A 72089-nucleotide genomic window follows, 5' to 3' on the forward strand; every position below is an offset into this window, starting at 1 on the left:
AAGGACAAACCTTATCTTATTATGTGGGACTTGTTACATGAAATGCACAATATCATTACACTCTATTATTTATCAAGTTTTTAAAAATATTATTAATTACGAGATCTTGATTAACAATTTTTATAAATATTTTCTTTAATTTTTATTTATCCTTTTTAACAGAAATTAAAATTATTTATTCTACACTTCTCATCGGTGCAATGATTCAATGACATAGTCATAAAAAATAGTAATACATACAGACACATTATGATTTTATTTCTATACTTTTTAATTTGAATGAATAATATAAAATGTAATTCAATATGAACTCATTTGAACGTATTCGCTTTGCGGCTGACGTGATCGGACTAAGAAAGTAGGATTGATTACAGCTTGAATGAGAAGGTGGCAGTACTAATTTTGGCACCCATCAATTGGAAGAATAATAATAAAAAGCTCATTATTTTCATGCCAAAATGTCACGTCAGCATATACCTGCGGTGTAATAAAATTTTAAAAATAATTAAAAAATAAATTCTTTTTTTTTTGTTGGTGAAAAGAAAAACTCCTTTTGTTGATTTATTTTCAAAGATTAAAATGTACCAGTGGGCAAGTAGTGTGATCATTGAAGTCTCTTCCTTAATTTGCATTGGTTTTTTCCCCAATCATGATAATTTGTTGGCATCTATGAAAGCATACACTTGTACTAAGATTGATGGTCACATTCAAATGTATAAATGTTGACTAATCTGACTAACATTGAACTTGCTAAAATAATGAAAATGTTCAATGACTGGAAAATATGATTATTCAAGAATACTCTTTGAATGCTAAAATTCGTTAAGCTAATAAAGCTATGGATTAGGTCGTAACCAGTATCATAAAAGGGTTTGAGGGTTCAGTAATTTTGGTAAAATCCAATTGTCTTTTCCATTCCTTGGTTGAAGACGTTAAGACTACCTTCAATGTTAAAAAGTAGCATTCAATGGTGTGTTAGCAGGGCTTTTCAAATATTTTGCTGCTTGAAAATTGTCACAAGTCTCATAAATAAAGTGCTGCTTATAAGTGCGAAGGACTTTTTCACCCAACAGAGACTAATTTTTTAGGATGAGTTTTTGTTTTGAACTTATGTTCATAACACAAATTTTCTCTCTTTAATTGAAGTTGTTTAAAGAGATAACATCAATAAAGGACCTTGGAAGCAATTTAATTTCATAAAAGGACTACTAATAAGTAAACATTAACAATTGAAGTTCTTGTTTTAATAAATATCCAATACTTCTAGGTCCTTATCATATATTAAATTCTTTTAAAAGTCTTTCATTGATATTCTACCTTGTTTAAATTAAATATGTTTGTTGCGATCAATAATTGATCATTGTGGATTTTGTCATTAATTTTGATTAATCACTAAGCCAATGTCGCTTCAAGTCAATCCCATGAAATCCTTGCTAGGCTGCAGTTAATGGGATGAGTTCTTTGAATTGGGTTACTAAACCCCATCCCTTCTAGGTTATCTAATATTTTGTTGACTTCTTTGCCGGTCTTGTTTTATTGCTTTGTTGTTGCCTTGTTTTTTTTAGTAGACAATAGGAGAGGTGTGTCCCATGATTCACAAAAACTAAGTGCATATTTTCATGATTAAAGAGAAATTATAGAAGTGTTTATAGATCATCTATTAATATGATTCTTACACCGACAGCAAGATTTGATCGCGACTGTATTTGAACTATGCTCTTTAATGATCATCCACTAATTTAGTGCATATTCAATTTCACATTGAAAGTTATTAAAACCATAATTTTAGTAGAAGTAAATACCATTGATATTTTTGTTATAAATTCTAGATATATGAAATGACAGTGTTTGTTTGTAAGGCTATAAAGTAAAGTGGTTGAGATGGTGCAGGCCAGAATAATAGGAAAAGTGGGAGAGGCCATAATGTAATGTGAGGGGCGATGATGAGCATGTGGGAAAGCTAATGCAAAAGGGAGTGAGGTGGCTATCCAAATCACTAATCACATTTCGCTTTCACGGTTTCTGCTTCCACATGCTTATCCTTCCAGTCATCCAATTCAAATATGTGCTACCTCCCCTCAACACCATACCTTCTATTGTGAGGGGAAAAAAATAATAAAATCTTCAAAGTCAATTTGTAATGCTAAGGAGCGGTTTGGTTGTAAATATATGTATATATATATATATTAATCAAAGTTGTTCTAGCCGGTAAAGATTTAGCTTGTAATTCACAAAGTTATAAGATCAAATCTTACTGTTAATATGAAGACTTTATTGATGAACGATTTATAAATATCTTTATAAGTGTTTTTTGAATCTAGAGGCATGCTCTAGTTTTGGTTAATTCTCAAAGTCCAATTTATCTAAACTTTTTGTAGAACAAAATGAGAACATAATATATCAAAGAAATAAAAACAAAAATAAAGTCTTTGTTTTAGCATAAGTTAATGCATATTTATATTTATATTGGTATTAATTTTTTGCTACGCGCATAAATTTGAAAGAAAAATATATTTTAAAAAACTAGCATATTAGGTGAGATAACTCCTTAAACTTATAAATCACGTTTCACTTGTGAGTTGTGAGGCTTCTTAATATAGAACTCATAATAATGCCAAGAGTCAAAATCCTTGATAGTTACTGCCACAACATTTCACTCAATCTCTTATTGGTTAAAACCCTTTGTGAATAACTTTTTTTCAATATATCAACTTCTTAATAAAAGTATCAATATTATGAGCTCATGTCTAAAAAGATGGCCTATTCTAATAGATGAGAGAGCCAATTGAACATATAAACATTACTTTAACTCTGAAAATCTAGTTTACTAGATTGAAGAGCTTATTGAACTTATCCTAACGTAGGACTTATAACACTTTTGCATGGAAAAATTCATCACCACAAATGTGAAAATCACTACATTGCAAATTTTATGAATTGTGACTCTTGACATTGTAAACTAAATTACTCCTCCCTCATGAACATTATTGACTTATTTCTCTTTCACTTTTTGATTATTTTATTTTTTATTTCTTTAATTCATTCTACTCCTATCTTTTTTAGCAACCAAACATAACCTCATTTTTCTTCAAAATCTACAATAAAATTGTGTGTCTACTGATGGTGATCCCCTTTTGCGCTCCATTCCATTCCATTTATGGAGTAAGGGATCTTACTGCGTGATTGTAAGTCCAAATTAGAGAGAAAACTAACAATACAAATTTTGTGGGCGGTAACTGGGTCTCCAACTGTTGCTGCTACTTTGGGCCTCATATCCAACTATGGGCTGAAGAGAAGCAAATCTTCAATTCTTTTGGGCCTAAAGACAGTTTGGTGTATATAGGCCCATTCGAGAAGGATTTTTTGGGCTAGACTTTTGCAAGAGGAATAAGAAAAAGAAAACGCGCCTGGTGGGACTCGAACCCATAATCCTCTGATTTTTTTGGGTATAGATCCATATTTATTTATTTTGGGCCAAAGATTATGGATCCATTCTCAAAAAAGAACCATGTATGCTAATTTTTCATATGGTTCAAGCATGAATCATATATCTATCCAAAATATTATGTAAGGTTTACAAACATTAAAAATAAATGAATAAAAAGTTTTTTTGCCCCTTTTGTTATGTGATAGAATTCAAAAATTGTACTTGGGAGAATATCAACTACGGCCTCTCAAGGGGAGCAATTGCATGGAAGGTCCAAATAAATTTGAAATATATTTGCAGGCCCAAAATCCTCAACTAAAGTTAAATCTCAAGGTTCAATTATTAAAATTCTCTTCATTCATAAAAAAATCTCACCATTATCAACATGTAGACCATCGTCACTAACCGGAGCTCCAGCGTCTTTGACGATGGTCAACAGTGGTCAGCTAAGTAATCCCATCACTCTTTGGTTTCCCAAAACATGGGAAATCGTGGAACCAACAAATCCCTTTAAATATATAATATAAAATAATATATATTATAAATTTTGTATTGAAGCATGTTAATGAAAAATTCTAATTGGAGACGAGTTATTAATTTTTTATAATAAAGTTGTTAAATTTTTAACAATTACTTGTTAATATTTATATAACTTGTCAAACAATAAAATGTAAAAATTCAAATTATAACTTGTAAATATTTAAAATCAGGTGGTCTGCAACATTAATGGTGAGTTTTTTTTTTTAAATGATTCAAGGGTTTTTTAATAAATGAGTTAGGAGATGAATTCCAGTTGAGGACTACGAGTCTATAGAGAAGTCTGAGATTCATTCGGGCTTTGCATGCAATCATTTCTCTTGGGAGGCATGGTTGAGATTCTACCATTATATTTATAGGTATAAAAATACTAAACAACCTCTCTTTTGTAGACTCGCAATTACTCATCCCTAAAAAGTAAAAATATGATAAATGCGTCTTATCGATCAATATAATCATCAAACAATCTATACATACGCACACAAATCTATTAGTTTCAATCTGATTGGTAAAAATAATAATAATAATAATAATAATAATAATAATAATAACTTTTATTAATTAATAAATTTTAAACTAATATTAATGTAAAAAATTTTCTTAATTCATTAATAAGGTTTCATTTATTTTTTTATTTTTCACGTATTTTCAGTCTACTTTCATAAAAATATTTAATGAAAGTTAATTTATTTTTTTATTTTTTATATATTTTCAGCTTACTTTTACGAGAACACTAATTTAAAAATAGTCTCATTTTTTTAAAAAAAATTGACTCTCATTGGTAAATCAATTTTAAGCTAATGTCAATATAAAAATTTTTCTTAGTTTATTAATGAGATTTTATTTATTTTTTTATTTTTTGTATATTTTAAATCTACTTTCACAAGCTAGAAAAGGAGGCAAGCCAAGGGGAGAGAGCAATTCGTGTTCGTGCTGTATGAGACAAGTGAGAATGAGAGTGACTCGGTTTTTTTTCAACGAAAAGCAAATGGTGCGTTTTGGGGAAAATGCAAAGAGAGAGGGAGAGAGAGAGAGAATTGGACTTAAGAGTCGTCTAGATCTGAACCCCTTTTCTTCAGGCTTATAAGAGTTGGACTTCGAAATCTGTTTTTCTTAAAAATACCTAATTTTTTAAATATAAACCTTAATAAAAATGAATTTAATTAGGTGATTTGTTAAGTCTGACTCTAAATATAAAATGTGGGTTGAGTGTGGAAAAATAAATAAATAGATGAACAACAAAGAAGTGAGAAGTGGGAAATATGAAAAAGCAAAAGTAATCACATTGTCCTCGTTTCTTTGTTTGGACACAATTATCTTGTTGCAAAAAAATACCGACGCGTTTATTTTGTTTGGTTTCTTTATTCTTGTTCACAAACATTTCTTTTATGCGCAAGATTGTCATACTCAGTAGGTATGTTCACGGGATGGGATGGGATCGGGACACCCCCGTCCCATGTCCCATCCTGAAAAAAAAATTAGGATTGAATTTTGGTCCCGTGTCCCGTCCCGTCCCGTTAAAAGTCAGAACGGGACCGGGACAAGATCTGGACATCCTGCCATCCCGATAAATGAAATAATATCAGAAAAAGATCTGGATAATAATGTTCATTAAAATTTTAAATTATATAATTTATTAAGTTTAAAATCAAAATAACACAAGTACATAAATAAAAATAATTTAAAATCAATTATTAAATTATATTAATCACAACTACATATTATAATAAAAAATACAAGTGACATTTATGCTATAAGATTAGCAATAACAGGCAAGTCAAACACAACATCAAATAATTGTTCTTCTATTTTAGTGAAGATGTACTAAGCTAATTACTTTTCTAAAAATAAGCAAGAAATATGTTATAAATAAAAGTTATTAAATAGATAGATATAAGAATAAATTATATTAATATAATTAATATATTATAAAAAAGATATCGCCATATTTACTTCATGCCATTAAAATTATCAATATAAAAACCCTTTAGTTTTAAATAAGAATTGTAAGTATTAAAATTATAATTGATATAATTAATATAAATATAAATTATATTAATATAATTAATATATTTAAAATAAAAAATAATATATATTATATTCAGGACGAGACGGGACATCCCGATGGTAATCCCGTGTCTCGTCCCGTCCCGAACCCCTTTCCTGTCCCGTTCCGTAAAGTTCTATCCTGATTATTTTCAGGTCAGAACAAGACCCGTCTTAATATGATCGGGATGATACCGGGCCAATCGGGACGGGTCTAGATTAAACACCCCCTAATACTCAATTTAAGGAAACTTATGATAAGGTTTACTTTTATTAATAAATAGTCATTAAAAATATATGATTAATGATTAAACAATTAAAATATAAGATATGGTCATAATTTGATTTAAATATATTTTAAATAAAACTCATTAAAATTAAGTATACCTGATAGATTATCATGCTCAACATAAAAAATTTAAAATACAGCAATTTATTTTTTTGTTTTTTATTAATATTAATTTTTGCCTTTTGAATTTTAATTTTTTTTGAATGTGTTCTACCATTTCTATGAAACGATTCTATATAGTATATACCTAATAATAATTTTGGAGAGTTAACTTTCGAGTTTAACTAAATTATATATAGTTTGATTTTATGAGTGAGTTAACATAATTTTACAACTATAAACATAAAAATGATAAATTTAAAGATTTAATTCAAAAGTTTGACAATCATAGTTATACATACACTCTCTCTATCTGTCTCTAACTATTTACTATTAATATTCAATAAAAACATTAATTATATAAGCAAAAGTGCATCTTAACCAAAACTCATTTATTTTGAATACCCATAAATTTGTTATAAAAAAATTTAATAAAAGATGATTTCAGGTGTTTATATACTTTAAATGTTATTAATTATATAGAATATAATATTTTAGTTTCATTCTTTAATTTTATAAAATATATTTTCATTTTTCTAACATTAATACCTTTGGTGTCAAATGAGGATTTTTTTTTTTTATCAATCTTTAAAAATTAAACTTAATATATTAGCATTGGAAAATATGTCGTCAACATTTAACATTTTAATATTATTATTTTTTGTTAATGGAGAAATGCTGTTAGGATTAGAGAATTAAAAAGATATTTTATAAAAAAAATTGAGAGATCAAAATAAAATCTTGTACAAAATTAAAGGATTAAAGGTGGGCTTTTGTGTTTTGTCAATTATATATTATACTCAATTTTATTTTGAAAATATTTGAAAAAGACTGCAATATGTTTACTTTTAAAATATTAATTAATAGATCGAGAATCTAACAAACTTAATTTGTTTTTTTTTGGCAAAGATTAAAATAATTAATGAATAAAAACATTAAGTGGCTCCACATCTTTATTCACGGCAGCAAGAGTGGCTAAACAAAAGGTCATCTGTATAGATTAAACAAAATTATATTTATTTTATTTTTGTGATATATATTATATTGTTATAATTGTTATGTAATAAATTTTTTATGGTTTTAAAAATATAAATAGGATAATTATATTATTTTTATTCATTATTTTTATTTTGTGGACGAAACTATTTCCCCCAAATGACATATTAAGTAAAAAATTTAAAACATCCAAATCACAAGTCTCATATTAACACATTAGAAAACGCCCAAGGAGTGGTGTGTTATGAGACAGGAATGTTCAAAAAAAGTCTTGAAAAAAAAATATTGAATTCTTCATAATAATTTGAAATTTGTCCACAATGGATTGGGACAAAATTTCACTCAATTTTGTGACCGCGGGGCCATTTTAGTATTTTACATTATGCATGCATGGGGGGCGTGTGTCTCCAGAAAATGGTAACCATTATTTGTTGACTATTTCTTCCACTGGTTGTGTGGAAGATTTGACCTTTCAACTGGATTTTCCAATGGTCTGTTATATATGATATAAAAACAATTACAAACAGAGAAAAAAAAATCACAAAATAAAAGGCAAAAAGAAATATAAAAAGGAAAGGAAAGGAAAGAGAAGTGGCCTTGTTCTTAAGAAGATAGGAATAACACTTCAATTTGAAAAAAAGAAAATTTATTAGAAATAAAAATGCCTAAATACTATAAATAAGATAAATTTAACTAATTTCATTATTTTTAAAGAACGATGGTTGAAAATCTTTAAACTTGTAAAAAATATTTGTCCTTTTAATTTAGTGACAACAAAAAAGTGGGTTTGGTAATTATAACTTAGTGCAATTAAGGATGAAATTATTCCCCCAAATGACACATTAATTAATTTTTTTATAATCAATTATATTCAATTAAAATTGAAACGAACCCTTACATGATGTACATGACTGGGTGTGTGTATCTCCAGAATATAGTGACTATTATTTGATGACTATATCTTCCAATGGTTGTGTGGAAGACTTGACCCTTCAACTAGATTTTCCAATGGATAAGAAAAGAAAAGAAAAAGAGCCTATTCTTTAGAGGATAGGAATAAAATTTTGGTTTAAAAAAAAAAGAAAAATTATTAAAAAAACCTAAATACTATATATATATATTATAGAGGATAAAATTAACTAATTTCACGATTTTTAAAGAAATGATGGTTGAAAATCTTTAAACTTGTAAAAAAAATATTTGTCTTTTTAATTTAATGACAACAGCAAAGTGTGTTTGGTAACTATAACTTAGTGCAATTAAGGAAGGATAACATTAAAGAAAAATAATTACTATACCTTCTGTTCAGTATTATGAATATATCTTAATAAGTTAATTTACTATCTTTAAAATTATACACTTCTTTTCATGTTTCATCTTATTTAATATGGTGTCTCAATTAGAAAATTTTATTAATTACATCTTCTAATTAATGACATTTGTGAATTTATTAATTATTAATTATACTTTAAAGATTCAAAATATCTTATACTTTTTTATATGATATTTCAGAAAAAAAATCTTATAATACTAAATGAAGGGAGTATATCTTTGCCCTATGTCTAAGACCAAACAGGACTTTAAAACCATGTCTTAGAATTAGGACTAGGTATTTCACTATCCATGAGCCATTTTTTTTTTAAATACTTCATATAGTCTTAGGTGCAAGGAAAATTTTTTTTATCTAATTTATAAATCACATGATTAATTTTTTATTACAAGTTTTTCATTTATCATCCATTAAATGTTAGTAAGAAAAGTATGTTATTAAAGTATGCATATTTACAGTGGCAATGTTGAAAATTTATTCAACTCCTAGACAAAATTAATGAGTTTAAGGTTTTCTTAATTCTATTGAAATATATTGTAAGTGATTATTTTAATATACATTTTTATGTATTTTTCTAAGGAAATCAACTTTTAATAGAGAAAATGAAATAATATAGCAAAATAACGTCAGCTCCCAACTACAGGATTAAGAGAAGCTTTTGGTTTTGATATTATGTATCCAAATTGACCATACAGGCACACCAGAGTTGTGAAGAGGTTGAATGTTGAGGGGAGGAAGCAGACAAATTTGACCAAGAACACAAAGTTTCTCAGATAATGAACTGAATTTCAAAATTCTTGAATGTACGAGGATCGATTAGCAACAACCCCTTTATAAAAAGGCTAATTTCCTTTTCGTCCAGATCTTCATTACTTTTTTATGTAGCTGGTCCTACCTAACTCGGGGGAACGAAATTGCGAAGGAGGGAGAGTTCACAGGGGAGCTCCACGAGGCAATGACGTAATTTTCAAGAAAATCTAGGGGTACAATTGGTAATCTGCAATCGAGCTACCCAACGCATTTGGACTTGTTAGTATTAATCAAACACTTTCTCCGCTCGGCGGTCATCACGCGGCGAATATCCCATGGCTTGTTCAAACTAGTAATAAATAATTAGTACAAATAGCCCAAACCTCTCTCTCTCTCTCTCTCTCTCTCTCTCACAAAATCAACGCTTCATTTTCAACCTTGCAGGACAGTCCTTACGCTTTGTTTATTTTCCCAAAGGGCCCATTTTGGATTGCCAAGACATTTGCTTCCGTCGCCCAGCGCTCATGCTACTAATAAATCTTAATATATATGTATATATATAACTATTTACTTCTCTTGTCCTATATACAGAGTAGAGAGAAAGAAAATTTCGGCCTCTTTATAGAGCAATCATCAATTTTTAATAGTTTCTTTTATAGTTTTGCCCTTATTAAGTATTTTAAATAAAAATATCAGTTATTCTTTTTCGGCTTTTGAGTGCTGCTTCGTACAATACGCCTCCCTCCATATCCATTACTCCTTTTGCTCTTATTTATAAAAAAAAAATTAATTTTATTTATAAATTACATCATTAAATTTTATTAAAATTTTTTTTATCATTCATTAAATGTTAAAAAAATATATTATTAATATATATATATATATATATTTAATAAGAGTAAAATTGATAATATATTAAATTTTAAAATAAAATTAAAAATTTTAAAATTTTTTTATATCAATGAAACATATTAAAGTGATTTATAAATAAAAATATGAGAGTATTTCATGCATTTACTCCTCAATGTTGTCACCTTCCCATGTGGAATTCATCTTCTTGTTCGTCTCTTCCACTCCCCTTCTCTCTCTACTCATTTACCTAATGGATTAGTGTCTCATGAAAATAGCACTTCGAGATCTTCAATGGACAATAGCAGCAACAAGTTCTTTCATGGAGATGGAAAATCTGATTGGATTGTGGAGGATTCACTGGAAGGTGAAGAGGTACTCATGTCATCGAATCTCCATCACTGGAAGGTGACGTTGGAAAACAGTTCTTCATCTTGCGCCATGTCTGTCTTTTTCGGTTTTAGCCTGGCTTTCTATATGAGCGTTCAATATCCCGACATTTTTTTCAAAGATGAATGGGTACACGTGGAGTACAATGAGTTTTTTTTTTTTTTTTTCGGGTCCATGGCTATTTATTGCCTTGGTTGAACCAGCCATCGATGAAAGCAATATTTAAAATTTTTATTATTTTATTTTAAAATAAAAATATTTATTAAAGATAAAGATGAAAAGTTCTTAAATTTTAAGATAAAGTTAATAAAATTTAAAATTTTTTTAATTTCGATTAAACATGATGAAAGTGATTTACAAATAAGTTCAGAAAAAATATCCCTTATAATTTTAAGGTGTTTTAGTGTAGAATTTTATAATTTTTTTTATTACTTCAAGTTCCTCTAATTTATCCTGCATGTAAGATTAGTCCCTTTATTTTTTAATATATCAAAAGAACAATGAGATGGCACTAAAAGTATTAAATATGTTGACTTATGACTAACAGTATTAATATGGGCCGAGTGGAATTATGATTTAATAGACAAATGATATTACTTTATTAATGTGAAGTTCACGGTATCTTTATGACATTAATAATTTTAAGTTAGATGATTAGACTGCCCCTTTATTTAATCAAATAATGGGTTTGGCTTTTTTTTTAATCATAACTTTTGTTTTGTAAATTATAAAAATTAATAAGAAATCATAACTTTTTATTTCCTCCATTCAAAATATAAAGCATTTTTAATCGAATCACACCCTCAATAAAGTTATTACTTACTTTCAAACTAACCTATCTTTTTATATTTACCTTTATTAAACATTCTATAATAAATATAAAATCATTATCAATAAAAAAAGGTAATAATTATACCTCAAAAGATTAAAAGTGCCTTACTTTTTTGAATGGATGGAGTATATAAAATTTTTTTATAATCGATAAAAAGTTTTAAAAATAATTAATCCAAATCACAACTTTTATTTTAAGAATCACAACTTTAATTATTTAAATAGAAAAAATTAAATAAAAACTCATAACTTTTCTCATGAAATTTCTTTTATAATTGAAGTTCAAATTTTAAAAATAAACTAATAATAACTTTTATTTAAGAAATAATAATTTTTAGTTTATAAATTGTAAGAATTAAATAAGAAATAACAATTTCTCACTTGAAACTTCTTTTACCATAAAAGTTCAAATTCTGAAAATAACCAATTACAACTTTTATTTAAATAATCACAATCTTTATTTTGTAAATAATAATGATTAAATAAAAAATTACAACTTTCTATACAAACCTTTTGTTATTTTAAAAAATAAATAATTTAGTCATTAACTTAAAATCTTTAATGTCAGAGAGGTATTTAAAGACTTTAGAAGAATTATAATATTTCAAAGGACTTGATTATTATTTATATATTTAAGTGAAATCTTGTTATCATTTTTTCAAATACTTTTATCATTTTAATATTTTTAAATGACAACAAGCGATTTTATATATGAGTCCTAAACTCTGGGTCATGTCTTGATAGCTCTCCTCGGATTTAAAATTTTACAGTGAATCCCTTTTTATTTTTACATTAAAGCAAGTAATTTCGTCGTTACAAATTTGTTTATTCACTAAAATGTTATTATATATATATATATATATATATAATGTAATGTAATGCGAGAAAAAAGTGTGCATACGCGGTTATACAGAAAATTTGAAGTTTAAAATGTTATTTACATATAACTGAAAATTTGAAGAGGTTTTTTAAAGGAAAAAAAAAAATTAAGAAGGTAATCCTCCAGTTCGTAGCATTGGATAATTTTTAGAAACTTTATTTGATTCAAATATAGAATATTTGATATTTTTTATAATTTTTTAACCATACCATTATTTTATTTATTATTCTTCTTTTTTTTCCAAAAGTGGCCCACTAGAATTTTCTAATTATTATCAATGAGAATATAATTAACAAGATATATAAAATTTAAAATATTATGATTTTAATTAATTTTTTAAGACTGTAAAATAGTTATTGATTTCACATATTGCAAACCGAACATGTCATGTAATCAAACAATGAAATAATTAATGAGAGGGTGTTATTTACACAAGTTTAAATTTTTTAGACAGTTTCTTATTAAGTTGTTAAAGTTAAAGGGACTATTTGAATGTGGTTTAAAATTTAGGATAGTATTATCCAAATTAACCTGGAAAACAAATGTAAAATGAAGCAATAATTTAACATCACTTTTAAAACTAATATGTAAAAAAAAATTATATTTCAATGGAATCAACAGACGTTGGAATGTAGAATCAAGTTAATATTAAACTAACTTGAATACATATTTATTATTTATTAATTTTTTAAAAAAATGATAATAAAATTCTATTAAATATATAAATGACAATCAATTCACAAAAATTGAACAAGAAATTATAATTTTCTACATGAAATTTCATTTATGACCAATAAAATAATCAGTCTTAATCATAACTTTGATTATGTGAATTGAAAAAATTAAACAAAAATTAAATCACAACTTCCTACATAAATTTTTTTTATTATTGAAGTTTAAATTCTGAAAATAAATAATAAATTTTGTTTAAGCAATCACAATTTTTATTATCTAAATCATGATAATCGAATAAAAAATCATAATTTCTTATATAAAATTTCTTTTATTATTAAATTTAAGTTTTAAAAATAATTAGTTATAAATTTTATTTTAGCAATTACAATTTTTATTATGTAAATCAAAAAAAATTAAATAAAAAATCACAACTTCTTATGCAAACACATCATTTTTATTTTAAATAAGGGACAATTTAATTATTAACTTAAAATTATTATATAAAAAAAGTATCTATAAAATTTAAAAAATTATGATATTTTGAAGGATTTAATTATTATTTATATATTTTGGTAAAATTTTATTATCATTTCCCTTAATTTACTTGTATAATTAATGATAGTCATACGGCACTAAAAAATTCATTCAGATGGAGCACGCTCCTTTATCTTTTTTTCCCAACCCCTTTAATTTAATGCTGCCTTCATTTTTATATATAAAATATTTTTAATTAAATTATATAAACTAATAAAAATTAATTAACTAATTAAAAGTACAACAACATTTTCATTTTGCCCTAACTATGATAAATAAAAAATAATTTTTTTAAAGTAAATTAATGAGATTATTTTTTTGTCTCTTTTTAGTTTAATAAGTGTATAATAATTTATTTATTAAAAAATGTTAACAAATTTTTATATTTAAGAATAAAAAAAATAATATACATGGACGGAGGGAGTGTATGGGTGGTGTGAAAAGAACATAAAAACCAATCATATAAAAGGAGGAAAAAAACTCGAGAACGATAATAAAAGGGTGTATGTAATTACAAAAGAGAGAGGGGGCAAAAGTGGAAAGCGATTCCAAGAAAGAAGGGGAAAATGGGAAAATAGGGGGAGAGTTTTTGGGAGAACCATTGTGCGGTACAAGGAATCCCGCTACTTTGGAGAAAAATTAGGGGCATTTTGATCAAAAAATGAAAAAGCTAGGGGTATAATTGGTACTTCAGCTACCTAACCCAACAGACTTCCCTTGCTTGCTTCCACTGGCGGTCATCACGCGGCGGCGATTATCCCATGCCTTATTCAACGCCTAATGCTCTATTTTGCAGGACGGTCCCTATACTTCGTATATTTCGAAAAGGGCCCCCTAGATTTTCATAATTTTCTTCCCTAACCCTGCGCCTATGCCTGTAAAATTTTACCAAAAGACCTAATCTCACAATTAAACTAAATTATTTTGGAAGAAGTAAGCCTTCTTTTAGTAGGAGATTGAATCTCCTTGTAAACATTTAAATTTTATAATAATAAAAATCATACGTAAAGAGACTCCTTAAAATGCAAGAGTTAAAGAATTCTTGAGTGACTTAAAATGAATTTATATTTAATAAATAGTTGTCAAGGCTCTTAACAATAATGTATATGATGTTATAGATCTCAAGTCTTTAGCCAAAGTCTAACATGATAAATAGGAGAGCTACCCTAATTGCCATTTTGATTTACAATGATTATTTTATAATAAAGGAAACAAATTTTAAAAGTAAACTTCCTTTTATTTATTTCACCATAAAGTTCCAACCTTGAATCTTTATCCCTAAATTGCACTAATCCCTACCTACTAACCTAGGGTCCAAGGCAAGCATTAGATGGCTTGAAAATAATATTTTTTTTTGCCAGGCTTGAAAATAAATTTAAAACAACAATAACAACATATTTTGATGGCTAACATATAAGTTTGTTTGGTTCAAATTAAATTTTTTGTTTTTTGGTAAACACGCAAGAAATAATTTTTGTCAATTGATATATAAAAATTTTAGATTTAACTTCTATTATCTGAATTATAAATAATTTTAATAATTTTACATAAAACAAACATAAACTAAAAATAATATTTAACAAGATTTTTTTAAAAATAATTACTAAACATTAAAATAAAACTGAAATCTAAACAAATCAAATATAGAATTAGTTACTTCTAAACTAGCTTGTACACACGACAATTTATTTATTTATTTAGCTTTAAAAAATAAAAGGAAAAATGAGTTAACATAATATATAGAAGATGTTAAAAGTAAAAGAAAAGAAAGGAAAAGAAAAACAAACGGAAGCTAATATAATTAAGGTAAAAATGAAGGGCGAAAGTGCAAAACGCGGTTCCAAGAAAGAAGGGGAAATGAAGGGGAAAAACAGAAAGAAATTGCTCTTATGCTATTTATATCACAGCCTCCTTCAGCTCATAGCTCATACAACTCAGCATTTTTCGTCGTTGAATGGCTTTCTTCTTCTTCATTTGGGATATTTTCTAGCATAAAGCCCTTCTCCTTCTCAAATTCTCTCTTCGATTTTCCTTTTCCTTTTCATTCTCTCTCCGAGAAAATCGCAATCTCAGATTTTCTCGGAGATTGATTCGATTCAATTCGATTCATTCTTTTTTTGTTTTCTTCCTTCGTTCATCGTTCGATTCAACCGATCAAGATGAGTATGGGAAAGTTCGTCGAAATGCTCGATCAAGGCGTCCGAATAGTCGCCAGATTTCATTCCAATTGTCCTCAAACAGGTCGCAAGTACTACCATCCTCCCGGCGTCTCCGCCGACGCCGACGCCGACCACCAACAACACCACCACGACCACGCCGGCTTCCACCTTGCCTCGTCGGTGCAGATGTTCTATTGTGGCCCCAAGGCGGCTGTGGCGGCTGGTTCTGAGACCGTTGACGTGATTCTGTATTCTGTTTGATTGGAAAGAAAACGATTGAAAGAAGATGAATTAGTTTTTTTTTTTAATATTTTTAGATCTTGTAATTGTTAAGACAGGTTTTCATTTCCCAATCCGACTCTTCTCTCCCTCAATTCATGTTACAAATAGAGATATCAGATACGTTGGCCCAAAAAAAAAAAAAATTAGAGAGAGAGAGAGAGAGAGAGAGATATCAGATACACAAAACACTCAATATTTTCCTCAAGAAAATCTTTTTGACCTTATGCAATGGAGGACTAAATTTTTGTTCTGCGTGACTATTAATTTAATTTTACCTTTTACTATTGTATTTGTGATGCAGGGGGAAATAACAAAACATGGCAGGTGAATCTAGATTTTGACTAAATAAATCTAAATCCTAAATCACAAACATGAGCCTGACCTAAAATTTACGTAAATATTTTTTTTCACTAAATATAAGTATTTTAAATAGGGAGAATTAAAAAAAATAATTATTATAAGGTTCATTAATAATTAAATTAAGGTAATTATTAATGATTCAGTGGCATTAGTTTGATTATTAATAAATTTTATAATAATTAAATTTTTTTATGTGTGACTTCAATGTAATTCTTCCTTTTAAATATGCTTACATAATAAATTTTAAAAATCTCAAATAAGTTTTAGAACTATTAAATCATACACATGCACAAATTGATTTACCAAATACTTAATAAAGCAAGAAGACTTATTAGCTACAGTACAACACAATAACAGTAAAATTAATACGCAAATCCTGTAAAATTAATGACAAAACCAAGAAACTAGAAATAAAAAAAAATGGATTAAAAATCAAATGATGAAACTAATTTATAACCAATTCAGCACACAAAAAAGCTAATTAAAAAAAATACATATAAGGAAATTGTCAAGTGCTTCCGAGTCTCATATGGGAGGAAAAACAAGAAACGAGTCAAAGAAAGAAGGGTAAAGTCAATTATTTCCTAATTCATGAATTAAATATTATATTACACGGTATATATGTGTGTAATATGTTGTACATTATACGATATATATATATATATATATAGTGTGTGTATAAATAGGTTAAAATGTAAGACTTGTAAGCCAAGACTTGTGGAAATAAGCCTAACCTATTTATCTAAATAAGTATATTCAAATGGGATTTAGATCTCATGCTTACAGTAACTACAAGCATTGGGTTCTTATATCCATGTGGTAAAATCCACACTATTCATTAAATTAATGGTTTGGAGAATCTTGTTATAATTGAAATCAAGAAATCTGAATCCGAATTTATTCAAATTTTCTAAATAGCATCAAGTAATAAATATTTATCCCATTTTTGCCTAAAATTTAGAACTTTCTTAAATATTGCATGGCTATATTATTATTTTTATACGACCAATTTTATGATATTTTGCATCTATCTTTCCTATTATGATAGATGGGTTTATATTATATATTATTTATAAATGCATTTATATTAATATATTTTTGTTTTTCCTTCATATGTTGCCCAATGACATAGGAAATGTACGAAGATTTTATACCAACAATAGGCAAAGAATTTGACAATGTAGACGAAACATGAAAATTTTGAACTATTTTAATAAGTTTTAAATTTTAGGTTGAAAATGAGGTATACATTCATTACGCGATGCAATTTAGGAGATTTGCATATATTTGCATTCAATGTTTCTTGATTTTGGACTTTTTGTTGTAACAATATTCATCAAACTCTTGATTTGATGAACACCATAAATCTTGTCACTTGAATATAGACACCCCTATGTAGTTGCTACAAATCCAAATCCAATTACATGCCTAAATTTGATCAAGTTAGAAGTAGGTCAAGTTGTAGGATTGAAAGGTTATCTAGCCTATTTCTACCCTTATTTTCAAGAAACTGGCTTTTAATTTCAATTCTATTCACTTTGATAAAGAAATAAAATTCCAAGTGGGCATATATCATACGGTTTTTTTTTTTTATCGGCATTTTCATTTCCTTTACTTTGCTAATTCTTTAAGTAAGGCTTTCTATTCCTTAAGAGAAATTTGGTTGACCCTTCCTTAGACTGGAAAGAAGCACCTAAGGATTTAAGTAAATTATAGAAGAAAAATAAAAGAACAAGATATCTTTCTTTCCTAACAAAAAATTTTTACTCTAATTTTTTTCCTATCTCATAGAGAAAATTATAAGAACATAAGGGTAAAAATGTCAATTTTTTTACTAATTTTCCATTTATATTTTCTTCCGAATTCAAACAAAGCATGAAACTTTCCTTTTTTTTCCAAGCAAAGAAAGAAAGGAGGATTGGAATAAATGTTATCCAACCATAAAAGAAAGGTATTTAAAAAAAAAAGTGCACCTCAAGCTTTGATTTGAAAGGGGATTTGGATTCCAATGAACATTTGGTTGATTCCTAGTTGATAAGATGCAAGAAATGAATAAGTGGAACAAAGACATAGAGTGATGCTCGCCACATAAAAATAAGAATTTTGCATTTTTTATAATTATAATTAATATTTAATTTATTGTTTGTCATACAATTGGAAAAATATAAAATAATTAAAAAGAGTAAAAAAAAGGAAAATGGTTTTCTATTTTGCTTCTCTGTTTTTGAATTTTTGAATACATAATTTTAAGAGGAACAATTTAAAAAACACTGTAATTGAAGTTTGCAGTTTAGTTTAAAGAAATATATATAGAAATATCTTATATTTCAATTTTTCCTGAAAAGATGAAAAGTTTTTCTTGCCAAGAAAATATGCAAATATTAAAATATGAACTGAAATTTATAATCCAATAAGAGAGTTACTATTGTTTCTTGATATAGTTAGCTGGTAGCTAAATTATATATTTAATCCTTTTAACTTTATACAACAATTTATTTTAATTTTTTAATTTTATAAAATATCTTTTTGATCTTTTAATTTTAACATTGTTAATTTTATTTATGCCAACAAATTTTTAAATTAAACTTTTGAATATTAAAAAAATATTATTAAATATTGACATATTAAGTTTAATCTTTTTTAAAATAACAATGATTGACATAAAAATAATCATTTAAAACTAATAATGTTAGCATTAAATGATTAAAAAGATACTTTATTAAATGAAAGGATCAAATTAAAACTTTATATAAAGTTAAAACACTAAAAAATACTTTAGCCTTATCTCATTGAGTGAAATTCAAACATTATTGGGCCATGGAACTAGGTTTTACATGGAACATTAAAAATTAATAAAAGTTAAATATTGAGAAAATATTAATTTTATAATTTTATAAAAATAATAGTAATTTAAAAAGGTAAAATAGAATTATACAAATAATTACAAATAAATAATTATAACAATAATAATGTAAACAATTATATAATTTTAGTCCCCCCTAATAATGGTGAAAATAAACTGGGTCGAGTTAGGCTTTGGTTAAATAAGCCTAAGTCTATGTGATAAGTTTGACACTTGAGCTTAGTTTGAAGCTTGTATAAGGTTGTTGTCATAGTTGAACCTTGAGCTTATTTAAAGTCTTGCTTGATTTAAAAGTCTATTTAAAAGTAAGCCTTTTAAATAAATTTATATTTTATTTTTAAATGTCTCAAATATACTGTAGGACTATTACTATAAATTTATAATATGATTTATTAATTATAATATATAATAATTAAAAGGACTCACTAACTATAATATAATATAATAATAAAGTAATAACATTAAAATCAATATATAAGTCCAATCTAATTGAAAACATAACTAAAATTAAAAAATAGATCGATTAAAATCTAAATGGTGAAACTGATGTATGTGTAATATATTATATAATATATATATTTATGTAAATAGGCCGATTTATTAGACTCGTAGGTTAAGCTTTAAAAAATTAAGTCTAACCTATTTAACTAAATAGATCTAAGTAATGGTTTGAACTTGGCCTAAATCTATTCAATAAATAGGATAGATTGGGCTTGAAATAGGTTAGAATGTAAGCCTTTGGTAGAGGCCTAGCATATTCCCACCCCTACCCATGTGGTACATTCAGTTTTAGTGTTGCTAATTTTGAAATAATCAGCAAATTATTTATATAAAAATAAAATATTTTATCTTATTTTAGAGAATTCGTCACATCCAGTACAGACACCAAATAACTTTTTTATATACGAAGACACCAAATAATTTTATTCCATAAATTGTTATACCGTGAAAATTTTAAAAAATTTAAAATATATGTTTTGTTTTAATTTTTTTTCCTTCCATATTGTAAAGGCAACTTATTTTAATCCAAAATTTACTTTCTCATGTAAATTTAAAATATAAATAAAAAAATATCTACAATAACTTGTTTTATCCTCAGATAATTACCTCAGAATTTGTTATCCATGCATATATCATTTCCAGATGTCTTATCCACACATAAATTAAAATATACATAATTGCGTGTTCTATTTTATAATTTATTAATGTAAAATAAAATTTTATTTTATAAATTTTAATTTATTTTATGAATTATCCTTACATAAATTAAAACTTAAACCACAACATTTCCTGGTTTAGAATTTATTATTTCATGCATATAAAAAATATAAACACTCTTTTTATTTCTGAGTCTATTACCAAAGCTAAAATTTAAAAACTACACAATCTCAAATTATGTCAATATGCTTCTTTTTGGCCAAAACAAATTATTTTGATATGATATTATAAACATATAATGAAAAAATATTTTCCCCTCATTTTTCAATATAACAAGTCAACTAAATTTTAAAAATATAAATAAAAAATAATTTTTTAAATGTATCTTATGATTAGGACGTGCCTTACTGTGATTGACCCTTTACCTACAACAATGTTAAATCACTTATTTGACCAATTTTTTTTTTCAAACAAAGTTCAGTTAAAAGAAATGAAAATGTTACTATTTAAATAATTATTCATGTGGAGTAACCTTTTATTATGCTTCACTGTACACATTGATGATTGACATTGATTTTAATTTTATATTTATTCTTACATGTCATTAAGTGTAATTTTTCCAATTTTCAATATAAATATTTTTATTTGATCATTGAGGAATATTCTCTCAATTTGCCAAATTGTGTGGTAGAGAGAGACCACTGGAAAGACAAGTCAAAGATTATTTTGGCCATACGTGCATTAAAAAACATTAGTTCAGAGAATACATTGAACGCAGCACTTGGAAGAGACGATGAGACATTTGGTGGGTGATTTGGTTTTATTATTTTTTTCCCGACAGATCACGTTTTTTTAATAATTAATCATTATGTGATGTGATAATCATTCCTGTTTTTAACTTGGGGTCTGTAATGTGGCTTGAGAATAAGAACTTTACAACGGATAGTGAACTGGGATTTAACAAAAATTAATAAAACTAGAGAGTCTCTCAAGTTTCAAATTTTTAATAAAACAAATTATATCAGGAGAATTTTTTTTTCCCGGTTTTATAGACCCTGGTGCGGTTGGACTTCAAACAAATTACTTTAAGAGGAATTTTATAAATTCAAACATTCTGTTTTCAAATTATATTTTTTCCCCAAGAAAAACTAAATTTGGATGCATCAGCGATTCAGAGCCAATATTTGAAGAGAAAGTGGGGAAATCTATTAAGGTTTAAATTGATATTTTAATGACCAAATTAAAGAGTAATCTTTTAATAATTAAATTAAAATTCAAAGAGTGTGATTTTTACTAAAAACCTTGAACCATTAGTAATTTATTTTTTGAATTGTACCGTTAATTTGGATATTAATTAGTTAGAAATATTAACCATTCATTATCCTTAATATTTATAGGCAGAGGACGGAAAAATTATGGCCATTGTCAAATTCAAATTATGACAACTACTTCTATTTAGATAGTATTATATTTTACTAGATACTGGATAGCTAAGAAAACCCCTTTTTTATTTCGAATATATATATATATATATATTAAAAAAAAGAAACCTTTGTTTCAGTGTTTTGTAGGGAAACACAATAGGTCCTTGTGATTTAATTGCATTTTGTTTTTAGTCTTTATAATTTTATTTTATTATTTCCAGTCTTCATAGTTTGATCAATCTGCAATCTTATTCTTTATAATTTTAAAAATATACATAAACACCATGAGATAACACTGATGGAGGTAATTTTGCTGTAACTATACTAATTTCTTTGATGACACGCTAAAAATATGTTGATGACATAAAATAAATTGACCAAGCAAGATTAAAAATAAAAGGTAAATGAAAAAAAATCTTTTATATTTGGCTTAAACAAGATGCAGGAGATAAGTATACATTAGCAAAAAAACTGACGGAATTAAATACATGTAAGTGCAATTAATTCTGTTAGTGCCACCTCATGGTCCTTATATGTATTTTTAAAGCTACAAGAACTAATAGGACAGACGAATCAAACTAAAAGAACTAAGAATAATGAAATAAAAATAGAGACTAAAAACAAACGCAATTAAGTAAAACTAAGAACACTAGTACATGTTTGATTTCAACTTGGTTTTAATCAAAATTACATGTAAGAGTGACTTTGTCTTAAAATTGCAAAATCATTTTTGCAACGAGAAAACAAACTTGCACTAAATGCATCTCTCTCAAATAAAAGATAATTATTGGGTCCTTTGACCCCTTTTATATAAAAAAAATTATATCCAATTTTTCATATGATTTATATATATATATATATATATGCATGCATGTATGTACGTAGAAGTCTCAAGTATCCCGTACTACCAAGTACAAATTAATCCGTACTAGGTATCATTCTAAGAGTTTAGTTCACCCAGATTTCATGTCTTAGATCATATTATCCAGTATTTCAATCAAAACACAGCGACATGATACTTCAATGTAATAATATTCTGGAGTATATGATTATAATAGATAAGTAAATACTCTCTCCATATAAAAATGTAAAACATTCTTTTTATATTTATCTCTATTAAACACGTTATAATAAATGTAAAGTTATTATCAACAAGGACACTTAAAAAAAAAAAACAATGATTACATATCGAAAAATTAAAAATGCCTTACATTTTGTAACAAAAAGAGTACTTTTTTACAATAAAGTACACACGCGTCTTGCTTAAAAATAGAATATTTATCATATTTTAATTAAATAATTTAACAGCAAAGACACAAGAAAGTGAATGAGATTAACACAAACAGTAAAATAACGCAGGGTTTGAAGGTTGTATCCAAATCAGGAGGTTAACTAAATGCTCCAGCATAGAAAATACAGAAAGCGAGGCGGGTCAGTAACCCTAAACAATGTGAAGAAACTACATTGTGAACATTTGCTCTAGCAAAGACTATTATTATGATATACTTACAGATCTAACATGCTAGCGCCTGCAGGCCTCAATTACCTGAAAGAGGCTTCCGTGCCAGAAAGAAATACATTGGTGTGAAAATCTCTTTCCTGAAAATAGACACGTTCATGTCAAGTTTCGGACTTTCAGGTAAAGTCATGCGCTTAAATAATAATAAAATATTTAGTAGGTAGAAAAATATTGTTTAAAAATACATTTTTCATTTTCTTCTTAAAGAAATACTTTTTGGTCCGCCAAGTATTGTTTAAGATTCATTTTTTCTTTTCTTCTTCTTTTTTTTTTTTTATTTTTTGGGGTGGGGGTGGGTTTGGTTTCAGAATTGTCTCCTAGTCATGCGTGTAGGTTACTAATCACAATGAGAGAGAGCATTGTCTGAAGTTATAACATAGAACTGTTTAGATTTTGACTGTCCAACAGCCTAGTTGTTCTTTTCCCTATTGTTTTTTTAAAAACTGTTTTATCAATTTTAAAATTTTTTTTTTTGCGATGGTTTGAGAAAAATTGATTAAATTAACTATATTTTTCAATAACTAAATATAGTGTGCTTTGAAAACCAGAAAAATAAAATGAAAATAACTTTAAGATGTTTTCATTTTTTATTTTTAAAAACAAAGAGTGAACAATTTTGAAAACAATTAAATCCAAAGCACATATCCATGAGTTTTTTAAATTTTTTTGTTTTTAAAAATAGAAACCAAATGGATTCAAATTTTCTAATTTATACGTTTGTGGCTAACATCCAAAGTCTGCTTCTTTTATAATTAATCAAAATATTAAAATTTCTAAAAGAGGGATAAAAAACTATCGTCATCAAATTCTGAATGGGACGTTTGGTGCAAAATGAGAATGAAAAAGAGAATGAGAATTGGAAAGTTTTTTGCCATAAGTATAGGAAGCTCCCTTTCTAAGGAAATCATTTTCCGATCTATCAAACACAATAAAAAGGCTTTCTCTCATCTTTTCTGTCCATCAAATCCATTTTCTATGTATCAAACGCAGCCTAAATTTAATCAGCAGTTCAGATATGTAACCGATGGATTAAAAATAAATACTTACTTGCCACCTTCAACAAGTCCCTCCGCAGCCTTTTCTAGAAATTGTTGAACCCTGAGACTTCCCTTAGGTGCTAGTCCGAGATACTCCAGAGTCTTGACCTAGAAATAAATTCAGAGAGCCAATCAACCAATATACAACAACAATAACAAGCCTTATTCTACAGGTGGGATTGGTTATATGTACTGTGTGACGCCATTATGCTATGTCAACACTATCTCAAAGACATGAAGGAATGTTAGCTTTGATACCCCCCGTATTTTTTTAGTTTCTGCCTATATATCTCTCTACTGTGCTAATATTAAGAAATTTTCATATCGATTAATTGGCTGGCTGTGATGAAGATTTTAAATATTAGCACAGTAGAGAGAAGTATAGTTTGCGAATACTTACATAACAACCAGCCAATCAACCAATGCAAAAATTTTAAATATTAGCACACTAGAGAGGTACACAGGTAGCTCTGATCAATAAACTAAACCGATAGGGTAAGTATCAGATCTAACATACGTGTCTTCGTGAGAGTACATGTATCCTATAACTTTTAGCAACATGCAGACATTTTATAGAATACAACGGTGATCAGTAGTATTACCATGTTTCTGGTGAAAAGTCGGCCAACGTATGTCAGACGGAAACTACTCATCGAGAAGTGATTTGTATCTAATGGCAAGTACCAAGGGATAGCAGAATCGACCGCAATATCTTTTTCCCAGATGATCTTTGTAAAAGGAACGAACATACCACTCAGCCAACTACATTGTCCATCTTATAAATGTTCAAACAATAAGCTTATGGTAACAACAGGCGGGTGTTCACCTCAAATCCTGCTTGCTTTAGAGCTTCAAGACACTTTGAGGTCAACCTAATGTCGGGAAGCCCATCACCGAGCTCAATTTCTGCCTGTACATATGAATTTTAGTTTCCAAATTTAAAACCTTGAGAATGAATAAGTAATGTCAAATAAAATTCTTTCAATTCTTCTGCATCATACCTTTATTTTTTGGTGTTCTTGATTACTGGGGTCAAAGGCATCAGTCATGCACCACTCATACGCAGCAAAATATTGGCCTGGCTTCAACACTCTATAGATTTCTTTATAACATCCATACTAACCATATCAGGAAACAAAAAAATAGAAAAGAGAAGAGAGTTAAACTAAAAATAAAAACAAAAGAAAGGAGTAAAAACATCAAACTTTGTTGAACATGATTAACTGCCACATACAGCATCCGGAGCATGGCAAGTAGCTTCAATTGCATATATTGCATCAAAAGAATTGTCTGGGAACGGCATTTTCATGAAGTCGGCCTGCATTATCAAAATATATCATCATATTATTAAAGAGTCCACTTTAACACAATTCACTGAAATATAAAAATTGAAATTCGAAACATCAACCTTGACAAAATTGCAAGTCTTATCCACTCCAGTTCTGCGATTGAGCTCCTGTAGACAAACGTGTTAGTAGGTATATAAGATTAATTATCAAGAACTATCATCTATAGACCACAGAATATGCAAATCTGCACGATTCCTTTATGAACAAGGAATATCACATTGTCAAACAAGTACCACAAGATTGTCATGAACGTGTGCTTAATGCTTTATCAGAAAATATAATTTCAGAAACATGGGATACAGATACTAAACCAATGTTCATAATTTATAACAAGTCATCAACTAGATTCAAGGATAGTACAAAAAGATCAAGATGACACTGCATACCTTTCCTCTGGTTATTTGATACTCATTGTTGTTCAATCCTATAATTGATGTCATGCTGCACAAATAGAGTAAAGCTTGTAACTGCAATTTTACTCGCGAAAAGGGAAGCTAGACATATTAGGATTACAACGCATTTACACCTTCCTCACTAATGTAAACTATCTCTATGACGAGAGATTCCAATTGAAGGAATATGAATATGGATATTGTTTTGGCATAAAGTAATTCTTCATCACGTATATTCTTTTCCAATAAATATGAAGTCATTTTATAGAGTTTATTGAATATATTCTCGTTATACCCCAAAAAGCAAGCTGAATAGAGAGGCGAATCAGAGTATAACCCAATTATGAAAACTGAATAAGCAATAACTATCAAAGAAAAAAAAATACAGGAAGATTAGCAAACCTGAATCGAGCAATTTCCCTCATAGGTCCCCCAATTCCACATCCAACGTCCAAAACCTAAATTTAACCAAAAAAAAAAAGAATTCTAAATTATTTTCTATGAAAAATATTTAATAATTTCTTTTAAGTTCTGCCATCAAATTATTATTCAATAATAATATGACAAATGTGGAATTTTACAAACAAGTGAATTGCTTTTACAGCTTATTGTTGCGACGTTAGGCTTTTTTTTTAATTCGGAAGTCTTTTTTTTATTTGTTGACCTGCAAAGACATCAGAAACAATGCTCAAGTCTAATCCAAAACAGAAAACCATATACAAGTAATGAATACAAACACCTTCTGTCCAGGCTTCAAACCAAGTTGTAAAGCAAGAAAGTGCTCATGTCGCTTGATGCTTTCTTGCAGAGATTCCCCTTTCCATCTTGATAACCAAGAAAATAGCAGTGTGAATTAGTAATAAAAAAAATTAAAATAATTGTACAATTTGTCCAAGAATGAGGCAAACGGACACCTGGGTGCAAAGTGGAAAGACTCCCCCAGCCAAATTCATAAAAGCTGGTAACAAGATCGTAGTATTTATTAACCTGCAGGACACATAAAAATCTTAGTTTTTTGTTTTCTATATACAATCAAGTTGATTCTAACTAAGATAAATCATAGAAAATTCCCAATTTCATAAAAGCACAGGTTATTAAGCTATAAGCTAATCATCCAAACCAGCCTTGCTTGATAACCAATGTAACTACTTAGGTGTCTATATATATATATATATTGTTTGAGTAAACTACCTGGATAGAAAAATAGTAATTTGGAAATTGTTTCAATGCCACATAATTTGAAAATCTTTCAAATTGCAGAAACCAAAAAAAAAAAAAAAAAGTATGTGACAATATTAAGACGAAGTTTATACTGAACTGTAAGCCAGAAGTTTAGCCTATTACAGATGTCAATAAAGCTTAATTGTAAATCAACTTGACAATGTGATGAGATGATAGGGTACTAGGTGATAAAACCGGCAAGGATATCTCAGTAACATTCACAAATAGTTTCAGCATGATCTTGGGGAAAAAAGGGATGATTGTAAATCCTGTAGATGTACATTTGTCATGGGGCACTCTAGAATCAGATAAAGTTTGACGTAGCTTATAGCATGTAGATGACACGAAGGTTAATTAGCGCAAGATATAGAGAAAACTTCAAAATGTTGATTGCTAAATACGAGTATCTCTAAGTTCTCACCATATCGGTGTAGTTGGCTTTTCTCTCTTCCAAATCACCTCCATAAGAAACGTGATACTTCTCATACCTGAAACATAACTTTGGAACTTCAGACCACGGAGAGCAGCAGTTAATACAACCAAATCTCAGGTATTTTAATACAGCAACACTTTTATTTACTTACATACATATATAATTTATATGGATCAATTTTCACAAGTAACCAAGTAACTAATGTAGTAAAATTTTCAATTTTCTCCGCATCACTCCTTTTTTTTTTTTTTTTGTAGTTGGTCAAGTAGTGAGGGGGGCACCCTGGGGGGGGGGGATTTGGCCGTCTCCTTGTGCACAATTTAACCAGCCCACTTCTCCGTCTGGTCACCAGCACGGCATCTATGCTTGATCTAGCAGAGTCAACGAAATTCCTTTGGACCAAACCTTCTGGGTTTCACTAATCCTTGTTTAAACGAATCAAATTTAGATATTTAGTGAGTGCCAATTCAATCCCACATTGAGGAATTTTGGAATCACTATTCAAACAAACTAGGCCTAAATCACCCAATTTATTCTAATCACCAATTTCCCCAGTGGCTTGGCTAAGCGTAATCCAAACATTGACTATCAGGTGCAGTTGTGTGAAGGTGATAGTTCGGTACACTATGACGCAAGGATCACTATGATTCATTAAAATAGATATAAAGTAGTGGAATTTATTGGCAAATCCATTTTTGGCAAGTTTGTATCGGTTCTTTGAACCTATATAAAATAAACCATTTTAAGTCGTGTACCTATGTCGGTTCTTTTTACCCATTATTGGCACACCCAGTTCTAGTAGTGGGTAGTTAGGTGAGGCATGACATTTGACTTTCCGCTCAAAAAAAAAAAAAAGGAAGTAAAAACATCCACAAGCAGAATCATCTGGCAAATGCATTGAACAGGACACACAGACTGACAGCTAGTCGTTTTCCACAAGCCCAAAGAAGGCATCACGCATCAATCAGAAGCATATAGCATCAGGACCAGCATAACAGGATTTCCTACATTCTTCTTTTCTAAGATAATCAACGTTAATACGAATGCCACATTTTCCCCCCTGGATTATTATTTCCATCGATATAAGGCTAGAATGAAGTATAATCTACACTGGGAATCAGAGAGAAAACGAGACCCCCCACTAAGATACAAATTAAAACATCAATGCAAAAAACAAAAAAAAAAAACAAAAAAGAAAACAAACAAACGAACAAAGAACTGTCATTGCAAGAAGCAAAACCGAGACTCGCAGCTTCAAATCAGAAAGATAATTGAGAATATATACTTGTCAACAGCAGACAGGACTTCGGCTTTCTCAATCTTTCCTCCGACACCATACGCCAGATCCAACGCGCCAGCTTTTGCCATCTCTAGCAGATTTCAGAACGAACTGTCAAAGATCTAAACAGTAAACACAACACCAAAAAGAAAAATCAGTAAAAAGTACAACCCACGAATTAAAATCATCAAAACAAACAAATCAAACCACCAAGAAAAAAGAAGAAGAAGTAAATGTACATGCAGAAGCAGAATGCATTGAAAACAAATTTGAGAAATGAGTTTAGAAGGAAATGCACTACAAAGGTGATGAAAAATGGAGTAAACCTGTAAAAGGAAACGATCTTCGCCGTCAAAGAATCGCGATGACAGAGAGAAAAAGGAAGCGGAAAAAGATGAAGGGAAATTAGGTAAAAGAGGAATCAGGAATTGAAAAGAAAAGCAAAACGAATTGTGTGTGATGTGAGCGAGCGTGAAGAAGTTTGGTTGCGTCGAAGAGTAGAGGCCACTTCCGTCCACGTTCCGAGTAAAGTAACAGTCGCGGTAGTGGGCCCCTCCATCTGTTTCAAAAACTAATTCATTTAATATTTTTTAGGAAAACATAATCTTGAGTATGCTCAAGTTTTGCTAGATATTTTTACACTTTTTTTTAATATTTTAAATTTTTATAATACTATTTATGAAAAAATTTAAAACATTCCAAAAAAATATAGAAACTTATATTACTGCAAAAAAATGCAGAAAATTATAATAAAACTCAAACAAAATATAGGAATAGAGTTATGTTTTTCTTATCACTTTCTTCATTAAAAAATATTATTTTTTAAAGTGTTTTCATTAAATAAACTATTTTATATTTTTTTAAGGTAAAATATTTTATTAAATAAAAATAAATATAAAAAATAAAATTAATTTAAAATTAAATAACTTATTTATTAAAAGTTAAATTTTGATTAAAAATACTTTATAACTTTAATTGAAGGAGTTTTTATTAAAAAATATGATAAAATTTGGAGACACCTCTGTCGGTGGGCAAGGGATGTCGCTTTTTGTTTTATTTTTTATTTTCCTCCTTATTTTTCCTTTTATCACATCAAAAGTTTTTAATTGTTCAAATTTAATTTACCATAATAATCTACCATAAAATTATTATTATCATTTTATATAAAATATTATATTTTTAAAATATTTAGATGAAAATTTTAATAGTTCAAATTTATTTATATATTTATAATTAAAAATAAAATAAAATAAAATTTCACTAAATATTAAATTAAACCTGTTAAAATTTTGATTCAAGAGTGGTGAGAAAAAAAGAGGAAAATGGAAAATAATGAAAATGGAGACATCCCTCCCCATTTATTTTTCTGACCCTCAAATTTCCCCATGTTTTTTCTTTATTATTGTAAGATCAAATATTGTCAAGATTTCAAATTTAATTGTTAATAATATTATTTTATAATTTTATACAAAATATGTCATTAAAATATTATAGTTTTAAAATATTTATATTAAATTTTAATAATTTAAATTTATTTATATATTTTATTTAAAATTAAAATAATAATTTTATTAAATATTAAATTTAAATTGTTAAAGTTTTGATTTTATGATGATGAGAAGAAAAGATGGAAAAAAGAAAGTGAAAAAGAAAAAGACCATTTATCTCCCTATCCCGAGATCTACGCGTGATTAATCTTGAAAAATATTGCAGCTTTCGAAGAAGAACGAGCTTTCTCATGACCTGTCGATGTTGTCCTTTCAGTGAATCACATTTTCAATATTTTATTTCCCACAATGTTAAATAATTTTCTCTGGTGAAGCCTGGAGAATTTGGATTTGGATTCTCCATGCTTTGTAGGGGGGAAACACGATAAAATAAAGCGAAAAATGAGGTTAAAAACATAACTCAGAAAAAGAACTTAGCATTGTCTTTTAAATTTAAATACAAAGTCAGGGGAAAACAAAAAAAAAATTAAGTCAAGTTATGCTAGAGAGTTAAAATACAATTTTATTCTTAAATTTTTTTCCAAGGAGCAATTTTGCTCCTATATTGATACACATGTAAAATAATTTTATTCTTAAACTTTTTTTTAGGAGCAAAAAACTGTTTTTACAAAGTACCTAGCACTCCTCAAAAAAATAATTTAAAAATAAAATTGTCACATTTATTAGTACAAAAGTAAAATTATTCTTGAAGAAAAATTCAAAATTAAAAATGTATTTTAACCCTAAAACAAATCTCAAGAAGATTTTTGGAAGAACCTGCATTGCAGAACATGAAAGAAAATATATAGTACAGTAACAAAAAGGTATCAAATATATATAAATATATATTAAAAACATCATTGTTATATTAATGGCATATCATCTTCATGGGACCTTAACAAAATTGACAAGTGGTCCGGTCTTTTCAGGCCTCTTACATTCTAAGATCAAGTTTGGAAGAAATGAGCTGTAGGTTGTCCAGATTTCTTGAAGTACAAGAAGACATTTATTTATTATTTCAGTATTTTTTTAATTATTGAAATGAAGAGGAGATATGATTTGGTACTTTGGTGAATAATAACATGGCATTGTTTTTTAAATACAATTTTACGGAAAAAACCTTGCCAAAAAAAAAAGAAAAAAGTAGTCAAGCTCTATCTAAGTTTAAAAATATTTTTCAAAATTGGTGATTTTGAGAATGCTGTTGGTTTTATCTTGAGCTAGACAATCGGTATAATTATTTCTTCTTTAAACACGTGATTAAAGGGGATCATCCAATTTTTAATTACAAAAGCCCCGACATTGTTGAGAATTTCATAAACAAGGTTTTCATTGGAAAAGTTATGTCGAGAAAGCGTTAAAGCTTGAAGATAATCAGAGAATAAAACAACTTTAGCAAACTCACAGCAGAGATTATGGCCTTCAGAGTACTCAAAAGTTTTGATCCCTTTATCTCCATATATAAAAAAATTTTTAAAATCTTTTTAATTTTTAAATATAAGAAGTTATTAATATATTTTTTAATGAATAAATTATTATATCTTTATTAAATTAAAAAAAAAGATAAGTACTTTTATAAATTTACTTTAAAAAAAGAAATATATTTTTTATTCACAATAATTACGGGCAAAATTAAAAAGTTGCTATGCTTTTAATTAGATAACCAACTTTTATTGATTTACATAATTCGATTAAAAACATTTTATATAGAGAATATTAATGCTTTGATGGTAATTAAAATATTTAGAGAAACCTCGGGCTCAATTATCCTGATAATCAGGGATAAAACCACCACAAGCACAGCACCATAAGCGAGAACCTGCATTGTAGAACATGAAAGAAAATATATAGTACAATGGAGAAAGATGTCAAATGTGGAAGATGAGTTGCAGATTTTTCACTATGTTACTTCTCTCAAATGTATTTGTGAATGAGCTCTTCATCCCAATTTCTCTTAAAATAAGCTCTTATAATAGTTGTCAATTATTGAATTATATAATGGAACAAATTTATATAATTAGCTTTATATATTTAATGTATTTGTTTCCAAATAAATCAAAGTATGTATATATATATATATATATATGAATCTTTTATAGGTTATTTATTCTATAATAAACCCATACTGTTAATTTTTTTTAACATATTAAGATCAACTTGTTATGATTTGATTAGGCATGAGTATATTAAGTATATAAATTTACATACATATAAGTCTTGCCCTTATATAATTACCATACAGCATTTTGTTATATATATATATATATATATATACTCCCTTCATTAAAAAATGTAAGGCATTTTTAATTGAATCTTATTTTTTAATAAAGTAGTTATCTGTTTTCAAATTAACCCTATCTTTTTATATTGACTCCTATTAAACACATTATAATATATATAAAATTATTCATTAATAAGGACACTTTTGAAAAAACAACAATGATTACACTTCAAAAAACTAAAAATACCTTACATTTTTTAATATCTAACTCCTCAAAAAATATTTTATATTTTTTAATAGAGGGATTAAAAACATCATTGTTATATTAATGGTGTATCATCTTCAAGGGACCTTAACAAAATTGACAAGTGGTCCAATCTTTTTAGACCTCTTAAACTCTAAGAGCAAGTTTGAAGAAAAATAAGCTCTAGGCTATCCAGATTTATTAAAGTATAAAAAGACATTTATTTATTATTTTATTTTTATTTTTATAGATTATTTATTCTATAATAAACCTATATTATTACTTTTTTTAAAATATTAAGATTTACTTGTTATGATTTGATTAGGCATAAGCATGTTAAGTGTATAAGTTTACATAAATATAAGTCTTGCCCTTGTATAATTACCATACAACATTGTGTTATATATATATATATATATATTCCCTCCATTAAAAAATGTAAGGCATTTTTAATTGAATCTCAGTTTTTAATAAAGTAGTTATCTATTTTCAAACTAACTCTATCTTTTTATATTTACCTATATTAAACACTTTACATTAAATATAAAATCATTCATTAATAAGGACACTTTTGAAAAAACGGCAATGATTACATTTTAAAAGATGAAAAATATCTTATATTTTTTAATATTCAACTCCTTAAAAAATGTTTCATATTTTTTAATGAAAGAATTAAAAACATCATTGTTATATTAATGGCATATCATCTTCAAGGGACCTTAACAGAATTGACAAGTGGCCTAGTCTTTTTAGACCTCTTAAACTCTAAGATCAAGTTTGAAGAAGAAAATAGCTCTAGGCTATTCGAATTTATCAAAGTATAAAAAGACATTTATTTGTTATTTCAATTTTTCTTAATTATTGAAATGAAGGGGGGATACGATTTGGTACTTTGGTGAATAAGAACATAGCATTGTATTTTAAATACAAGGATTCAGAAAAATCCTTGCAAAAGAAAAAAAAAAAAAGCAAGCCATATCAAAGTTTAAAAAGATTCTTCTAAAATGGTGATTTTAAGAATGTCATTAGTTGTATTTTGAACTAGACAATTAGTACAATCATTTACTTCTTTGAACATGTGGTCGAAGATGATTATTCAATTTTTAATTACAAAATCCTTGACGATATTGAGAGCTTTATAAAAAGGGGCGTTCATTGAAAAAGTTATGTTGGATAAGCATTAAAACTTTAAGATAATCAGAGTATGTATTGACTTTTGCAAATTTGTTGCAAAGATTAAGGCCTTCAAAATGGCCAAAAACCACTGCATCACTGCTAGGGTGATAATCAAGACATTTGAAGAAATCTTTAGGCCAATTAGCTTGGATGATTTGTAGATAACAACATGAAAAAAAATTGTTCTCTGTCACGGGCTGAGAGTCTGGCGCAGCACACGGCGGCCGTGCGGCGTCCTGGAGGACCCCATAATCCTCAGGACAAGCCTTACCACATACGGATCACACTGGTTTCGCCCTGCCATGGGCTCATCAGGGAGGCGGCACTAGCCCCCAACCAGTTGTGCACTCAGTCCGAAGACTGAGGCAGAACGCACCCAATGCCAATATCGCCTCCTTTACCCATATTGTACGAGGCTAACTAGTGGATCGTTCATTACATTGGTTTTTACACGATCACGGAGATATCATCCGTGACATTCTCCCACACCCAATCTAGCACGCCCTCGTGCTAGGGGAGAAAGACTCTGCCCAAGGATCGCACGTACAGTACTGCCACAAACACATTAGCTTACTGCTGAATGGCCACCCGAGTTTTGTAATCTTCGGACCCACTCGCACTCGGGAGCCAACAGGAGTGGGGTCGACAACGGCCAACCTTCCCGCCTGAGTCCCCACTTTTGGACCCACCTACTCGGAGGCCTTTTTGGAGCGGTGCCGAGGTCGACCAGTCCCAACGTGGGACCCCACAGGCACACGGCAGTAAAGTACGTCCTGCTCTGATACCACTCTGTCACGGACTGAGAGTCTAGCGCAGCACACGGCGCCCGTGCGGCGTCCTGGAGGACCCCAAAATCCTCAGGACAAGCCTTACCACATACGAATTACACTGGTTTCGCCCTGCCATGGGTTCATCAAGGAGGCGGCATTAGCCCCTAACCAGTTGTGCACTCAGTCCGAAGATTGAGGCAGAACACCCATAATGCCAATGTCGCCCCCTTTACCCATATTGTGCAAGGCTAACCAGCGGATCGTTCATTATCTTGGTCTTTACACGGTCACGGAGATATCATACGTGACATTCTCCCACACCCAATCTAGCACGCCCTCGTGCTAGGGGAGAAAGACTCCGCCCAAGGATCGTACGTACAGTACTGCCACAAACACATCAGCTTACTGCTGAATGGCCACCCGAGTCCTGCACTCTTCGGACCCACTCGCACCCGCGAGCCAACAGGAGTGGGGTTGACAACGGCCAACCTTCCCGCCCGAGTCCCCACTTTTGGACCCACCTACTCGGAGGCCTTTCTGGAGCGGTGCCGAGGTCGACCAGTCCCAACGTGGGACCCCACAGGCACACGGCAGTAAAGTACGTCCTGCTCTTGAAACTGAGAAAATATACTAAGTTTATGCTTACCTTACTAACAACATCATTTACTAAGGCAATATACCTTTGATGTACTTGTTAACATCGTACAATACCTTACTAACAACACAACTTGTTTATGCTGATCTTGCCATTCAGGGCAAGTCCGCCTCTGCCATGCTCGACACAGGAGCATCCCACAACTTCATAGAGGTTAAAGAAGCTAAGAGATTGGGTATCCAACTCAACAAGGGAGAAGGCACCATCAAGGCAGTGAACTCCCCAGCCAAACAAGTCCTTGGGATTGCCAAAGATGTGAAGGTGAAGATCGGGGACTGGCAAGGTACGCTGGACTTTACTGTTGTCCCTATGGATGATTTCAAAGTTGTGTTGGGACTTGCTTTTTTTTGCAAAGCACATGCCTTCCCTATTCCCGAAGCCAAGTCTATGGTGGTCATTGACTCCAACATGATCCGGGTAATCCCCTTGAAACGCTTGGAGAAACCCAGCCCTATGATTTCTGCCTTGCAATTCAAGAGGGGTCTCAAGAACTCAGAAGGGTATATTGCCACTGTATGTTCATTGGCCGAGGAAGAGGATGGCCTAACCAAGCCACGGGAAACCTTACCACCTTGCATCCAAAAGGTGCTACAGGAGTACAAGTACGTCATGCCCGATGAGTTGCCCAAGAAACTACCTCCTAGAAGAGAGGTAGACCATCAGATCAAGTTGGAGCCTGGTGCCAAACCACCTGCTTTGGCACCTTACCACATGTCACCTCCAGAACTTGCAGAGTTAAGGAGACAACTGCAAGATCTCCTTGATTCAAGATATATTCAACCATCTAAGGCCCCATATGGTGCCCCAGTCCTCTTTCAGAAGAAGAAGGATGGATCGTTACGAATGTGCATCGACTACAGGGCCTTGAATAAGATTACTATCAAGAATAAGTACCCGATACCTTTGATTGCTGACTTGTTCAATCAGCTTGGAAAGGCCAGGTACTTCTCTAAGCTTGATCTTCGATCCGGGTACTATCAAGTACGCATCGCCGCAGGTGATGAGCCGAAGACAACCTGCGTGATAAGATATGGAGCATTTGAGTTCCTTGTCATGCCCTTTGGACTGACGAACGCCCCGGCAACATTCTGCACGCTCATGAACAAGTTGTTCCACCCTTACTTGGACCCGTTCGTGGTGGTATGCTTGGATGACATTGTGGTGTACATCAAGACTCTTGAAAAGCATGCTCACACTTGAAGAAAGTCTTCCAGGTACTCTCTGATCACGAACTCTATATTAAGCTAGAAAAATGTTCTTTTGCCAAACAAGAGGTGGACTTCTTGGGGCATAAGATCAAGGATGGGAAGCTCATGATGGACCCAACTAAGGTGCAAGCCATTCAAGAATGGCAGCCTCCTACCAAGGTCCCAGAGTTAAGATCATTTCTTGGTCTGGTGAACTACTATCGACGGTTCATCAAGGGGTATTCAAAAATCACTGCTCCATTGACGGATTTACTCAATAAGAACAAATCTTGGCAATGGTCACCGGATTGCCAGGATGCTTTTGAAAAGTTGAAGCAGATGGTCGCGCAAGAACCTGTTATGTCCTTGCCCGACTACTCCAAGCCGTTTGAGGTACACACCGATGCCACAGACTTTGTAATAGGGGGCGTGTTAATGCAAGAAAGACACCCTATTGCGTACGAGAGCCGCAAGCTCAATGACACGGAGAGGCGCTACACGGTGCAAGAGAAAGAGATGTCTGCCATCATCCATTGTCTACGAACCTGGTGTCATTACTTACTTGGGAGCAAGTTTACTATTATGATAGACAATGTTACTACGAGCTACTTCCAAACACAAAAGAAGCTCAGCCCGAAGCAATCTCGCTGGCAAGATTTTCTTGCTGAGTTTGATTATTGGTTGGAGTACAAGCCAGGCAAAGCAAACGTGGTGGCGGATGTCCTAAGCAGGAAAGCCGAGTTAGCCACTCTCTCAGCAAGCATGCCCCAGAATGACTTCCTTGAAAGAATCAAGGAAGGAATGTCTCAGGACTCATTCGCAAGGGACTTAGTAAAGCTTGCTACCGAAGGCAAGACTTGAAGATTTTGGGTGAATGATGGAATACTCTACACCATTGGGAACTGAGTCTATGTGCCGAAATGGGGCAACCTTCGAAGGGATGTCCTAAAAGAATGCCATGATTCCATGTGGGCCGGACATCCAGGTATGACCAGAACACATGCTCTCGTACAAAATCATTTCTATTGGCCACATATGCAAGACGATGTCGAAGCATATGTGAGAACTTACTTAGTGTGCCAGCAAGATAAGGTTGAACAACAACATCCTGCTGGTCTACTCGAACCTTTGCCGGTGGCTGAGAGACTATGGGAGAGCGTCTCCATGGACTTCATAGTTGCTCTCCCTAAGTCTGAAGGATGTGGGAGTATCATGGTGGTGGTTGATAGATTCAGCAAATATGCCACCTTTATACGAGCCCCAGCAGATTGCAAGGTTAATGAAGCGGCACGCTTGTTTTTCAAGCATGTCGTGAAGCTATGGGGGATCCCTCGCAACATCATCAGTGATCGAGACCCCCGATTCACCGGGAAATTCTGGAGAGAACTTTTCAAACTCTTGGGGATAGATTTGAATTTCTCAACAAGTTTTCATCCTCAGAGCGATGGACAAACAGAGAGAATCAACGCTTTGTTAGAGCTCTACCTTCGGCACTATATGAGCGCTCATCAACGAGATTGGGCTAAGTTGCTCGACGTGGCCCAATTCTCTTACAACTTGCAGCGAAGCGAGTCGACAGGTAAGAGCCCTTTTGAGATAGTTACCGGACAACAACCTCTAACCCCTAACGCACTTGCCATACCATACAAGGGAGACAATCCAGCTGCCTATAAGTTTACCAAGGAATGGCAAGAAGAAGCCGACATTACTCGTGCATGCTTGGATAAAGCTTCCCGAAAAATGAAGAAGTGGGCAGACAAGAAGCGGCGCCCCATTGAGTTTCAAGTAGGTGACTTGGTCATGGTTAAGTTATTACCGAATCAATTCAAGTCACTGTGCAAAGTCCACAAAGACTTGGTCAGGAGATATGAAGGCCCTTTCCCTACCATCAAACGTGTAGGAAAGGTTGCGTACCAGGTGCAACTCCCTCCCAAGCTTAAGATTCATCTTGTTGTCCATATTAGTCTCTTGAAGAAATACTATAGAGATGAAGAAGATCCATCTCGAAGTATCTCTAAGAGAGCACCGACTGCGGTCGTCACTGAGTACGACAAGGAGATAGAAGAAATCCTTGCTGACAGGGTGATCAGAAAGAGAGGAGTTCCCAACTACACTGAGTACTTAATCAAGTGAAAGGGTTAACCAGACTTTGAAGCTAGTTGGGAACGTGAAGACCTCCTGTGGTAGTTCACTGACCAAATCCAACGCTATAAGGAGGAAGGCGCAACGAGGGCATCGCGAAATCAAGTGGGGGAGAATGTCACGTTTTGTCATTTTTCACAAGGTCCGGGATACTCCAGAACCCTCCAGAAGGCTCCTAGCTAACCTTAAGAGTGCTAGAGAGTGCAAGAACATTCTAGAAAAGCCTACACAACTCTAGCCTCAATATTTTAATATTGTCTCTAGATTCTTCCATTTAAATATCTAGATATTTGTTAAGAGAATTCTAGAGAATCAATTGTAACCGTATGATAGATTTAATCTCCACCGTCCATTAAGGAGGTGGGAACATTCTAGATCCAAAGGGAGGCCTATAAATACCTCACCCCTCCTCATTTGTAAATCATCCTTGAGTTCTCAAAGCAATAGAACTCTCACATTCTCCAAACTCTCTCTACTCTTCTTTGCCTTCAAGCTTTCCCTTTCCTTTACTTAGCCAAGTATCCTCCTTTCATACGAGTTAGGCTTACTTAGCAACTTCCAGTGAAGGTTGTCTAAGTGCCGCACGGGTCAAAAGACTAGCCCCGTGACAGTTGGTATCAGAGCAAGACATACTTTACTGCCGTGTGCCTGTGGGGTCCCACGTTGGGACTGGTCGACCTCGGCACCGCTCCAGAAAGGGATACCCAATCTCTTAGCTTCTTTAGCCTCCATGAAGTTATGGGATGCTCCTGTGTCGAGCATGGCAGAGGCGGACTTGCCCTGAATGGCAAGATTAGCATAAAGTAGACCCTTCTCTTCCTTCCTAGATGGGGAAAAGAGTCCAGTCAAGAAATTCAAATATTGGAGGGAACTAAGGTCGATCTGTTCCTCCTTGTCCCGGCTATCCTTCATCTTAGCAACCAAGGCATTCATAGCCTTGCGGTTGGGGCAGTCACGAGTCCAGTGTGGACTATGGCACATGAAGCATGGCTTTGATGGCTTTGAGGCATCACGCTTGATTGAGGGTGGTCTATCCTGTCTAGAACTCCCACCAAAGAATCTACCACCATCCTTACGATCATAGTTCTTCTTTTGTCCTCCTTTGTCTCCTTCACTGTTACCAGGATTAGGCTTTTTAGACTTCGTGGAGTAGTCGATTATGCACTCAGCAGCAGCAATTACCTCATCTAGAGTTTGCACTTTGCGTCTATCGAGTTCTACTCTCGCCCAATCTTTAAGTCCGTCCATGAAGTAGAAAAGAGCCTCCTTGTCGGACAGGTCCTCGATCTCGACCATGATGGTAGTAAACTCTTTGATGTAGTCAGGAATACTACTAGTTTGTCTCAATCTACGAAGCTTACCTCGAGCCTCTATCTCAGCATTGTAGGGAACAAAGTGCTTGTGGAGTTCTGACTTGAACAGCTCCCATGTGTTGAGAGTGCAGATACCCTTCTCTCGCTCAGCATGCTTTCTGCACCACTATGGTTGGGCTGCATCTCGGAGAAAAGTTGAAGCATTGTTGATTCTGATCAAGTCGTTAGAGACTCCTATGGCCTCGAAGTACTGTTCTAGGCCAAAGAGAAAGTTCTCCACAATCGTGGCACTACGAGCCCCATTGTACATGGCCAGCTTGGGCACTTTCAGACCCTGAGAAGTGGCGTTTGAAGTACTGCTACTAATAGGGCTACTCACACAGCGATAAGATTCCCATTCATGACGAATCTCATCCATTTGATAGCGTAGACCTCGCACCTCATCTCTCACATATTTGTGGAGATCGGCGAGATCACGTCTGAGGGAACGAATGTCTTCCCCTAAATCTTTGTTAAGGTCTGCAATCATCAACTTGGCAGCCCGCGTTATCTCAGTATTCTCTTGGATGAGATTGTTGAGTTGATCGTTGAGTCCCCCTATAGTAGTTCTCACTTCCTCCATGTTAGATTCCAAGCTAACAACACGAGGTTCAAGGGACTCACCTGCGGGTGCCCTGCTCCGGCCTCGCTCTCGCTTGGACCTGGGGTAAGCTTGCTCCTGTTGTGCATGAGCTTGCTCCTACGCTTCCGTGCCAACGACGTTTCCTTCCTCAGTTGCCATCGTACAATACATTATAGGGGGAATGCAACTTAGATAATGAAGGAAATATGTGAGAGATGAGGTGCGAGGTTTACGCTATCAAATGGATGAGATTCGTCATGAATGGGAATCTCATTGCTGTGTGAGTAGCCCTATTAGTGGTAGTACTTCAAACGCCACTTCTTAGGGTTTGAAAGTGCCCAAGCTGGCCATGTACATGGGGCTCGTAGTGCCACGATTGTGGAGAACTTTCTCTTTGGCCTAGAACAGTACTTCGAGGCCATAGGTCTCTTTAACGACTTGATTAGAATCAACAATGCTTCAACTTTTCTTCGAGATGCAGCCCAACCATAGTGGTGCAGAAAGCATGCTGAGCGAGAGAAGGGTATCTGCACTCTCAACACATGGGAGCTGTTCAAGTCAGAACTCCACAAGCACTTTGTTCCCTACAATGCTGAGATAGAGGCTCGAGGTAAGCTTCGTAGATTGAGACAAACTAGTAGTATTCCTGACTACATCAAAGAGTTTACTACCATCATGCTCGAGATCAAGGACCTGTCCGACAAGGAGGTTCTTTTCTACTTCATGGACGAAGTTAAAGACTGGGCGAGAGTAGAACTCGATAGATGCAAAGTGAAAATTCTAGATGAGGCAATTGCTGCTGCTGAGTGCATAATCGACTACTCCACCAAGTCCAAAAAGCCTAATCCTGGTAATAGTGGAGGAGACAAAGGAGGATAAAAGAAGAACTATGATCGTAAGGATGGTGGTAGATTCTTTGGTGGGAGTTCTAGACAGGATAAACCACCCTTAATCAAGCGTGATGCCTCAAAGCCACCGAGGCCATGCTTCATGTGCGATGGTCTACACTGGACTCGTGACTGCCCCAACCGCAAGGCTATGAATGCCTTGGTTGCTGAGATGAAGGATAACCGGGACAAGGAGCAACAGATCGACCTTGGTTCCCTCCAACATTTGAATTCCTTGACTGGACTCTTTTCCCCATCTAAGAAGGAAGAGAAAGGTCTACTTTATGCTGATCTTGCCATTAAGGGCAAGTCCGCCTCTACCATGCTCGACACAGGAGCATCCCATAACTTCATGGAGGCTAAAGAAGCTAAGAGATTGGGTATCCAACTCAACAAAGGAGAAGGCACCATCAAGGCAGTGAACTCCCCAGCCAAACAAGTCCTTGGGATTGCCAAGGATGTGAAGGTGAAGATCGGGGACTGGCAAGGTACGTTAGACTTTACTGTTGTCCCTATGGATGATTTCAAAGTTGTATTGGGACTTGCTTTCTTTTGCAAAGCACATGCCTTCCCTATTCCCGAAGCCAAGTCTATGGTGGTCATTGACTCCAACATGATCCGGGTAATCCCCTTGAAACGCTTGGAGAAACCCAACCCTATGATTTCTGCCTTGCAATTCAAGAGGGGCCTCAAGAACTCAGAAGGGTATATTGCCACTGTACGTTCATTGGCCGAGGAAGAGGATGGCCCAACCAAGCCACGAGAAACCTTGCCACCTTGCATCCAAGAGGTGCTACAGGAGTACAAGCACGTCATGCCCGATGAGTTGCCTAAGAAACTACCTCCCAGAAGAGAGGTAGACCATCAGATCGAGTTGGAGCCTGGTGCCAAACCACCTGCCTTGGCACCTTACCGCATGTCACCTCCAGAACTTGCAGAGTTAAGGAGACAACTGCAAGATCTCCTTGATTCAGGATATATTCAACCATCTAAGGCCTCATATGGTGCTCCAGTCCTCTTTCAGAAGAAGAAGGATGGATCGTTGTGAATGTGCATCGACTACAGGGCCTTGAACAAGATCACTATCAAGAATAAGTACCCGATACCTTTGATTGCTGACTTGTTTGATCAGCTTGGAAAAGCCAGGTACTTCTCTAAGCTTGATCTTCGATCTGGGTACTATCAAGTACGCATCGCCGCAGGTGATGAACCGAAGACAACCTGCGTGACGAGATATGGAGCATTCGAGTTTCTTGTCATGCCCTTTGGACTGACGAATGCCCCGGCAACATTCTGCACGCTCATGAACAAGTTGTTCCACCCTTACTTGGACCAGTTCGTGGTGGTATACTTGGATGACATTGTGGTGTACAGCAAGACTCTTGAAGAGCATGCTCAACACTTGAAGAAAGTCTTCCATGTACTCTCTGATCACGAACTCTATATTAAGTTGGAAAAATGTTCTTTTGCCAAACAAGAGGTGGACTTCTTGGGGCATAAGATCAAGGATGGGAAGCTCATGATGGACCCAACTAAGGTGCAAGCCATTGAAGAATGGCAGCCTCCTACCAAGGTCCCAGAGTTAAGATCATTTCTTGGTCTGGTGAACTACTATCGACGGTTCATCAAGGGGTATTCAAAAATCACTGCTCTATTGACAGATTTACTCAATAAGAACAAATCTTAGCAATGGTCACCGGATTGCCAGGATGCTTTTGAAAAGCTGAAGCAGATGGTCACGCAAGAGCCTGTTATGTCCTTGCTTGACTACTCCAAGCCGTTTGAGGTACACACCGATGCCTCAGACTTTGCAATAGGGGGCGTGTTAATGCAAGAAAGACACCCTATTGCGTACGAGAGCCGCAAGCTCAATGACACAGAGAGGCGCTACACGGTGCAAGAGAAAGAGATGTCTGCCATCATCCATTGTCTACGAACCTGGCGTCATTACTTACTTGGGAGCAAGTTTACTATTATGACAGACAATGTTGCTACGAGCTACTTCCAAACACAAAAGAAGCTCAGCTCGAAGCAAGCTCGCTAGCAAGATTTTCTTGCTGAGTTTGATTATCAGTTGGAGTACAAGCCAGGCAAAGCGAATGTGGTGGCGGATGCCTTAAGCAGGAAAGCCGAGTTAGCCACTCTCTCAACAAGCATGCCCCAGAATGACTTCCTTGAAAGAATCAAGGAAGGAATGTCTCAGGACTCATCCGCAAGGGACTTAGTAAAGCTTGCTACCGAAGGCAAGACTTGAAGATTTTGGGTGAATGATGGAATACTCTACACCATTGGGAACCGAGTCTATGTGCCGAAATGGGGCAACCTTCGAAGGGATGTCCTAAAAGAGTGCCATGATTCCATGTGGGCCGGACATCCAGGTATGACCAGAACACATGCTCTCGTACAAAATCATTTCTATTGGCCACATATGCAAGACGATGTCGAAGCATATGTGAGAACTTGCTTAGTGTGCCAGCAAAATAAGGTTGAACAACAACATCCTGCTGGTCTACTCAAACCTTTGCCGGTGGCTGAGAGACCATGGGAGAGCGTCTCCATGGACTTCATAGTTGCTCTCCCTAAGTCTGAAGGATGTGGGAGTATCATGGTGGTGGTTGATAGATTCAGCAAATATGCCACCTTTATACCAACCCCAGCAGATTGCAAGGTTGATGAAGCGGCATGCTTATTTTTCCAGCATGTCGTGAAACTATGGGGGATCCCTCGCAACATCGTCAATGATCGAGATCCCCGATTCACCGGAAAATTCTGGAGGGAACTTTTCAAGCTCTTGGGGACAGATTTGAATTTCTCAACAAGCTTTCATCCTCATGGCGATGGACAAACAGAGCGAATCAACGCTTTGTTAGAGCTCTACCTTCGGCACTATGTGAGCGCTCATTAATGAGATTGGGCTAAGTTGCTCGATGTGGCCCAATTCTCTTACAACTTGTAGCGAAGCGAGTCGACAGGTAAGAGCCCTTTTGAGATAGTTACCGGACAACAACCTCTAACTCCCAACGCACTTGCCACACCATACAAGGAAGACAAGCCAGCTGCCTATAAGTTTACCAAGGAATGGCAAGAAGAAGCCGACATTACTCGTGCATGCCTGGATAAAGCTTCCCGAAAAATGAAGAAGTGGGCAGACAAGAAGCGGCGCCCCATTGAGTTTCAAGTAGGTGACTTGGTCATGGTCAAGTTATTGCCAAATCAATTCAAGTCACTACGCAAAGTCCATAAGGGCTTAGTCAGGAGATTTGAAGGTCCTTTCCCCATCATCAAACGTGTGGGAAAGGTTGCGTACCAAGTACAACTCCCTCCCAGGCTAGCAAAAAGTGACTCATCAATCAAATAATGTTTGGGTTGATGGAAATGAAATATTAAAAATAAAACAAATGTTATAAAAAAAAGTAGAACAAATGTTTGTTTGTTATAAAAAAAAATTAATTTGTAATTGATCCTAAGTAAGGTTCATATAAATTTAAAAAATAGAAAGGATATTTTTTTTTAAAATATCATGTTGATCCCTTCCTCATAAAGAAGTGGATCCTACCCAAATGCATTTCTCACACGGCACATACCACACCCATAACATTTTTTGTTCCCCCCTTTTTTTTGCCTGAATTTTTTTTTTGGTTCCCATTTAATCATGTGGAAGTTTGATTCTTTAATCTTTTGCATCAAGAAGTATGGTTACAAGAATGGGTACCGATAAACCAAAAGATTATTAGCAAAAAAAAGAGCATTGTATTTAAAATGAAAGAGAAATAGAATCAATGCATTTCACTTTGAAAATTATAACTAATTTTTTAAACCTGCTTTGTTTAGAATTACTCTCTCTGTTAAAAAATGTAAAGCATTTTTTGAAGGGTTAGATGTTAAAAAATGTAAGACATTTTTAATTTTTTAATTTATAATTATTGACTTTTTTTCCTCTCAAAAGTGTCCCTATTGAGTAAATTACTTTATATTTATTTTAAAATGAAATACCATATTAAATAAGAGTAAATATAAAAATATAAGGTTAATTTAGAAATAAATAACCACTTTTTTTGGTGGTGAAATTTAATTAAAAATGTCTTATATTTTTTAACGGAGGAAGTATATAATAATAGTCATAAGTAAGGATGGAAATAGGCAAGGCTCCCGATACATCTTGGCTAAAAGTGTTCAGAACCGATCAAAACCGAAAGGATCGATCCAAACCAACCCAAACCAAAAGAAATCGATCAAAATTGAACAACAATAAAGACTACTTCAGTTTTTATGATATGAGAATCGATTGGTTTGGTTCAAGTTCGATTTTGAGTATAAGAAACCGAACCAAACCAAGCCAAACTTGATTAAAAAATATTAGTTATTATTTATTAAATATATAACCATTTATCTACAAGAAGCATTTTGTTTTGAATTTTTTATAGTAATGGATAAACATTTTTAAAGGACTTGAATGGAAATGCATAATATTAAATAATTATAACAATGATGCCATGACCATCATTTAATTATTTACAATTTGAAAGTCTCAGTATTCAATTTATTTAAAAGAAATATTTTATTTTAAATTTTATATAATAAGTTTTTCATTATTTATTAAAATATAGATACATAGATAAACATTTTCAAAGGACTTGAATGAAAATGTATAATATTAAATAATTTTAATCTTAAAAACTTATATCAATTTTTATGATTAATTATCATTATCACATTAAAATTTTATTATATTTTTATACCTCTATTTATGAAAAAATGGAGCAAAAAAGAATTAGATTTAATTTTAATACATAGCATCATTATGAAGATGGAAAAAAGGAAAAAAAAATTAAATAAGTGCATTGAAGCCCGATTCAGACCTTAACCAAACCAAACCAAATCGAACTCCATAAAAACCGATCAGGTCCCAATTATGAGTAAACCAAATGGTTCGGTTTGATTTGGTTTTTGGCCAAAACCAAACCAAATCGAACCTATGAACACCCTTAATCTTGACCTACTTTAGGTTGGCCTAGTTTATTTACTATAGGCTCAGGCTAGGTTTAGGCATTTAATTAGGTTTATTTAACTAAATAGGCTAAGTTTATTTCTTCAAGGCTTAGCTTACGAGCTCTCCAGGCCGACCTATTTACACACACATATTATGTAATATATCACACACATCAATTTCGTCTTTTAATTTTTAATGAATCTATTCTTTTTATTTTTAATTATATTTTTAATTGGATTGAATTTATATATTAATTTTAATATTATTACTTTATTGTTGTACTGTATTGTAGTTAGTAAGTCTTTGTAATTATTATATATTGTAATTAATAAATCAAGTTATATATTGTATACTAATAGTTCTAAAATATATTTAAAACGTTGAAAACTAAAATGTAAGCTTATTTAAAATGTTTATTTTTAAGTAGGCTTTCAGGCCAGGCCAGGCCTTAGGTAGGCTCAAGCCCGAGCCATGAAAAAAATCTTATACAGGCTTTAGGTTAGACTCAAGCTTTTCACTTACCATACAGACTCATGCTCATTTGGCCAAAGCTTAACTTGGCCTAGTCTATTTTCATCCCTACAAAGACTTGACAGATTAACTCTTACCACAATTTCCACAAGATCAACATTCCCTCTTGGTATATTTGTTTCAAAACATTATTAAAATACTCAATCATAAATTTTAATCTTAATTCAAACTCCTAGGTTATTACATTTTACATGTGCAAATATATGAAAGAAAATTACATTTTATTAAAGATCAATTGCATATTGTGAAAGACAGGTTGCATATGTTTTTAAAAGAATCCATAAGGGAAATTAGCAAGAAATATTCAAATATGAATAAATAATATTCAAATATGTGAAGGAAAATTGTATTTCATTGAAAATCAATCGCATATCACGGAGACAGGTTGCATATGCTTTCAAAGATATTTATAAAAAAAAATTAGTAAGAGATATTCAAATAATATGCACAAGTAATATTTGACTATATGAAAAAAAAATTACATTTCATTAAAAATTAGTCGCATATAGTGCAAAAAAAATTGCATATGTTTCATTGAAGATGATTTGCATATATCATGAAAGAAACATTGTATATGACATATTGACACTAAAGGACCTCATGCTTCAAGACTTAATAAATTGACAACAAAAAACCTTATTTCACATGTTGACACCAAAAAACCTTATGTTACATATTGACATTTAATAATTGATGATGAAAGACCTGTGACATATTAACAACCAAAAATCTTGTATAACATATTAACAACAAAAAACCTTACTCAATTTTTATTTTTTGTTTTTTTAGGCCCTTTACAGCATTTAACATTTAATAATTATTAACAGCAAAGGACTTTTTTTTTCAAAACAATCCCAAGTCCTTCTTAGCAGTTAGATTTCCGGTGAATTTTTTATTATAGCAATTTCTCCTTTTTCACTTTGAAAAAATAAAAAATACAAAATACAAAATCTGTACCGTCAAATTTAGTAAGCGGATGCGGAGGAGGGTTCCCTCCTTAGGAAGCCAATGCCGAACAAGGGGAAAAAAAAGCGCACTGAGACAACTCAAACCTAATTGTCTCTCAAATATTTTGGGGGTTAAAAAAGCAGTGAGTTTCACTGAGGACATTGAACAAACACCTTGCGTGTGCTCTCTTTCCCATCGCAAAATCGAATCCTTCAAACAGACAATCGAAAAAAGGACCAATCAAAGAGGAAGAAAAGATTGATTATAGCCCCACCTAGACTTTATCATCCGGCTTTGATTCTTCAGAAGAAGGGAAAGTGTCCACCACTGCCGAACCAAGCGACACCTCATGGTTTTGTTGTTGTTGTTGATGATGTTGATGGTCAGCGTTCATGGCGTTCTCAAGGTCCCTCAATCTCGTCCTCACCACGCTGGTGATCAAAACTGCCACAAAAACGAGCATGAGAAAGTTTTCAAATCGAACAAAGAAAGAAAATCGAAAGGCAGTTGAATCAGAGCGGGTACTCGCGGCGGTTCCGATGGTCCAGATCCATAGGATCTTCAAGCCAGGGCTCTTCTCTTTGGGCATGTAGACGAAGATCGAAGATAAGCTAGGTTGTGCCTGCAAAAGTGAATTTGTGAGAGGAATAAGCGAAAATGAAGAAATTTTGCAGAAGAAGAAGGAGAAGAAACCTGAAAAGCCAAAACGGGAAGGGATCGGAGTGCGAAGGATTCGCATTAGGGTGAAGAGAAGGGAAGTTACTCCCCAGTTCAGTCTCGCAGTGTGAGTGACAGATCCATAACGGGGTGTGATTTCCTTTCGCTAGGTTAAACTATTTTTCACATCAAGTTTTGTTTTTTTTTTAAAAATATTTTCATCTTTATTTGAAAAAAAATAATAATAAAATTTTTTTAAATTATATAAATAATAATTTAATTTCTCAAGTGCCATAACATGAATGAAGTTTTTGGGATTCTCTTTGTTAATAAGTTTTTTAGAGAAAGATTATTTTATTCTTACTAAAAAATAATAAAATTTAATCAAAACTTTTATTTAAAAAATTATAACTTTTATTTTATCAAGTATAGTTTTTATTATTAAAAATAAATCTCAATGATAACTTTTGTTTTAAGAATATCAATTTTTGTATGTGAATCACAATAATTAGACAAAAAAATCACAATTCATCAAGTTGTAATTTTTATTATTGAAAAATAAATTCTTAAAATAATAAGCTTCATTCACAATTTTTATTTAAAGAATTAAATTTTTTTAAAAAAAATTACAAGAACTAAACAAAAAAATATAATTTGTTAATAAAGTTAAAATGATTTTTTTTGAAAAAAGTTATTAAAAAAAAATCTCTAAAGACTTTATTATATTATGACATTTTAAAAAATTAAATTATTATTACAAATTGAGAGATTTTATTATTATTATATTTTATTTAAACTTTTAAAGAAATCAAAATATAAATAAAAATTGATAATTTTAAGACAGGAAAATTACAATGAAATTCTAAAAAAAAAAATTAATTCCTTTTTCAATTTATTTCACAGTCAAATTTCAACGTTTACATGTTAAAACTCAATATTTATAAAAAGACAGAATTTGTAAGTAATTAATTTTTTTATCCTAGATCTATGTGCAATGTTCCCAAAACCTTTTGGGAAAATTATGTTAAATAGGTTTTAAAAATAAACCCAGAAGATAGATAAAGGAAAATGGTTATAAAAATGTTAAATATATGAGGATATTATGAAATTTAAAAGTCAGTAAATAATAAACCATGTTATAAAAAAATGAAGATACAAAAATAGTATAAAATTAAAAAATAAAAAAATATGTGATTTTTGTAAGGGTAACTGAATATAAAATAATTTTCATTTTATAAAATCTTTTTTTTTTCTGTTGTATAAAGAAAAAAAATCATTTTCATAAAATCTCTAGACAACCTAAAAACTAAAGATGGTATTGGGCCAAGTTCAACTAACCAATCTGAATTCTCAAATGCCCAATAAATAATATTTTTAAAATATATAAAATATAATAAATATTAATTAATTATGTAAGTTTTATATTATTTTATACAAAATAACATATATTTGAGTGCACTATTATAGGTATTTTAAATAAATAAAAATATTTATATTTTCATATTTTATTATTTTTAATTAATAAAATATCTCAAAAATAATATTTAAAATATATTTTAATATTTATTTTATATATTTAAGACCCAATATTTTTTACATTTTTTTTTAGTCATATACCATCATTTGAGTATCCAACAAAATAAGATAATTAATTTTAAAAAATTTAAAATTAAAATAATTTTAAAAATATAAATTGGGACATGTACAAATTCCTACCTCCACTATTAGATCAACAAAATAAATAAAATAATATTTATGGATAATTAATTGGTTATCATCTACACCAGAGTTGGTTAAAAATTAAGAATAAATTAAAGTAAAATCTCTCTAGTATGTCGGTTAAATAATATAAAAAGATAAAAAAAAATTTTGAAAAAAATAGCATTTTACTCATAATTAAATAATTTATTTTATAATATAGTGATAACTATTTTTCTCTTATTCTTAAAAACAAAAAGTATAATTTACACAAAAGTTATTAAAAATTTTAAACTAATAGAAGAACATATTTTTAAGTTAGTGGTTTAACCGTGATTGAATTAAGATCAACTTAATTATAATTAAAATAATTTAATTTAATTTAAATATTTATATATGATCATTATAAGAGCAATATTTAAAAAACTAAAATATTAATTTATAAGTAAAGAAAATATTCATGAATGAATTATACATAATATAACAAAACAATAATAGAGTTGCTTAAGTACAACGTTGATGAGTTATTATTTTTATTTTATTTTTTAATATTAAAATAATATGTTATGCTTAAAAAATTATTTAAAACTTAAAATTGGTTGCAAAATAAAAGAAAAATATTTTAAAAAGTTTTAGATATTCGAGCTGACCAAATAAACTTAAAGATTTTTGGGCCAGGCTTGGTTATATGAACTTTTTAACAAAAGTAGAATACTTTAAGTTCAATTTAAATAAATCTATCCTAAATTAAACTCAACTTAAATAAGTCTAACACATCCGAATCATTGGCTCTCTAAAAAACTAATGATTGTTTAGGTTTAAATAAATGGGTTGTTAGCCTTTTTTTTTTTGACCAAGCAAGGAATGGATTGTTATACTTGCCTTATGTAACATCCTGATTTTTAGATAATAAAAAAATGTGAAATTTAGATTTTATTGAGGATAAAAAAATAATAATAATAGAAATTTATATTATTTAAGGTTATTAAAAATAATAATATGGTTAGGTATTTAAATATGAATTAAAAATTTAAATTTAAAATCACATAAAATATTTAGTTAAGATATAATTTTAAAATTTAGAATATATAAATAATTTTTTATGTGTGTGTTAGTAAAAAAAAAAGAGAGAAAAGTGGAAGGACAAAAAAAAAAGAGGTGAAAGGTTGTTTTTTTTTTAGGTCTCACATTGGTTAGATGTGAGAAGAAAGAATGCCCCCTCGTGTATAAAAGAGGAGGACCACGCATCACTTGAGGCAAAAAAAAAAAAGCATTGAGCAATTTGTGAAAATTATAACTAATGACCCAAAAGTTTTAATAATTAAATTTAAATCTATAATTTTTTTAATAATATAATTGTGGAACCCATAATCTCATTTTTAATTACAACATTGTGTTATATATATATATATATATTTCTTCCATTAAAAAATATAAGGCATTTTTAATTGAATCTCAGTTTTTAATAAAGTAGTTATCTATTTTCAAACTAACCTATCTTTTTATATTTACCTATATTAAACACTTTACATTAAATATAAAATCATTTCTTAATAAGGACACTTTTGAAAAAACGGCAATGATTACATTTTAAAAGATGAAAAATATCTTATATTTTTAATATTCAACTCCTTAAAAATGTTTCATATTTTTTAATGAAAGAATTAAAAACATCATTGTTATATTAATGGCATATCATCTTCAAGGGACCTTAACAAAATTGACAAGTGGCCCAGTCTTTTTAGACCTCTTAAACTCTAAGATCAAGTTTGAAGAAAAAAATAGCTCTAGGCTATTCGGATTTATTAAAGTATAAAAAGACATTTATTTGTTATTTCAATTTTTCTTAATTATTGAAATGAAGGGGGGATACGATTTAGTACTTTGGTGAATAAGAACATAGCGTTGTATTTTAAATACAAGGATTCGGAAAAATCCTTGCAAAAGAAAAAAAAAAAGCAAGCCATATCAAAGTTTAAAAAGATTCTTCTAAAATGGTGATTTTAAGAATGTCATTAGTTGTATTTTGAACTAGACAATTAGTACAATCATTTACTTCTTTGAACATATGGTCGAAGATGATTATTCAATTTTTAATTACAAAATCCTTGATGATATTGAGAGCTTTATAAAGGGGGCGTTCATTGAAAAAGTTATGTTGGATAAGCATTAAAACTTTAAGATAATCAGAGTATGTATTGACTTTTGCAAATTTGTTGCAAAGATTAAGGCCTTCAAAATGGACAAAAACCTCTATATCACTGCTAGGGTGATAATCAAGACATTTGAAGAAATCTTTAGGCCAATTAGCTTGGATGATTTGTAGATAACAACATGAAAAAAAAATTGTTCTCTGTCACGGGCTGAGAGTCTGGCGCAGCACACGGCGCCCGTGTGGCGTCCTGGAGGACCCCATAATCCTCAGGACAAGCCTTACCACATACGGATCACACTGGTTTGGCCCTGCCATGGGCTCATCAGGAGGCGGCACTAGCCCCCAACCAGTTGTGCACTCAGTCCGAAGACTGAGGCAGAACGCACCCAATGCCAATGTTGCCCCCTTTACCCATATTGTGCGAGGCTAACCAGCGGATCGTTCATTATCTTGGTCTTTACACAGTCACGGAGATATCATCCGTGACATTCTCCCACACCCAATCTAGCACGCCCTCGTGCTAGGGGAAAAGACTCCGCCCAAGGATCGTACGTACAGTATTGCCACAAACACATCAGCTTACTGCTGAATGGCCACTCGAGTTCTGCACTCTTCGGACCCACTCGCACCCGCGAGCCAACAGGAGTGGGGTCGACAACGGCCAACCTTCCCGCCCGAGTCCCCACTTTTGGACCTACCTACTCGGAGGCCTTTCTGGAGCGGTGCCGAGGTCGACCAGTCCCAACGTGGGACCCCACAGACACACGGCAGTAAAGTACGTCCTGCTCTGATACCACTCTGTCAGGGGCTGAGAGTCTAGGTAGCATACGGCGCCCGTGCGACGTCCTGGAGGACCCCATAATCCTCAGGACAAGCCTTACCACATACGGATCACATTAGTTTCACCTTGCCATGGGCTCATCAGGGAGGCGGCACTAGCCCCTAACCAGTTGTGCACTCAGTCCGAAGACTGAGGCAGAACACCCCCAATGCCAATGTCGCCCCTTTAACCCATATTGTGCGAGGCTAACCAACGGATCGTTCATTATCTTGGTCTTTACACGGTCACGGAAATATCATCCGTGACATTCTCCCAAACCCAATCTAGCACGCCCTCGTGCTAGGGGAGAAAGACTCCGCCCAAGGATCGTACGTACAGTATTGCCACAACACATCAGCTTACTGCTGAATGGCCACCCGAGTTCTGCACTCTTCGAACCCACTCGCACCCGTGAGCCAACAAGAGTGGGGTCGACAACGGCCAACCTTCCCGCCCGAGTCCCCACTTTGGACCCACCGACTCGGAGGCCTTTCTGGAGCGGTGCCGAGGTCGACCAGTCCCAACGTGGGACCCCACAGGCACACGGCAGTAAAGTACGTCCTGCTCTTGAAACTGAGAAAATATACTAAGTTTATTGTTACCTTACTAACAACATCATTTACTAAGGCAATATACCTTTGATGTACTTGTTAACATCGTACAATACCTTACTAACAACACAACTTGTTTATGCATGCTCGACACAGGAGCATCCCACAACTTCATAGAGGCTGAAGAAGCTAAGAGATTGGGTATCCAACTTAACAAGGGAGAAGGCACCATCAAGGCAGTGAACTCCCCAACCAAATAAGTCCTTGGAATTGCTAAGGATGTGAAGGTGAAGATCGGGGACTGGCAAGGTACGCTGGACTTTACTGTTGTCCCTATGGATGATTTCAAAGTTGTGTTGGGACTTGCTTTCTTTTGCAAAGCACATGCCTTCCCTATTCCCGGAGCCAAGTTTATAGTGGTCATTGACTCCAACATGATTTGGGTAATCCCCTTGAAACGCTTGGAGAAACCCAGCCCTATGATTTCTGCCTTGCAATTCAAGAGGGGTCTCAAGAACTCAGAAGGGTATATTGCCACTGTACGTTCATTAGCCGAGGAAGAGGATGGCCCAACCAAGCCACGGGAAACCTTACCACCTTGCATCCAAAAGGTGCTACAGGAGTACAAGCACGTCATGCCCAATGAGTTGCCCAAGAAATTACCTCCCAGAAGAGAGGTAGACCATCAGATCGAGTTGGAGCCTGGTGCCAAACCACCTACTTTGGCACCTTACCGCATGTCACCTCCAGAACTTGCAGAGTTAAGGAGACAACTGCAAGATCTCCTTGATTCAAGATATATTCAACCATCTAAGGCCCCATATGGTGCCCCAGTCCTCTTTCCGAAGAAGAAGGATGGATCGTTGCGAATGTGCATCGACTACAGGGCCTTGAACAAGATTACTATCAAGAATAAGTACCCGATACCTTTGATTGCTGACTTGTTCAATCAGCTTGGAAAGGCCAGGTACTTCTCTAAGCTTGATCTTCGATTCGGTCAAGTACGCATCGCCGCAGGTGATGAGCCGAAGACAACCTGCGTGATGAGATATGGAGCATTTGAGTTCCTTGTCATGCCCTTTGGACTGACGAACGCCCCGGCAACATTCTGCATGCTCATGAACAAGTTGTTCTACCCTTATTTGGACCCGTTCGTGGTGGTATACTTGGATGACATTGTCGTGCACAGCAAGACTCTTGAAGAGCATGCTCAACACTTGAAGAAAGTCTTCTAGGTACTCTCTGATCACGAACTCTATAGTAAGCTGGAAAAATGTTCTTTTGCCAAACAAGAGGTGGACTTCTTGGGGCATAAGATCAAGGATGGGAAGCTCATGATGGACCCAACTAAGGTGCAAGCCATTCAAGAATGGCAGCCTCCTACCAAGGTCCCAGAGTTAAGATCATTTCTTGGTCTGGTGAACTACTATCGACGGTTCATCAAGGGGTATTCAAAAATCACTGCTCCATTGACAGATTTACTCAAGAAGAACAAATCTTGGCAATGGTCATTGGATTGCCAGGATGCTTTTGAAAAGCTGAAGCAGATGGTCGCGCAAGAGCCTTTTATGTCCTTGCCCAACTACTCCAAGACGTTTGAGGTACACACCGATGCCTCAGACTTTGTAATAGGGGGCGTGTTAATGCAAGAAGGACACCCTATTGCGTACGAGAGCCGCAAGCTCAATGACACGGAGAGGTGCTACACGGTGCAAGAGAAAGAGATGTCTGCCATCATCCATTATCTACGAACCTGGCGTCATTACTCATATTTTCTGATACCTTCCTTCAATACATCAGCTCTCCCTAAGTCTGAAGGATGTGGGAGTACCATGGTGGTGGTTGATAGATTCAACAAATATGCCACCTTTATACCAGCCCCAGCAGATTGCAAGGTTGATGAAGCGGCACGCTTATTTTTCAAGCATGTCGTGAAACTGTGGGGGATCCCTCGCAACATCGTCAGTGATCGAGATCCCCGATTCACCGGGAAATTCTGGAGGGAACTTTTCAAACTCTTGGGGATAGATTTGAATTTCTCAACAAGCTTTCATCCGCAGAGCGATGGACAAACAGAGCGAATCAACGCTTTGTTAGAGCTCTACCTTCGGCACTATGTGAGCGCTCATCAACGAGATTGGGCTAAGTTGCTCGATGTGGCCCAATTCTCTTACAACTTGCAGCAAAGTGAGTCGATAGGTAAGAGCCCTTTTGAGATAGTTATCGGACAACAACCTCTAACCCCCAACGCACTTGCCACACCATACAAGGGAGACAATCCAGCTGCCTATAAGTTTACCAAGGAATGGCAAGAAGAGGCCGACATTACTCGCGCATGCCTGGATAAAGCTTCCCGAAAAATGAAGAAGTGGGCAGACAAGAAGCGGCGCCCCATTGAGTTTCAAGTAGGTGACTTGGTCATGGTCAAGTTATTGCCAAATCAATTCAAGTCACTACGCAAAGTCCACAAGGGCTTGGTCAGGAGATTTGAAGGTCCTTTCCCCATCATCAAACGTGTGGTATTATAGGCCTCCCCTTAGATCTAGAATGTTCCCACCTCCTTAATGGACGGTAGAGATTAAATCTATCCTACGGTTACAATTGATTCTCTAGAATTCTCTTAACAAATATCTAGATATTTAAATGAAAGAATCTAGAGACAATATTAAAATATTGAGGCTAGAGTTGTGTAGGTTTCTCTAGAATGTTCTTGCACTCTCTAGCACTCTTAAGGTTAGCTGGGAGCCTTCTGGAGGGTTCTGGAGCATTCTGGACCTCTTTAACCTTGTGAAAAATGACAAAACATGACATTCTTCCCCACTTGATTTCGCGACGCCCTCGTCGTGCCTTCCTCCTTGTAGCGTTGGATTTGGTCAGTGAATTGCCACAGGAGGTCTTCACGTTCCCAACTAGCTTCAAAGTCTGGTTGACCCTTCCACTTGATTAAGTACTCAGTGTAGTTGGAAATTCCTCTTTCTGATCACCCTATCAGCAAGGATTTCTTCTACCTCCCTGTCGTACTCGGTGACGACCGCTGTCGGTGCTCTCTTAGAGATACCTCGAGATGGATCTTCTTCATCTCTATAGTATTTCTTCAAGAGACTAACATGAATCACAGGATGAATCTTAAGCTTGGGAGGAAGTTGTACTTGGTACGCAACCTTTCCCACACGTTTGATGATGGGGAAAAGACCTTCAAATCTCCTGACCAAGCCCTTGTGGACTTTGCGTAGTGACTTGAATTGATTTGGCAATAACTTGACCATGACCAAGTCACCTACTTGAAACTCAATGGGGCGCCGCTTCTTGTCTGCCCACTTCTTCATTTTTCAGGAAGCTTTATCCAGGCATGCGCGAGTAATGTCGGCCTCTTCTTGCCATTCCTTGGTAAACTTATAGGCAGCTGGATTGTCTCCCTTGTATGGTGTGGCAAGTGCGTTGGGGGTTAGAGGTTGTTGTCCGGTAACTATCTCAAAAGGGCTCTTACCTGTCGACTCGCTTCGCTGCAAGTTGTAAGAGAATTGGGCCACGTCGAGCAACTTAGCCCAATCTCGTTGATGAGCGCTCATATAGTGCCGAAGGTAGAGCTCTAACAAAGCGTTGATTCTCTCTGTTTGTCCATCGCTCTGAGGATGAAAACTTGTTGAGAAATTCAAATCTATCCCCAAGAGTTTGAAAAGTTCTCTCCAGAATTTCCCGGTGAATCGGGGGTCTCGATCACTGATGATGTTGCGAGGGATCCCCCATAGCTTCACGACATGCTTGAAAAACAAGCGTGCCGCTTCATTAACCTTGCAATCTGCTGGGGCTCGTATAAAGGTGGCATATTTGCTGAATCTATCAACCACCACCATGATACTCCCACATCCTTCAGACTTAGGGAGAGCAACTATGAAGTCCATGGAGACGCTCTCCCATGGTCTCTCAGCCACCGGCAAAGGTTCGAGTAGACCAGCAGGATGTTGTTGTTCAACCTTATCTTGCTGGCACACTAAGTAAGTTCTCACATATGCTTCGACATCGTCTTGCATATGTGGCCAATAGAAATGATTTTGTACGAGAGCATGTGTTCTGGTCATACCTGGATGTCCGGCCCACATGGAATTATGGCACTCTTTTAGGACATCCCTTCGAAGGTTGCCCTATTTCGGCACATAGACTCGGTCCCCAATGGTGTTAGAGTATTCCATCATTCACCCAAAATCTTCAAGTCTTGCCTTCGGTAGCAAACTTTACTAAGTCCCTTGCGGATGAGTCCTGAGACATTCCTTCCTTGATTCTTTCAAGGAAGTCATTCTGGGGCATGCTTGCTGAGAGAGTGGCTAACTCGGCTTTCCTGCTTAAGGCATCCGCCACCACGTTCGCTTTGCCTGGCTTGTACTCCAACCGATAATCAAACTCAGCAAGAAAATCTTGCCAGCGAGCTTGCTTCGGGCTGAGCTTCTTTTGTGTTTGGAAGTAGCTCGTAGCAACATTGTCTGTCATAATAGTAAACTTGCTCCCAAGTAAGTAATGACGCCAGGTTTGTAGACAATGGATGATGGCAGACATCTCTTTCTCTTGCATCGTGTAGCACCTCTCCGTGTCATTGAGCTTGCGGCTCTTGTACGCAATAGGGTGTCTTTCTTGCATTAACACGCCCCCTATTGCAAAGTCTGAGGCATCGGTGTGTACCTCAAACGGCTTGGAGTAGTCGGGCAAGGACATAACAGGCTCTTGCGCGACCATCTGCTTCAGCTTTTCAAAAGCATCCTGGTAATCCGGTGACCATTGCCAAGATTTGTTCTTCTTGAGTAAATCTGTCAATGGAGCAGTGATTTTTGAATACCCCTTGATGAACCGTCGATAGTAGTTCACCAAACCAAGAAATGATCTTAACTCTGGGACCTTGGTAGGAGGCTGCCATTCTTGAATGGCTTGCACCTTAGTTGGGTCCATCATGAGCTTCCCATCCTTGATCTTATGCCCCAAGAAGTCCACCTCTTGTTTAGCAAAAGAACATTTTTTCAGCTTAATGTAGAGTTCGTGATCAGAGAGTACCCGGAAGACTTTCTTCAAGTGTTGAGCATGCTCTTCAAGAGCCTTGCTGTACACCACAATGTCATCCAAGTATACCACCACGAACTTGTCCAAGTAAGGGTGGAACAACTTGTTCATGAGCGTGCAGAATGTTGCCGGGGCGTTCGTCAGTCCAAAAGGCATGATAAGAAACTCGAATGCTCCATATCTCGTCACGCAAGTTGTCTTCGGTTCATCACCTGCGGCGATGCGTACTTGATAGTACCCAAATCGAAGATCAAGCTTAGAGAAGTACCTGGCTTTTCCAAGCTGATCGAACAAGTCAGCAATCAAAGGTATCAGGTACTTATTCTTGATAGTGATCTTGTTCAAGGCCCTGTAGTCGATGCACATTCGCAACGATCCATCCTTCTTCTTCTGAAAGAGGACTGGAGCACCATATGGGGCCTTAGATGGTTGAATATATCCTGAATCAAGGAGATCTTATAGTTGTCTCCTTAACTCTGCAAGTTCTGGAGGTGACATGCGGTAAGGTGCCAAGGCAGGTGGTTTGGCACCAGGCTCCAACTTGATCTGATGGTCTACCTCTCTTCTGGGAGGTAGTTTCTTAGGCAACTCATCGAGCATGACGTGCTTGTACTCCTGTAGCACCTCTTGGATGCAAGGTGGCAAGGTTTCCCGTGGCTTGGTTGGGCTATCCTCTTCCTCGGCCAATGAACGTACAGTGGCAATATACCCTTCTGAGTTCTTGAGACCCCTCTTGAATTGCAAGGCAGAAATCATAGGGTTGGGTTTCTCCAAACGTTTCAAGGGGATTACCCAGATCATGTTGGAGTCAATGATCACCATAGACTTGGCTTCAGGAATAGGGAAGGCATGTGCTTTGCAAAAGAAAGCAAGTGCCAATACAACTTTGAAATCATCCTTAGGGACAACAGTAAAGTCTAACGTACCTTGCCAGTCCTCAATCTTCACCTTCACATCCTTGGCAATCCCAAGGACTTGTTTGGCTGCGGAGTTCACTGCCTTATAGTGCCTTCTCCTTTGTTGAGTTGGACACCCAATCTTTTAGCTTCTTTAGCCTCCATGAAGTTGTGGGATGCTCCTGTGTCGAGCATGGCAGAGGCGGACTTGCCCTGAATGGCAAGATCAGCATAAAGTAGACCCTTCTCTTCCTTTTTAGATGGGGAAAAGAGTCCAGTCAAGGAATTCAAATGTTGGAGGGAACCAAGGTCGATCTGTCGCTCTTTGTCCCGGCTATCCTTCATCTTAGCAACCAAGGCATTCATAGCCTTGCGGTTGGGGTAGTCACGAGTCCAGTGTGGACCATTGCACATGAAGCATGGCTTTGGTGGCTTTGAGGCATCACGCTTGATTGAGGGTGGTCTATCCTGTCTAGAACTCCCATCAAAGAATCTACCACCATCCTTACGATCAGAGTTCTTCTTTTGTCCTCCTTTGTCTCCTCCACTGTTACCAGGATTAGGCTTTTTGGACTTGGTGGAGTAGTTGATTATGTACTCAACAGCAGCAATTGCCTCATCTAGAGTTTGCATTTTGCGTCTATCGAGTTCTACTCTTGCCCAATCTTTAAGTCCGTCCATAAAGTAGAAAAGAGCCTCCTTATCGGACAGGTCCTCGATCTCGAGCATGATGGTAGTAAACTCTTTGATGTAGTCAAGAATACTACTAGTTTGTCTCAATCTACGAAGCTTACCTCGAGCCTCTGTCTCAGCATTATAGGGAACAAAGTGCTTGCGGAGTTCTGACTTGAACAGCTCCCATGTGTTGAGAGTGCAGATACCTTTCTCTCGCTTAGCATGCTTTCTGCACCACCATAATTGGGCTGCATCCCGGAGAAAAGTTGAAGCATTGTTGATTCTGATCAAGTCGTTAGAGACTCCTATGGCCTCGAAGTACTGTTCTAGGCCAAAGAGAAAGTTCTCCACAATCGTGGCACTACGAGCCCCATTGTACATGGCCAACTTGGGCACTTTCAGACCCTGAGAAGTGGCGTTTGAAGTACTGCTACTAATAGGGCTACTCACACAGCGATAAGATTCCCATTCATGACGAATCTCATCCATTTGATAGCGTAGACCTCGCACCTCATCTCTCACATATTTGCGGAGATCGGCAAGATCACGTTTGAGGGAACGAATGTCTTCCCCTAAATCATCGTTAAGGTCTGCAATCATCAACTTGGCAGCCCGCGTTATCTCATCATTCTCTTGGATGAGATTGTTGAGTTGATCGTTGAGTCCCCCTATAATAGTTCTCACTTCCTCCATGTTAGATTCCAAGCTAACAACATGAGGTTCAAGGGACTCACCTGCGAGTGCCCTGGTCCGGCCTCGCTCTCGCCTGGACCTAGGGTAAGCTTGCTCCTGTTGTGCATGAGCTTGCTCCTGCGCTTCTGTGCCAACGACGTTTCCTTCCTCAGTTGCCATCGTACAATACATTATAGGGGGAATGCAACTTAGATAATGAAGGAAATATGTGAGAGATGAGGTGCAAGGTTTACGCTATCAAATGGATGAGATTCGTCATGAATGGGAATCTCATCGCTGTGTGAGTAGCCCTATTAGTGGCAGTACTTCAAACGCCACTTCTCAGGGTCTGAAAGTGCCCAAGCTGGCCATGTACAATGGGGCTCGTAGTGCCACAATTGTGGAGAACTTTCTCTTTGGCCTAGAACAGTACTTCGAGGCCATAGGAGTCTCTAACGACTTGATCAGAATCAACAATGCTTCAACTTTTCTCCGGGATGCAGCCCAACTATGGTGGCGCAGAAAGCATGCTAAGCGAGAGAAAGGTATCTGCACTCTCAACACATGGGAGCTGTTCAAGTCAGAACTCCGCAAGCACTTTGTTCCCTATAATGCTGAGACAGAGGCTCGAGGTAAGCTTCGTAGATTGAGACAAACTAGTAGTATTCTTGACTACATCAAAGAGTTTACTACCATCATGCTCGAGATCGAGGACCTGTCCGATAAGGAGGCTCTTTTTTACTTCATGGACGGACTTAAAGATTGGGCGAGAGTAGAACTCGATAGACGCAAAATGCAAACTCTAGATGAGGCAATTGCTGCTGTTGAGTACATAATCGACTACTCCACCAAGTCCAAAAAGCCTAATCCTGGTAACAGTGGAGGAGACAAAGGAGGACAAAAGAAGAACTCTGATCGTAAGGATGGTGGTAGATTCTTTGATGGGAGTTCTAGACAGGATAGACCACCCTCAATCAAGCGTGATGCCTCAAAGCCACCAAAGCCATGCTTCATGTGCAATGGTCCACACTGGACTCGTGACTACCCCAACCGCAAGGCTATGAATGCCTTGGTTGCTAAGATGAAGGATAGCCGGGACAAAGAGCGACAGATCGACCTTGGTTCCCTCCAACATTTGAATTCCTTGACTGGACTCTTTTCCCCATCTAAAAAGGAAGAGAAGGGTCTACTTTATGCTGATCTTGCCATTCAGGGCAAGTCCGCCTCTGCCATGCTCGACACAGGAGCATCCCACAACTTCATGGAGGCTAAAGAAGCTAAAAGATTGGGTGTCCAACTCAACAAAGGAGAAGGCACTATAAGGCAGTGAACTCCGCAGCCAAACAAGTCCTTGGGATTGCCAAGGATGTAAAGGTGAAGATTGAGGACTGGCAAGGTACGTTAGACTTTACTGTTGTCCCTAAGGATGATTTCAAAGTTGTATTGGGACTTGCTTTCTTTTGCAAAGCACATGCCTTCCCTATTCCTGAAGCCAAGTCTATGGTGATCATTGACTCCAACATGATCTGGGTAATCCCCTTGAAACGCTTGGAGAAACCTAACCCTATGATTTCTGCCTTGCAATTCAAGAGGGGCCTCAAGAACTCAGAAGGGTATATTGCCACTGTACGTTCATTGGCTGAGGAAGAGAATGGCCCAACCAAGCCACGAGAAACCTTGCCACCTTGCATCCAAGAGGTGCTACAGGAGTACAAGCACGTCATGCCCGATGAGTTGCCTAAGAAACTACCTCCCAGAAGAGAGGTAGACCATCAGATCGAGTTGGAGCCTGGTGCCAAACCACCTGCCTTGGCACCTTACCGCATGTCACCTCCAGAACTTGCAGAGTTAAGGAGAAAGATCTCCTTGATTCAGGATATATTCAACCATCTAAGGCCTCATATGGTGCTTCAGTCCTCTTTCAGAAGAAGAAGGATGGATCGTTGCGAATGTGCATCGACTTCAGGGCCTTGAACAAGATCACTATCAAGAATAAGTACCCGATACCTTTGATTGCTGACTTGTTCGATCAGCTTGGAAAAGCCAGGTACTTCTCTAAGCTTGATCTTCGATCTGGGTACTATCAAGTACACATCGCCGCAGGTGATGAACCGAAGACAACCTGCGTGACGAGATATGGAGCATTCGAGTTTCTTGTCATGCCCTTTGGACTGACAAACGCCCCGGCAACATTCTACACGCTCATGAACAAGTTGTGCCACCCTTACTTGGACCAGTTCGTGGTGGTATACTTAGATGACATTGTGGTGTACAGCAAGACTCTTGAAGAGCATGCTCAACACTTGAAGAAAGTCTTCCAGGTACTCTCTGATCACGAACTCTATATTAAGCTGAAAAAATGTTCTTTTGCCAAACAAGAGGTGGACTTCTTGGGGCATAAGATCAAGGATGGGAAGCTCATGATGGACCCAACTAAGGTGTAAGCCATTTAAGAATGGCAGCCTCCTACCAAGGTCCCAGAGTTAAGATCATTTCTTGGTCTGGTGAACTACTATCGACGGTTCATCAAGGGGTATTCAAAAATCACTGTTCCATTGACAGATTTACTCAAGAAGAACAAATCTTGGCATTGGTCACCGGATTACCAGGATGCTTTTGAAAAGCTGAAGCAGATGGTCGCGCAAGAGCCTGTTATGTCCTTGCCCGACTACTCCAAGCCGTTTGAGGTACACACCGATGCCTCAGACTTTGCAATAGGGGGCGTGTTAATGCAAGAAAGACACCCTATTGCGTACGAGAGCCGCAAGCTCAATGACACGGAGAGGCGCTACACGGTGCAAGAGAAAGAGATGTCTGCCATCATCCATTGTCTACGAACCTCGCGTCATTACTTACTTGGGAGCAAGTTCACTATTATGACAGACAATGTAGCTACGAGCTACTTCCAAACACAAAAGAAGCTTAGCTCGAAGCAAGCTCGCTGGCAAGATTTTCTTGCTGAGTTTGATTATCGATTGGAGTACAAGCCAGGCAAAGCGAACGTGGTGGCAGATGCCTTAAGCAGGAAAGCCGAGTTAGCCACTCTCTCAGCAAGCATGCCCCAAAATGACTTCCTTAAAAGAATCAAGGAAGGAATGTCTCAGGACTCATCCGCAAGGGACTTAGTAAAGCTTACTACCGAAGGCAAGACTTGAAGATTTTGGGTGAATGATGGAATACTCTACACCATTGGGGACCGAGTCTATGTGCCGAAATAGGGCAACCTTCGAAGGGATGTCCTAAAAGAGTGCCATGATTCCATGTGGGCCGGACATTCAGGTATGACCAGAACACATGCTCTCGTACAAAATCATTTCTATTGGCCACATATGCAAGACGATGTCGAAGCATATGTGAGAACTTGCTTAGTGTGCCAGCAAGATAAGGTTGAACAACAACATCCTGCTGGTGTACTCGAACCTTTGCCGGTGGCTGAGAGACCATGGGAGAGCGTCTCCATGGACTTCATAGTTGCTCTCCCTAAGTCTAAAGGATGTGGGAGTATCATGGTGGTAGTTGATAGATTCAGCAAATATGCCACCTTTATACCAGCCCCAGCAGATTGCAAGGTTGATGAAGCGGCATGCTTATTTTTCAAGCATGTCGTGAAACTATGGGGGATCTCTCGCAACATCGTCAATGATTGAGATCCCCGATTCACCAGGAAATTCTAAAGGGAACTTTTCAAGCTCTTGGGGACAGATTTGAATTTCTCAACAAGCTTTCATCCTCAGAGCGATGGACAAACAGAGCGAATCAACGCTTTGTTAGAGCTCTACCTTCGGCACTATGTGAGTGCTCATCAACGAGATTGGGCTAAGTTGCTCGATGTGGCCCAATTCTCTTACAACTTGCAGCGAAGCGATTCGACAAGTAAGAGCCCTTTTGAGATAGTTACCGGACAACAACCTCTAACCCCCAACGCACTTGCCACACCATACAAGGGAGACAATCCAGCTGCCTATAAGTTTACCAAGGAATGGCAAGAAGAGGCCGACATTACTCGCGCATGCCTGGATAAAGCTTCCTGAAAAATGAAGAAGTGGGCAGACAAGAAGCGGCGCCCCATTGAGTTTCAAGTAGGTGACTTGGTCATGGTCAAGTTATTGCCAAATCAATTCAAGTCACTACGCAAAGTCCACAAGGGCTTGGTCAGGAGATTTGAAGATCCTTTCCCCATCATCAAACGTGTGGGAAAGGTTGCGTACCAAGTACAACTCCCTCCCAGGCTGGCAAAAAGTGACTCATCAATCAAATAATGTTTGGGTTGATGGAAATGAAATATTAAAAATAAAACAAATGTTATAAAAAAAAGTAGAACAAATGTTTGTTTGTTATAAAAAAATTAATTTGTAATTGATCCTAAGTAAGGTTCATATAAATTTAAAAAATAGAAAGGATATTTTTTTTAAAATATCATGTTGATCCCTTCCTCATAAAGAAGTGGATCCTACACAAATGCATTTCTCACATGGCACACACCACACCCACAACATTTTTTGTTCCCCCCTTTTTTCTGCCTGAATTTTTTTTTTTGATTCCCATTTAATCATGTGGAAGTTTGATTCTTTAATCTTTTGCATCAAGAAGTATGGTTACAAGAATGGGTACCGATAAACCAAAAGATTATTAGCAAAAAAAAGAGCATTGTATTTAAAATGAAAGAGAAATAGAATCAATGCATTTCACTTTGAAAATTATAACTAATTTTTTAAACTTGCTTTGTTTAGAATTACCTTCTCTGTTAAAAAATATAAAGGATTTTTTGAGGGGTTAGATGTTAAAAAATGTAAGACATTTTTAATTTTTTAATGTATAATTATTGACTTTTTTTTCCTCTCAAAAGTATCCCTATTGAATAAATTACTTTATATTTATTTTAGAATGAAATACCATATTAAATAAGAGTAAATATAAAAATATAAGGTTAATTTAGAAATAAATAACCACTTTTTTTGGTGGTGAAATTTAATTAAAAATGCCTTACATTTTTTATCGGAGGAAGTATATAATAATAGTCATAAGTAAGGATGGAAATAGGCAAGGCTCCCGTTACATCTTGGCTAAGGGTGTTCAAAACTAATCAAAATCGAAAGGATCGATCCAAACCAACCCAAACCAAAAGAAACCGATCAAAACTAAACAACAATAAAGACTGCTTCAGTTTTTATGATATGAGAATCGACTGGTTTGGTTCAAGTTCGATTTTGAGTATAAGAAACCGAACCAAACCGAGCCAAACTTGATTAAAAAATATTACTTATTTATTTATTAAATATATAACCATTTATCTACAAGAAGCATTTTGTTTTGAATTTTTTATAGTAATGGATAAACATTTTTAAAGGACTTGAATGGAAATGCATAATATTAAATAATTATAACAATGATGCTATGACCATCATTTAATTATTTACAATTTGAAAGTCTCAGTATTCAATTTATCTAAAAGAAACATTTTATTTTAAATTTTATATAATAAGTTTTTCATTATTTATTAAAATATAGATACATCTCAAAGGACTTGAATGAAAATGCATAATATTAAATAATTTTAATCTTAAAAATTTATATCAATTTTTATGATTAATTATCATTATCACATTGAAATTTTATTATATTTTTATACCTCTATTTATGAAAAAATGGAGCAAAAAAGAATTAGATTTAATTTTAATACATAGCACCATTATGAAGACGGAAAAAAGGAAAAAAAAATTAAATAAATGCATTGAAGCCCGATTCAGACCTTAACCAAACCAAACCAAACCGAGCTCCATAAAAACCAATTAGGTCCCAATTATGAGTAAACCAAATGGTTCGGTTTGATTTGATTTTTGGCCAAAACCGAACCAAGCCGAGCCTATGAACACCCTTAATCTTGACCTACTTTAGGCTGGCCTAGCTTATTTACTATAGGCTCAGGCTAGGTTTAGGCATTTAATTAGGTTTATTTAACTAAATAGGCTAAGTCTATTTCTTCAAGGCTTAACTTACAAGCTCTACAGGCCAACCTATTTACACACATATTATGTAATATATCACACACATCAATTTCGTCTTTTAATTTTTAATGAATCTATTCTTTTTATTTTTAATTATATTTTTAATTGGATTGAATTTATATATTAATTTTAATATTATTACTTTATTGTTGTATTGTATTATAGTTAGTAAGTCTTTGTAATTATTATATATTGTAATTAATAAATCAAGTTATATATTGTATACTAATAGTTCTAAAATATATTTGAAACGTTGAAAACTAAAATGTAAGCTTATTTAAAATGTTCATTTTTAAGTAGGCTTTCAGGCCAGGCTAGGCCTTAGGTAGGCTCAAGCCCGAGCCATGAAAAAAATCTTATACAGGCTTTAGGTTAGACTCAAGCTTTTCACTTACCATACAGACTCATGCTCATTTGGCCAAAGCTTAACTTGACCTAATCTATTTCCATCCCTACAAGGACCTGACAGATTAACTCTTACCACAATTTCCACAAGATCAACATTCCCTCTAAGTATATTTGTTTCAAAACATTATTAAAATACTCAATCATAAATTTTAATCTTAATTCAAACTCCTAGGTTATTACATTTTACATGTGCAAATATATGAAAGAAAATTACATTTTATTAAAGATCAATTGCATATTGTGAAAGACAGGTTGCATATGTTTTTAAAAGAATCCATAAGGGAAATTAGCAAGAAATATTTAAATATGAATAAATAATATTCAAATATGTGAAGGAAAATTGTATTTCATTGAAAATCAATCGCATATCACGGAGACAGGTTGCATATGCTTTCGAAGATATTTATAAAGAAAATTAGTAAGAGATATTCAAATAATATGCACAAGAAATATTTGACTATATGAAAAAAAATTATATTTCATTAAAAATCAGTCGTATATAGTGCAAAAAAAATTGCATATGTTTCATTGAAGATGATTTGCATATATCATGAAAGAAACATTGTATATGACATATTGACACTAAAGGACCTCATGCTTCAAGACTTAATAAATTGACAACAAAGAACCTTATTTCACATGTTGACACCAAAAAACCTTATGTTACATATTGACATTTAATAATTGATGATGAAAGACCTGTGACATATTAACAACCAAGAATCTTGTATAACATATTAACAACAAAAAACCTTAACCAAGAATCTTGTATAACATATTAACAACAAAAAACCTTACTCAATTTTTATTTTTTGTTTTTTAGGCCCTTTACAGCATTTAACATTTAATAATTATTAACAGCAAAGGACTTTTTTTCAAAACAATCCCAAGTCCTTCTTAGCAGTTAGATTTCCGGTGAATTTTTTATTATAGCAATTTCTCCTTTTTCACTTTGAAAAAATAAAAAATACAAAATACAAAATCTGTACCGTCAAATTTAGTAAGCGGATGCGGAGGAGGGTTCCCTCCTTAGGAAGCCAATGCCGAACAAGGGGAAAAAAAAGCGCACTGAGACAACTCAAACCTAATTGTCTCTCAAATATTTTGGGGGTTAAAAAAGCAGTGAGTTTCACTGAGGACATTGAACAAACACCTTGCGTGTGCTCTCTTTCCCATCGCAAAATCGAATCCTTCAAACAGACAATCGAAAAAAGGACCAATCAAAGAGGAAGAAAAGATTGATTGTAGCCCCACCTAGACTTTATCATCCGGCTTTGATTCTTCAGAAGAAGGGAAAGTGTCCACCACTGCCGAACCAAGCGACGCCTCATGGTTTTGTTGTTGTTGTTGATGATGTTGATGGTCAGCGTTCATGGCGTTCTCAAGGTCCCTCAATCTCGTCCTCACCACGCTGGTGACCAAAACTGCCACAAAAACGAGCATGAGAAAGTTTTCAAATCGAACAAAGAAACAAAATCGAAAGGCAGTTGAATCAGAGCGGGTACTCGCGGCGGTTCCGATGGTCCAGATCCATAGGATCTTCAAGCCAGGGCTCTTCTCTTTGGGCATGTAGACGAAGATCGAAGATAAGCTAGGTTGTGCCTGCAAAAGTGAATTTGTGAGAGGAATAAGCGAAAATGAAGAAATTTTGCAGAAGAAGAAGGAGAAGAAACCTGAAAAGCCAAAACGGGAAGGGATCGGAGTGCGAAGGATTCGCATTAGGGTGAAGAGAAGGGAAGTTACTCCCCAGTTCAGTCTCGCAGTGTGAGTGACAGATCCATAACGGGGTGTGATTTCCTTTCGCTAGGTTAAATTATTTTTCACATCAAGTTTTGTTTTTTTTTTTTAAAAAAATATTTTCATCTTTATTTAAAAAAAAATAATAAAATTTCTTTAAATTATATAAATAATAATTTAATCTCTCAAGTGCCATAACATGAGTGAAGTTTTTGGGATTCTCTTTGTTAATAATTTTTTTAGAGAAAAGATTATTTTATTCTTACTAAAAAAATAATAAGATTTAATCAAAACTTTTATTTAAAAAAATTATAACTTTTATTTTATAAATCGTAAGAGTTGAACCAAAAATTATAATTTATCAAGTATAATTTTTATTATTAAAAAATAAGTAAGAATATCAACTTTTACTATGTTAATTATAATAGTTGAATAAAAAATCACAATTTATCAAATGTAATTTTTATTATTAAAAAATAAATTCTTAAAATAACAAACTTCATTCACAATTTTTATTTAAAGAATTAAATTTTTTAAAAAAATTATAAGGATTGAATAAGAAATTATAATTTGTTAATAAGTTAAAATAATTTTTTTCTGAAAAAAGTTATTGAAAAAAAGCCTTTAGAGACTTTATTAATATTATAACATTTTAAAAAATTAAATTATTATTTAAATAATTGAGAGAGATTTTATTATTATTATTTTTTATTTAAAATTTTAAAGAAATCAAAATATAAATAAAAATTGATAATTTTGAGACGGGAAAATTATAATGAAATTCTAAACAAAAAAATTAATTCCTTTTTCAATTTATTTGGCAGTCAAATTTCAACGTTTACATATTAAAGCTCAATATTTATAAAAATACAGAATTTGTAAGTAATTAATTTTTTTATCCTAGATCTATGTGCAATTTTCCCAAAACCTTTTGAGAAAATTATGTTAAATAGCTTTTAAAAATAAACCCATAAGATAGATAAAGGAAAATGGTTATAAAAATGTTAAGATATATGAGGATATTATGAAATTTAAAAGTCTGTAAATAATAAACCATGTTATAAAAAATGAAGATACAAAAATAGTATAAAATTAAAAAATATAAAAATAATATACTGAATATAAAATAATTTTCATTTTATAAAATTTTTTTTCTGTTGTATAAAGAAAAAAAAATCATTTTTCATAAAATCTCTAGACAACCTAAAACTAAAGATGGTATTTGGGCCAAGCTCAACTAACCAATCCGAATCCTCAAATGTCCAAATAAATAATATTTTTAAAATATAAAATATAATAAATATTAATTAATTATGTAAGTTTTATATTATTTTATACAAAATAACATATATTTGAGTGCACTATTATAGGTATTTTAAATAAATAAAAATATTTATATTTTCATATTTTTATTATTTTTAATTAATAAAATATCTCAAAATAATATTTAAAATATATTTTAATATTTATTTTTATATATTTTAAGACCCAATTATTTTTTAAAATTTTTTTAAGTCATATACATTATTTGAGTATCCAAAAAATATATTTTATATTTTTTACAAAATAAGATAATTAATTTTAAAAAAATTAAAAACAAAATAATTTTAAAAATAAAATTTGGACATGTACAAATTCCTACCTCTACTACTAGATCAACAAAATAAATAAAATAATATTCATGGATAATTAATTGGTTATCATCCACATCAGAGTTGGTTAAAAATTAAGAATAAATTAAAGTAAATATCTCTTGTATGTAGGGTTAAATAATATAAAAAGCTAAAAAAATAATTTTTTAAAAAATACCATTTTACTCATAATTAAATAATTTTGTTTTATATAATATAGTGATAACTATTTTTTTCTTATTCTTAAAAACAAAAAGTACAATTTACACAAAAGTTATTAAAAATTTTAAACTAATCACGGCAATATTTTTAAGTTAGTGGTTTAACTGTGATTGAATTAAGATCAACTTAATTATAATTAAAATAATTTAATTTAATTTAAATATTTATATATAATCATTATAAGAGTAATATTTAAAAAACTAAGATATTAATTTATAAGTAAAGAAAATATTCATGAATGAATTATACATAATATAACAAAACAATAATAGAGTTGCTTAAGTACAACGTTGATGAGTTATTATTTTTTATTTTATTTTTTTAAATTAAAATAATATTTTATGCTTAAAAAATTATTTAAAACTTAAAATTGGTTGCAAAAATAAAGAAAAATATTTTTAAAAAGTTTTAGATATTCGGGCCGACCAAATAAACTTAAAGATATTTGGATCAGGTTTGGTTATATGAATTTTTTAGAAAAGGTAGAATACTATAAGTTCAATTTAAATAAATCTATCCTAAATTAAACTCAACTTAAATAAGTTTAACACATCCGAATCATTGGCTCTACTAAAAACTAATAATTGTTTAGGTTTAAATAAATGGGTTGTTAGCCTTTTTTTTTTTTGACCAA

General features: G+C 33.6%; 2 long non-coding RNA genes and 1 pseudogene across 2 annotated transcripts; all 3 read right to left on the reverse strand.

Moving 5' to 3' along the window:
• Window positions 1-23193: 23193 nt before the first annotated feature.
• Window positions 23194-29611, reverse strand: LOC129313603 (cycloartenol-C-24-methyltransferase-like; annotated as a pseudogene).
• Window positions 29612-48277: 18666 nt separating this feature from the next.
• Window positions 48278-49100, reverse strand: LOC129312479 (uncharacterized). The gene is made up of 3 exons (XR_008593591.1): window positions 48976-49100; window positions 48808-48904; window positions 48278-48726 (listed from the first exon to the last, which is right to left on the reverse strand). It is a non-coding gene; the product is annotated as an uncharacterized LOC129312479 (long non-coding RNA).
• A 19740-nt stretch (window positions 49101-68840) lies between these two features.
• LOC129312424 (uncharacterized) lies at window positions 68841-69663 on the reverse strand. Its single transcript, XR_008593558.1, has 3 exons — window positions 69539-69663; window positions 69371-69467; window positions 68841-69289 (listed from the first exon to the last, which is right to left on the reverse strand). It is a non-coding gene; the product is annotated as an uncharacterized LOC129312424 (long non-coding RNA).
• Between the last annotated feature and the right edge of the window lie 2426 nt (window positions 69664-72089).

This window comes from Prosopis cineraria, unplaced genomic scaffold, assembly GCF_029017545.1.
Source record: "Prosopis cineraria cultivar Desert tree isolate PC_DT_omini unplaced genomic scaffold, ASM2901754v1 PC6, whole genome shotgun sequence".
Taxonomy (NCBI): Eukaryota; Viridiplantae; Streptophyta; class Magnoliopsida; order Fabales; family Fabaceae; genus Prosopis; species Prosopis cineraria.